General features: G+C 32.8%; 1 pseudogene; it reads left to right on the top strand.

Annotated features, from left to right (window-relative positions):
* Positions 1-33,960: 33,960 nt before the first annotated feature.
* LOC149568182 (mitogen-activated protein kinase kinase 9 pseudogene) lies at positions 33,961-41,781 on the top strand (annotated as a pseudogene).
* The last annotated feature ends 27,942 nt before the right edge of the window (positions 41,782-69,723 follow it).

Below are 69,723 nucleotides of genomic sequence, written 5' to 3'. Positions count from 1 at the left end.
CACCTGGGAATCAAACTCACAAATAATCTTACTCCATCCCCGCAAGCAACACTGTTCCACAACATATAAAATAGCCTGAGCTTCCATGAGATTGTTAGTATAATCACCCTTATGAACTAAGAAGAAAAATTTAACGTCCCCAGAACTACAATGAGCCACTCCGCCAATACCAGCCAGACCAGGATTCCCACGGGAAGAACCATCAGTGTTAATTTTTAGAACTCCACAGGGAGGAGGAGTCCAGTGCCCATCTCGATTAACCCAACCCTTCCTCTGATGGTGAAGCTGCCTGGACATAGAAGGAAACCTATGAGCTACAACCCCATCCTGCAGATGAAAATTGAGGCGATTATAGATAGCAAGATCAACTGGATCCATACCCCCATCAAGCTCACACTTCACAAGAATAGTTTCCTGAAGAGAATGTGATATTTTCCACCAAAGATGCAAAACACCAAACTGAACATCTTGGAATATGCGACGATTCCTCTCCAACCAGATATGCCAAAGCATGAAAGATGGGCCAGCAATCCAAGCAGCATGGAGAGAAGAAGACTTGGAGGGAGCACTACCCAAGCGGGCCCAAAACTCAGGCAAAGAGGAAGCATGTCGACAAGAGCAACCCCAAGCGCTCCACCAAAGGTGCCATATCTGAGTAGAATAGGAGCAATGGAAGAATAGATGGGAGACAGACTCCTCGCCATTACCACACAAAACACAATAAGAGGGGCCCTGAAATCCATGTTTACAAAGATTATCCCAGGTAAGACAACGGTTGTGAGCCACTAGCCACATGAAAAAATTGCACTTGGACCAAGAAACTTTATTCCAAACTTGCTTCCACCAAGGGACCTCAACATCCCCAAATAATTGTCTAGTTATCTCCTGATACCCAGCAGAGACATGATATTTACCAGACAAGGTACCGCCCCAAGCCAAAATATCTGGACCAAGCAAAGAAGAACACTCTCTAGAGGCCAGAATTTGAGAAAGCTCCTAACGATCCATGTCTGTGCCTCCAAGAGGCCAATCAGAGGAATGCTTCCATCTGTAACCAACAACAGGTCCCAATTGATAAGGAGTCTTGTAATGAGCCACTTTATCCCATCCAACGGCAAGAAAAGAGTCACAAAGAGGCTAAAGATGAGGGTATATTATCAAGGTTATTCATATTTCTTCAAGATTTTTTTTTGGGATTGGTAAAGTATTAGGTCATATATGTTGCTAGATAATTTAGCTATTATTTCTATTACTATATATTTAGAATAATTAGGAAATATTTTATCTATATATGTGTTTGGGATTATCGATTTTTTTCGCATATAGAAGATGTGTATTTAGATTATAGATTATTGTACCTCTATGCTTGGATATTTTCTCTTTAATTTCAGTTGATATATATGCTCAAAGGACTAGAAATGATTTAATTTAAAGGAAATGTCATTGAATTATATGTTTTTATATTGTATTGCACCATTGCTATGTGTAGATTGTTCGTTGGTGCTAGTACAAAGTAGGAATAGAGTCGTAGTCACTTTCTTGCAAGATCTACATGGTGTCTCATTGTCCTTCACATGATTATATGTCCTTGTGTGCTTTGACTATCATATATTGAGAATTCAAAATTGATTTTTTCTTGTTTAATAAATAGGTACTAGGTACATTCACCTTGAATTCAAGATATATGTGTGTGTATCTATATCTCCAACAGTGGGCACCAAGAGATAGTGACTTTGACCTTTCATGTTGAGCCAATGTCACCTCTGTATGGGCAATGTATCCATCTATTTGTTATCACTAACCCTCTGGTAATTGGTTAATCCAAACACAATGCATTATGTGATTAGACCAGTAAGTGTGCCTATGAATTTAGGACTCTGCGATTGTTACAACAAATATTAATCAAAATGTTGATTTAATTAATTTGGGAGATTTTATCTAATTATTTTAATTTATTTTAATTACTAACTAAAATTTTGTTGTTAAATTATAAATGCCTGGAATTATTTAATTTAATTTGGAAAAATAGGTAAATAAATTATCAAGTAGGTTAGTAATCTATTTTGTAAGTCACTTTGTTAAAATGCTTATATTATATCAAAAAGTGAGTTTATCATCACTTCTTATTTTCCATGTTTTGAGAATTAAAGGAATTTTCCACCAAACTCTCTTGGAAAAAATCTTTTATTTTCTCATTGTGTTTGATCAAATTGACAGATTTGTGGATGGAGCAACTCCTTGGTTTCATGTTGAGATTGCTCCACTTCCTCGAAGGTTTTATCTAATTCAGTGGAATTTTTATTTATTTCATCCCTTTCTTGATTTTTACCATTCATGAGAGGTAGGAACTTTTTATTTAATTAGTTATACTTTAGTTTAGTTAGTTCTTGCAATCAATAAATGTTAGGGGGTTGAGAACTAGTGTTCCCATTCATTTTTATGCAATTCCATCACCTAGTTGGATGAGTATTTTTTTATTGTATATTTTTAAAAATGAAAGTATGAAAATGTTATGTTGCTAGATTTTGCATGTATGCCCAAAACTTCATTTTCATTTTATTTTTGGGAGTTTGGGCATGTATTAAAAGTTGTTTTTTTTATTTCATTGAATTTTGAGAAGTTTATTTTTGGGTATTTTTAGTGTCACCTCATTTTACATGCCAACTAGTAATTGTTTGTCACCGTGTTGGACTTAACTTGGTTTATGTGCTAGTATCCTCTACTACAATGAGTAGGATCATGAAGCCATAATAATTAGAGGATATTTCAAGTTATTTTGTATCCTAATTTGAAATTATGGTTTTATTGAAATGTGGACTTTTGGATTCTTGCCAAATGTTGGAGTTTTACTGTATTTTGGGAATTGTATGTCATCCTCATATTCTAATAAGATGATTTTAGGATTTTGTTGGAACATATACTCTTGGTAAAGTGGCCAATTGAGATATGTGCTTTTTGAGCTTCTTTTGGATACTACTTAGGTGTATTTTCCCAAGTGTGCTTATACTTGTTTCATTTGTTGTATTTTTTGAATCCAACCCTTGCATCGGTATTATCATGATTATTTAATGGAGTTAGTTGTTCCCACCTATGATCACATGCATGTGCATATAGAGGGGTCTTGCAAGACCCAAATTTCCCTATTTAGGTTGGTTAAATATTTTTTTATATGGGTTTGGGTTTGAAATTTGCATTGCCTACAGAAACTCATCGCATGATGAGCATGGGTATGTACAAGTAGACATGTAATGTGGCTTCTCTCGTGTACTTTGACCTAGAAGTGACTGACAAGGTAACATGAAGAGGTTCTAAATAAGTGATAACTAATTAATAAAAATTGGATAATAAAACTTAATATAAGATATGAGATATACCCATATGGGTTGTAATTGAGCATCCTAAAGGAGTCAATAGGAGGGTGATCTATCTGGGTGGTAGCCAATCTTCCATGGAAGTTGGTATGAGGTGATTGAGGCCTCATATTAGAGTTGAGTTACCATACCAAGTATGATACCTCTCAAGGGAGTTGAGTTACCATACCATATACAATTTGGGCTAGTGCAAGTCAAGTGATTACACTCCACTAGAGTCCCTACATAAGTATCCTATAGTGTTTTTGGCTAGTGAACTAATGTACTGCATTGCATTAATGATCATATATATTATCTTGAGTTCTTGGGCCATGCACTAAATGACATGAGTGATAGCTTTGGATGTTTTCTTTTGTGATTATGGTTGGGTCTCTATCTCCATGGGCATGGTAGGGTGAGCTTAAGGGTTCCAATTGATTGGGAGGCATTCCTACCTATAACACTATTAGGGATTATAGAACATAGATCACAATGGTATGGTATGGTAACTCAACTCCCTTGAGAGGCATCATACTTGGTATGGTAACTCAACTCTAATAGGAGGCCTCACACAATGCCTGAAACCAACTTTCATGGAAGATTAGCTACCACAAAAAACATCACCCTCCTATTGACTCCTTTGAGATGGTCTTCTTCTAGTTACATGACCTTTCCTTGACATTCTTTCTCCTCTTGTCCTCTTGTCATTATTTAGTTATTTCTGATGTATGTTACTGTTTAATTATGAAGTTACTTGATGCACATGTAATGTATTGATGTTGTATTATTTGTTGATGCTTTTGATATACAAACCATTGAAAAACATGCCCCCATTATCTCTTAGTTGTGCAAATTTTTGAAAAGGCCAATACTGAAGATATTGAAGCAAATGAAAAACTAATGGCTTTGTCTGGGAAGAAGTTTGAAAAGAGAGTAATAAATAAAGTTTCTACTTTTATTGTAGTAAGAAAAGTAGAGTTATAGGCACTAGTACAAAATTTAGAAGAACTTGTCAAGAAGGTACAAGATCTATACAATATTATTAGTGATGTGCCAAGATGAATTAATTAGTTTTAGGCAAACATTTTGCTTTTGACGCTATCAATAAGTTTTATCTCTCAGTCAACATAATTGAGCTCAATGCATTATAATAGATTGTTGTTTGCACAAGGGAGATTGGTTGAGCTACAAACATCAAATAGCAGAATGAGGGCCAAACTAATCTTCATCTAGTCAATTTTGATAACTCACTTTGAGGTTATGAAACAAGAGATAACTTCATTAAATGATCTAGTGTAAAGAGATCATAGTCGTTCTATTACTAATAGCTTAATTGACTTGGCAACCAATATGGAGATAAAGATTGATGTGTTGGAATCAGTAAGAACTACATGGGATCATGCTCTTTCCATGATTAATCAAACCCTTAAACCATTCATTGACAAATATGGTTTGATTCCACCTACTCAACCCCAGTAGCAAACATAAGTGTCAAAAACAAGGGGGGAATGGAATGAAATGAGTTACAAGGGGATAGATATGGAATGAAATGGATAGATGATATGAAGAAAAGTGAAAGTATGATAGAATGGACACAAATGATTAATCAAAGATATATAGATATGAAGTTCAGAGAGAGATAAGTCAGACAAAGTATGACAAAGAGCTACAATCAAAATATTTTGAGTCATGTAACACATGTATATTGTATGGTAAAATAAAGTTTTGAAGTTCTATAAGAAATGAGCCATAGGCTTAGGGGGAGTACTATTTTTTGTAATGTAACAATGTAATCATGACAAAGCTTTTTTCCATTAATGCCAAAGGGGGAGATTTTTGTTATCTCTAAGCCTTGTTGTTTATTAGTGTCAAACACTTAGTCATATATAAGGCAGAGTCAGTTAGTCATCACTACAACCGAGTTACTCTATCTAGGGAAAGCCATGTAAAGACTTGTAAATAATCATGTATATGTCAACCTCTATAAGAGCGAAGAAAGTCTTTTTTTGTCGAGTAATTTCAATAAAAGCCAAGTGCAGTGAATGTTGAGCAGATAGAGCACATAGATGTTGAGTTATACAGAAGGAGCCAAGTAAGTTAAGGTCAAGCAACAATAGGAAGAATAGTTATGATCAAGCATCAGAGACTGTCTGTGTCGAGTAACACAAAGAGAACATAAATGTTTGGAATGGTACAAACTTTGAGATAAACCATTTTGAGCCAACTTATACGCAAATTTAATCATCATAGAGTTTGTTATGATGGTTGTTGCATGTTCTAACATGAATCATTAATCCCTATGAGGAATGGACAACTAATTAGATGAAAAAGGAAAAAAAGGAAGCATCTAGAAGACTCTATAGATGTCTTTAAATAGGCATATCCAAACCCTAATTTGATAAGAGAGTGGATGAGAATTCAAAGTGAAAAAAGGAAACGAAGTATTGTGCGAAGAAGTTAAAGTTTTGGATGTTGCATGAGAAAGTTGTGAAGAAAAAAGTTAGTGACCTAATGAAGTAGTGAAATATAGAGTAAAGATATATCATATTAGAGATTAGATCAAAGATTGGAAGGAGGAGATCCCTAATCAGCAATTGTAAGTGTAGATCGAAGGATCAGATACTAAATCAATTTTGACAGATTAAATCAGGGAAAATATCTTAATAGTGTAGTTTTAATATACCTTTGTAAATCTCTAAACACATTAATTAATTCATTGTAAGTGTTAAATCCTTTAATAAAGGTAGACCTAATAGTTTTATATAGATTTTAACATAACAAACCCCTCATAGGGTAGATCATCTGAACTGATCAAAATTGTAGTCCTAACAGGCTAACTTTGTTACTATAATAGTGAAGATTTGTGGGTGTCATCCCCACCCTAGTTTTACCTTCACCTTGGGGGGTTTATGGGTTACCAAAATCTTTTGTGTTATGTGTCTACATTTCATGGATGTGATACTTAGATAGAATTATTTTATTTGTTGGTCTTTCTATATATGAGATGGTTAATATGGTGAGTACAATAAATTTATTTTGAAGGATAAAAGTTTTATAGATCTTGATTCACGCTCCCCCACCCCCCCGTAGTATCTCAATAAACTTCCAAAACATATTTTTCATTAGAAACCATATATGTGATATTAGACCTTGATAGAAGAGATAATTAGTTTTTCGTAGTGGCCATTACCTCTCTCCCTTTGGTTGGTTCGAGAATAAACTTGCTAGTTAGGGGTGGTTGGTAAGGAATGATGTGATATTAAGGCAAATGCTAGGGAGGTGGCAGGTGGGAAATGACATGCATATGAACTTTTTCATTGGAAAACATTGTTGTGTCATTTCCTGTTATTGACATAACCCGTAATAATTCATTTTAGGATTTAACGCACAAGTCTCAATAGGTCCATATAATATCTTATCTTTTGGAATCAAAATATGTCATTCCCAAAAGTTTTCCTTGAAAATTAATTAGGGGTAGTGTTGGTGAATATGTCCCTGTAGAAGGCTACCCTTAATCCAAGACCTGCTAAAAATTTTCATATGTTAGAATATAAAAGAATATGCATATATACATGCAAAGGTTAACTAGTAGTTATATCATTCTATTGGCTCACGATTTAAAAATGATTTTAACTACTAAGAAACTAAAACAAAATGCATCTAAGGGAAGCTAACTCCTATGATACATACACTTTGATTAGAACTTGGGCCAACTATAAGGCTAAACTCCTTCTTTACTTTAGGCTTTGCAAGACCTAGTCGGGTAGACCTTAGATTCTATTATGTCACTAGTGCAAAAAACCATAAATTTGAATCTTTATTAAGCAGATGAAAACCCCAAATCTTCTATGCTTATGCAAAGACAAAGACATTAAAATAGCTAGTAACATGACCTATGAGATCGACAAGCTAAGTGTGGGTATCCTTTTCAACTCTACAACATGAAAGGGAAAAAGATTTTGATTATAAATTATTTTTCAGCATAACCCACAAATGAAACAACAAGAAAAATGTAGATCCAATGATTGATCAGTGCACTATCCATTAGGTAATCCAAAAAATCACAACGATATCAATGATCTATCTCTTCACTTTGTGAATCAGACATCAGTGTTCACAATGAATCTCATACTCATCAAATCCTTCCATGAAATCTACAACCCTGTCAAGATATATCAAGAATTTACTTGATTCTTTGAATCAATAGAAAAACATATCAAAGCATACAACCCAAAACAAATTACAACTAGGATCTATGTTCTTTTCGCACAAATCACCAAGAAATTACAAATAACAAAGATAAGAGACAAGAATGAAAATGGAACTAAGTGATTTTTTTGCTTTGTATTTGTTTCCTTGAAGCAAATACATTCAAGATGTATGGAAATAACTCATAAAACACCAAATAGATTAGAACTAAACACTAAAACTTCATTGTTGTTGTTCATACTATAGATAATGTTGAGAAAATGGTGGAATCACAGCTATGGAAACTTGTCCAAAAGACTGGAACTAACCCCATACAAAGAAAGAGAAATAGAAGATATAGGAGGATGAAAATCCTAGATCTGATCTAGAAATTCCATTTGTCCACTTCATTCTTCATCCATAACTGAAGTAAAGCTTCTTTCTTCTCTCTACAAATGAAAACTAGATAAAAAATCTCATCATTGTGCATAACAAACTCTGAAATTACCTCTTTAAGAATGATGAGAAAAATCTTTTGATAAAACATCACATCTTCTACCAAAATGTTGCCAAAATTCCCATTAAACTGGTTTGGGGACAAAATAACATCACTAGCAAGACCCTCTCGAAGTTTATGGATACCCATTTCACCATTTTGTCACAAACTCAAAAAGAACTTCCAAATTAGAATACAATTAGAAAATGGAGCATGTTAGAAAAATATGGGTACAACTTTTACCCATTTCTACCTAGACAAGATCTAATGGAAGAAATGAAAACTAAACTAAAAGAGCTTTCCAACGATATATGATAGTGCCATGTTGGCCTCCAAATCATGCCTTGTGCATTCAGTTGAAGTTCCAGGTCCAAAATGATGAACAAACCCATTAAACTATTGAAAATATTTCATTTATTACAAAGTTAAAACTTTATAGTAAAACACCCTTTTATTTAAAAAATTGGCATTAGGATTTTTTATTTTTTTTGGAAATTCTTGAATTTCCTTCCTTTTCAAATTCAGGTTAAACCTGGTTAGCCATATTTGACACATAGTGTTTTCTCATTGGTTCAACTTTCCCTATCATTGGGCCTGTCATCTACCATGTCAGCATCAACCTGGGGCCTCTTCCACCCAAGCACCATGTGGCATTTCCTAATTTGCTCAACATTTTGCCACATCAGAGTAGGACCCACTACCACTAGTACATTTTGACTCTTTTTTGACAAAAAATGGTCAAATTTTCAACCCATGCTGGTCAAATTCTTAACCAATTGTTGTCTCTATTTTTTTGTCAAAATTTTGACCAATGCTTGTATGTGTTGGAAGTTCGACCAAGCATTTGGTTGAAAATTGCTTCTATTGTTGTGACGACCATTTGTCAAAAAATTGACCAATCTCGATTGAAATGTCCACCAAACATTGTCAAAAGTTTGACCAATGTTGGCCCTTCATTGACCAGCATGCCAAACTCATGACTAATGAATTGGTCAAAATTTTGACCAATCTTGGTCGAAATGTCCAACAAACATTGGTTGAAGGTTCAACTAATGTTGGCCCTTCATCGACCAACATGCCAAACCCATGACCAATGAATTGGTCAAAATTTTCACCAAAGTTTGGTTGAAAGTTCAGCCAATGCTGGTCCTTTCTCGACTAACATGCTAAACTCACAACCAATGCACTGGTTAAAATTTGGACCAAACTTTTGGTGGAAATATCAACCAAGATTGGTCAAAATTTTGACCAAGATGATTTGTTTAAAAAATATTTAGGGGAAGATAAATAATCAAAGTAATCATCGACAGAAGCCTGGTTAGTGATTGGTTTGGATATTTATCTTTAGGTCTTTGGCGAGTCTACGACCACCTTGAGATGAGATTTCATAGACCTATATTGATGGCACTACAAGTGGCTACAGATGGATGAGGTTCTTCAATATTGTCTGCATATACAAGTACAAATGTGATTGTACCTTGATCATTGCTCTCTCATACCCTTGCAAATCAAGCAACTTCAACTAGGGAATATAATCCGCAATATTAACACACCCATGATACATGAAAGAGTCCTCAATCAACTTGGATATAATATCCTCTAAGACCCCCAACTCCTCTCCAAAATACTTCTCATTAATGATCATAGACATGAGCGTCTTGAAGTTCAAGAAGGAGAAGAACCTCTTCATGTTAACAATATTCTACAGTTGAGCCTGCTCAAATAGAGAAGCAACTCTGTGAAGTTGTTGGGAGAGAGAAGCTCAAGAACACAAATCCTTCAAGAAATTCTCAAGAAGGGACCATATGTATCCCAAGAAACCATTTAATAATTGTAACCCAAATGCTTCCCTTATGAAAGTTGAGACTTCGATCCCAAAACCTTATCATTCACTGTGAAACACTCTCTTGCTAACACTATAGAGCTTATTATCAAAATAGGGTAGCTTCCAAATTTGACATTCATAATTGGCCCATAGCTTTTAGAAAGAGAATCCAAGATCTGGTGAATTGGCCTTTTACTATCAAGAAGAATATGAAAGTGCCCAATTATGGGAAGATTGCTTAGGGCTAGAGAAAGACAATTCTTGTTATTAGAACTTGCAAGGATTTTTAGTATAAAAATAGCAACATAAATTGTAGCAACTCCTACCACAATAAGAGGGCTAAATGTTGTTGGAGAATGTGTGTATCAAAAATTTATAACACAAAGATAAAAATACGCGATGTAGGTAATGGCATACAATATCCTAGGAACAAGGGCCATTGTCAAATAAATTTAAATTAACAAGTTACCTCTAAGATAAGCCTCCAATAAGTGAGATTTCCCATTTATCCCTAACATTCAATCATTGAAGGACACCTCTTAGCATGTCAGAGCATTTTTTAACTCTGCATTACTAGTCAAAGTCATATGGAAAGAGACTTCAATAAAGCAATATCACAATGGAAACTTCAAGAATACAAACTTTCCATGAGTGTTAGAAACTTAATACAACAATATCATTTGTTTATTTCACGAGGTAATCATCATATAGAAAAGCAGGATCATAAAATTATCATTTAATGGCAACTGAAATATGAATAATTTATAAATAACCAATAAACAGGGATACTTCATATTATCATCATTAACACATTTCCCTCAAAATGGTATTGGATGGTATATATGACATAACAATGCTCAAAACTACCATTAATTTTATAATAAACACTAACCACACAAAAAGATTCAGAAATCATGAAGTCATCTGGGCCTAGGGTATTAAAAAATAAACATAATGATATCATATGATAGTTAAATCTGAATCCCAAGCAACCATTAAATGAAAACAAGAGACCTCATTGAATGATTTTCAATGGAAATCAAAGCATCCCAAAACACTAGAATTAAGATCATTCACCTAAAAGCTACCAAGGAACACGAGGACTTTATATTGCAAGAATTAAACTAAAGAAAATGAATTAAGAAAAAACATTATAAATAGGAATAGTACTACATAGCATATAACACATTTGTGTAAAGCCTTTTCTACACAAAAAAAATCTATTGTCCCCAGGACTATCATAAATTAAATGTAACATTATCATATAATAAGTGAAAATACTAAAACTCCATGTAAGTTTAGAATCAGCAAAGGTCACTACAACATAATGGGTTTATGGATTCCCCTGATCTATTAGAAGCTAAGTACGATATTGTTTTATATTAATGGGATCTTTAACCTTGAGACCTCTACTGAGTTGGATATTAATGAAGTGATGAGAAAATATAGTTAGAAATCACTAGCTTGTAGCAATAAAAAATAACCTAAAATGATCACAAAAAAGAAGTGAAATTAAAAGGCCATTATGAATTTCTTTGGAAAAAACTACACTCTGAAAGTACAAGAGTAACTATTCTAATCAAACCATTTCATATTTATCCATTCCATATCATTACTAATTTACTATTCTACTCAAACTATTTCATATCAGTTCCATACTATTATGAACTTGAATGTATGCCACACTTTCTTTAGAAAACACTGTAAAGATAATCACTAGCGATGTACCAAGTACAAAATCATACAACTAAAAACATTGAACTCTACCCACATTTTGCAAAGAAATTTTTTTTTACCAAGAATATTATTGTTTGGATTAATGGCTTGCATCATGGTTCCCTTCTCTTGCTGAACAAAATAGCATGAAATATATAACAAAAGTGAAAATTCAAAGTCAGAAATGAGAGGGAAAGAGAAACATCAAAAGAAATAAATGAAAATGATCAATTACTCGTATAGTGATGAAATCAATGGATATATGAACACATGACATAAATTTATTTTACTTACCCAAAATAATTTTGGTTGGATTTCAGCCTGCATCATGATACTATTATATTACTAGTAGTATTTAAAAATATTATAAGCGAAGGAATTAACTATAAACATTTAACACTTTTTTTCTAAAAGTCAATCAGTCATTAGTGTATAATGCTTAAATCAACTGAGTATTAGATATAGTAAAAACATCATGAATTGTAAGAAAAATTTCTACTAGCAATCTTAGAAAATTTAGTTGTTTATAAGGGTATAACAAAGTATTAAATCGTAAGAACATGCAAAATTGGTGCAGGAGCACCAAGGTCACAAGGAGTTATGAAGAGCACCAAGATCACTGATGGATCCTTAGGTGGAATTGAAGACAAATGGCCTTCTAAGGTCATTAAAACTTGTAATGAGAATGTTCATGGTCATTAATACTGTTTTGATCATAAATTGATCTTATTTTAATCACAATCCTAAATGTAAGCCTAATAGCAATGCTAAGGTACCCAAGGTTCACTAGGAAGGGATTATGGTTTGCTCCTAGGTTAGGGGATTGGCAAATGATCAATAATGGTATGGAATGATATAATAAGGCTATTAAAGCTTCTAAGTGGTGTTAAAAGCACTAAGAGTACAATAAGTTCTAAAATGCCTATATTGGCCATATGAGCCTAAAAAGGCTTAATTAGAGTTAGTAAGGGTTAGTAGTAAGGGTTAATGAGTTAGTTTGGTTTTAAAGGTTATCATTAAACCTTTTAGAAGTTTTTTTAGATGGCTTGGAATGGTGTTTTGTCGAGTTGACAACTTTTTTTGTCAACTTGACAAAAAATTACTTGTTTTAGTTGGTAACAGTTAGTTTAGACAGGTACAAAGACAATTAGGAAGTAGTTAGTCAGTCTTTAGAAGAGTTAGGGTCTATTTCATAGGGTCTCTTGATCCACTTTTTATTGGTAAATCTACTCACGCTATCTATCATTGATGAAATATTTCTAAAAGTATCATCTGGTAAGTGTTATAGAAATTTGGACTTTCATGAAGAATATGCACGAGACATCAGATAAATGCATAACTTTTTCTCTTACAAATATGTTGTTCTCGATTATGATGAATAAAAATATGCCTTTCAAAGTAATTTAATGAGCATCAAAAACATTGGTAATCATTGGAGACCAATGATCGTGAGATTAAAGAAAAAGGATATGGTGATTATTACTTTGAAAAGCTTACCACAAACCTATGAGAACTTTAATGAAGATCTTAGTATCATCTTTGCAATGTTGATTTTAAGTTTGATAGTTTGTGCAATAAGCTATTACAAGAAGATAAATATAAGTAGTTTGCTAGCAACAACGACACATCCAACATGAACAAACATTAAATACCAAGGACAAAGGCAAAGAAAATTCTACTATATATAAAGGACACAAAAAACTTCACAATTCTTTAAAGAATCTAAAATCTATCACATGCAATTATTAGTGTAAACTAGGTCATATGGACTTGTACAAAAAGTAGTTGGGTGATCAAAAATTGTGCTTGGAAAGGTGTCAAAAAGGCTCATGTCATAGAGCATTCAAAGGAGTCAACCTTCTATGCAATCATATGACCATATTACACAAACATAATATAAAAGGGAGAAGAATGAAGATAGAAAACTTGTGTGACATAAGTACTCATCCCAATACCTCAAACAACCATCCCTATTCCCTAAGTCACCTAGGGATGAGGGGACTTTTGGGGATTTTGGGAATGAGGGGACAATTCTACTATATAGAAAGGAAACAAAAAACTTCACAATTCTTCAAAGAATCAGAATCTAGAATCCATCACATGGCATTATTGTTGTAAACTAGGTCATATGAAGTTTTACAAAAAGTAGTTGGCTAACCAAAAATTGTGTTTGGAAAGGTGTCATAAAGTCTCATGTCATAAAGCATTCAAAGGATTCAACCTTCTATGCAATCATATGACCTTATTACACAAATGTAATAGAATCGAGAGAAGAACAAAGCAAGAAAAATTGTGTCACGCAAGTATGCATCCCAACACCTCAAAAAACCATCCTCGTTGCCTAAGTCACCTTGGTATGAGAGGAATTTTGGGGTTTTCCTCCCAACTAAGAAAATTTGGAAATGCTCAAAAACATGTCCATAAAATTGGCGGATGACATGAAACTTATAGGGGGGCATCCCTGAGGCATATAGGGGCATTTCAAACTTCCTTAACAAATCCCTTCGATGGCCAAACATCCCTTGAAGAAAAATAGCATTAAAACATTTATTGATAAATAAATCATGATAGAATTATGACAATACCAATAAATATATCATGATTTAGATACATGGATACAAGTTGATTTGGATTTTTAATTTTACTATTCATAAGAGTTTAAACATCAAAAGTTTGATATGGTATTAGAGTCAATTATTACAGTCATTTGCAAGAGAGATTAAGGTGAATTTTCCATGGTCTGGTACATTGTGATTTTGTGTAAGAAATACAAATAAACAATTTCCTTTTGGAATGTGCTTGGATGCGGACTTTTGCAAAGATCATCTCACATCATTTTAATGTCATATTAAATTGTTGTTCATTAGTTAATAGATCTCTCTCTCTCTCTCTCTCTCTCTCTCACACACACACACACACACACACACATGTTGTTCCCTCACCATCCTAGTAAATATCTCAAGGACTGTCATCCCCAAAATAATTCACCGAACAACCCACTGTCCCCATTCCAAAAATGCAGTGAAACACAAAAGGAAAAAAGAAAACACCATATTGGTCTTTCACAAAAAAGTCATACATTATTATGCAAAAAAACTTACATCCATGAATAGAAAAAAATATCACATGCTAAATAAACTAATGATGGCCTAAGAACATTTCCAAAGTCAAATAAACCAAGGATTGCCTAAAAACATTTACACTCACTCTATTAAACCAAAGATGGCTCAAAAACATTCCCCCCAACTCAAATAAACCAAGGATACCCTTTAAAAATAATAATTTAATCCCTTGCACTTAAGGGATGTTTGGAGAGATGGTATCCAATTTTCCCTTCCCCATATGCCAAGGAGGAAGAAAGGAAATGTTACCAAAAGTAATCATGCATTGCCATCTCGTAGAATTTAATATACACCTTTTGCCTCAAGAAATGACTCTCTTAAAATGGAGAGAAAAGCACCATAAATGATATAAAAATCATGAGCTCTGGAATAAAAAAACTTCATGTGGGAAATACTTCTATCTTCTACATAAATGGAAAAGGGCATAAGTCAATAATCCCAAAGGTGGCCCAAGAGACTTGAGAAATATCACCATAACTATTGGTGCAACCCCAACTTATAACATTTGGGACATTAACACCCTTATGGTAGGTTTCTAATCATTTTTTTCTTTCTAGCCAACAAGGAATAAAATTAGCATTAATAATTTTTTGTCATTTATATTGATTACAATAAATTGCAAGCAAACCTGAAAAGAGGTCAAGCACTAACATTTACATTGCGAAGGCCCAAATTAAAGATGTTGCTAGCAAGTTCAGGAAAAATCAACCATTGTAATTAGTTGTCAAAATCATATCTTTTATAATTTCCATCTAATAGACCTTTTGCCATTAGAAGTCATATATTCCACATGTAATCAGAATTCAAAAGGCTTACTAAACCTACAAAGCCTAAATACTAACTTTCAAATGTATAAGATTTGTGACTTGAATAAGTCATAGTCAAAATAGAGCTTCAGCAATATCATCGAGGAATTGCCTTTGCATTGACTAGATTGATTTTTAATTTATGCCAAATGTTAAGCCTTTATACTAACAATTATATGTATAGTTACTTCTTGAGAAATGTCATCAAGAAGCATTTTCCTCATAGGAAAGGCAAGGGGAATGTGGTTTAGGTCATGCCTAAACCACATTAAAAATAGAATTAAGAAACATCATCAAGAAGCATTGCTCTTAGAGGTAACATGTCACCTTTCACATTCCCAACAATAGTTTCCACAATAAAATAATCATATTAGCTAAAGTTTGTAATTTTTCCACAATCTGTGAATTGATGAAGATAGCTTCGAGATTGATTGTGTTAGTTTTTGCATCATTGTTTCAAATCACATTTTGTGATCCATCATGAGGATGAAAAGGTGTTAGTAGAGAATAAAATAAGTAAATAGTAGACTAAGATAGCTTAAAAAATGTGGTAAGGACAAAGTGGTGAAACAAGACACGTTGTTCAAAGGAAGAAACAATAAAATTTTAAAAGAAAAAAATAGAACACAAAACATGAAAACTAAAGCCACAAAAAAAGTACAATAAATGAGTTATAGAAGCAAGAAGGAATACAAATCCACACATCAAATGGTATGCATCAATTATGACCTATAATCAACCACACTTCAACATGATCATTGTATGTGAAATCATCCTAGAATGAACATTGAGTTTTTCATTCAAAACTATTTTGCAAGCTGACCTGTTGCCTCCTAACTAGATGGATTTTGCCCTTGCTCTCAAAACAAGAAGCTGGCAACTAGACCTCTAGTACAAAGGATTTTGTAAGCTATATGAGAATGCAATATTTAAAGGTAAATGAAATGCATTGTTAAGTTAAGAAATAAAAGAAGCATATTATACTATATGAATGCATATTAAGCTCATATGAGATTAAAATGCAAGAAATTAAACTATGGATGTATGAGAAAATGAGTATATATTCCATCACAGTTTTGATGCAAAGTTAATTCAACCTCCGTAATTGGGAATTGAAGGCCTCTTAAATAGAATCCAAAGATCAATCAATAGTTGAGATCAATTGGAATGAACGGTTGAGATTGAAGATGAGACTCAATCAAAATAGAAACTTCCTTGTGCAAATGAAGTTAACTATTTCAGATTTGAGTGTGATGGAGAGTTAACTGATTCTCTTCTGAGTGTGTGAGAGAGTTAACTAAGTTAATTCTATTTTGAGTTCTAGTTCACTTAGAATTTTCATTCTTGAAATGAAGAGAAGATTTGAAGAACATATTTAATTTAATAAAATAGAACATGATTTCATAAATGCATAATCTTAATTAATTGAATAATTAAACTCAATAATTAAAATAAGGACATTATTAAATTAAATGCATTTAATTCATTTATACATCAGCTAAAGAAGTAATTTAATTTAATTAAAGTATGATCACTTATAATTGAATTAAACTTAATCAATAGGTTTGATGTAGCTAATTTGAGTCAATACTTAAGAATTAAATAAAGAGTGTGATTAATGCAGATTTGGGTTTTCTACATTTAACACTTAGGACAAGTAGCGAGTATTAGAATCAAAATTTCCTAGTACAATAGGACTTAGAAATGATTGAATAGACTAGAATTGGTTAACATGGAAATATGCCAATTTTGGGGTATTACATTTGCCCCTCTTTGAATGAATGTGCGAGCAACATGTTCAATTCAAAGAATTCAGAAATATGATGCCTAGATCAAGAAATGAGATTGGCTCCGAAATTGATGATATAGAGACCAATTGGTAAGATTTTTAAGGTTATCTCTAGAATGAATCTTAACCTTAGGAGATACAGATAGAACACCTATATACTGAGATTGATAAGCTTTTAGAGGTTGTCTCCAGAACGAAGCTTAACCTTATGGGATCCAGATGGAACACATAGATACTGAGATTGATAGCACAAAGATTGTCAAATTTTATAGAATTATTCCCAGAATGAGACTTAATCCTCAGGATTTAGGGTTTAGACTGTCCTGATACTTGTCCATTAAAAGATGACAAGATTAATCAGGATTCATAGAACTATCCCCAAAATAAGGCTTAATCCTTAGGAGTCAAGGTTTAGACTATTCTGATACCTATCCCTTGAATAATGATTGAAAGAAAGAGCTTAGAATTATCTCTAGAATGAAGCTTAATTCTCAGCAAGAGTTAGGATTATCTCTAGAATGAAGCTTAATCCTTAGCAAAAATTTGGAATTATCTCCAGAACAAAGCTTGATCCCCTAGAGTCTAGATAGATCACTTGAATATTGGTCCATGAATGAGATAACAAGACCTATCATGAGTTGTAGAATCATTCCTAGAACAAGGCTTGATCCTCAGGAGTTAGGGTTTAGACTATCCTGATACCTATCCATCGAACTCTGACAAGGACTATTATAAAATTGATCAATTGATCAAAAGATGAGATAGATGATATAGATGCCAAATAGAGGGGAACAAGATGCCCTGAATGATAAGGACATGAGATTCAGACTGAGCTGTAGCCAGTTTTGAAAGGTCCAATGATGTAATCATCCTACCCACTTTGAGAGCAAAATCGAAAGATGACAAACTAGATTAGTGATGCAGAGCAATATACTGAGAGATATTGAAGAAATCTAAGATTCAGAAGAATATAGAAGAGATCTGAAGAAAATTTGAAGTCGATTCAAAGTGATTTTGAGGTCGAGGAGACCAAGTTTGACCAAAGTTAACTAGATTTGACTTGAGTTGAATTTTTCTAGAAATTTTGGAAAATTTGAAGAACGATGTGATTTGAAAAGATTCCAAGATTTCATAAAGTATAAAAAAAATGGATTGCACAAGCATTCGATCATGTCAGTCCCAATATTTTAAAATGTGATTTTGAGTTGTGAAAGTGTGTTAGATTTTGAATTTGATCCCAAAAATTAGTTCAAAGCAACCAAATTAGCCAGGGGGTAATTTTCATGTCAATTGGAGCACTTTGAAAAATTAGGTTAAAACCTATATAAGGGTCCAAAGGGTCATTTTCAATTCATTTGTGCTTTTGTCTTTTGTGGAGAAGAGAGCTTTGAGGAGAAAGATGGTTGTCTCCATGGATTCACATCGATTTGAGCACTCTAGATGACACAACTGGTCGGTGGAGAATGGAAATCTGGTGAGTCATTGATGATCCCACTTTGCATTTGAAATTTTATGAATTTTGAGGTGTTTTAAGCATGTTTTAGGGCATTTTAATTTTTTTCGTGTCGGTTCTTACGCGAGAATGTCTCTCCTTGAATGGGCCCAATTGCCCTTCACGCAAAGAAGTACCAGGCAAGTACTTCTTCACCTGGTGTAATGGGTTTCCTCACACAAAAGAAACTCATGTTTTGTGTGAGAAGCCCTAAAAAGGGTGACTTTTTCACTCATTGCTTCATCACTTTTTGTGCGAAAAAGTGTGTCCTCGCATGAAGATGTGCAATCTTGTGCAAGAAAATGAATTTTCACATGAAATGCTAGTGTAAAATGCAAATTTTGATATCTTAAAAATTGATTTTTTGTTGTAATTTTTCATTTTCATTCATCGTGTTCATTTAGCTAAGACTGATCATTTGCCTGTTGTGTTTGTGTGTGTAGATTACCTTTCTTGATGTCAAATTCAGGTCCCATTACTTTCCTTACGAAGCTTTGTTGCAACAACTAGATGATGCTGACATAGCACACATTAATAGACTCATATTAGTATATCTTTGTTAGATCCCAACAATGTTGGTGAATCACGACCTTTTGACTGCATTGATGGAGCATTTCCATTCAGAGATGAACACCTTCCATCTACCTCAAGGAGAGATGACCATCACCCTAGAGGACATCTACAGGATATTGCAGATCACGTTCCATGGGCCATAGTTTGTGTATGAAATAGGTCCACGGACAGGTACAAAGGCATTGAGGTTCGTCTTTTAGGAGGATCTAATCATGGGTCAAGCCATCACATGGGATAAGCTGGTACATACATATGGGCCCATGCAGAGATTGCCAACAATATTGGGCATATTCATAAGCTATTTCTCGATGCCGAATAGAGGTCAACAAATATTGGAGTGTGGATGGGGCCAGATGTTATAGATGATGCTCGAAGTAGGGCCCCTTAATACAAATGGTGTTTTAGGTTTAGTTTTTTCTTATTTTCCCTTGATGGTGATAACATCACAATACTAAACATCTACTGGTTCAACCATTTAGACTATCTTATCATCATCATTAGAGAATGTATAGTTGATCTTGTTATGAGAATTTTGTTTTGAGTTTTCTCCCTTTTCATTGTGTGCGAATGGCTTTTTGAAAGCCTTGTGATCCGAATTCTTGTTATGTCCATCCACAAAAATGTCACCATTGTCAATTAGGTCTTGGATTTTGTGACGCAAGTTGATGCAATTGCTGGTTTTGTGACCTTTGTTTTGGTGATATTCGCAAAATAAGGTTTCATTCCACCATGGTGGTCACAGTTGTGTATCATAAGGATGAGAGTTATCCAAGGGAGAGATGAGTTTATTTTGTAGCAAGGTCTTGTAGACCACATCCAAAGGTTCACCAAGAGGTGTATATTCTCATTTTGGGCATGTTATCCAAGATGAGTTCTTTAGTTTTTTTCCAAAAGTCTTATTGTCGGAAGGAGGATTCTCAACATTCTTGGATTTTTTTTTAGAAACAGGGATTACTGAGAGGTGGGGGGGGGGGGGAGGGGGGGGGGTGTGTGGTGGGGTGAATCAGTAATCTACAAACTTTAGTCACCAACTAGATATTATTACTTACTTTAAACCATGTATAACAAATAAATAAAGTAATGCTGAACAATAACAATAGCAATGCACAAAGATAAATCATAACACCATATTTTGTTAACTAGGGAAACCCTAGCCAAGGGAAAACCTGGGTGGGGATGATACCCACTAGATAATATACTGATATATAAGTTCCTTTTTAGAGGATGGATCCTATTAGGAGTTAATGAGAAAATTCAGCATAAGCAATCCCTATTAAGAGACTTTGAATCCTTGTTAGGAGATTCCAACCCTGTTAGGAGTTGTACAATGTATGCAAGAAGAGCCCACTACCCAAACATGCAATTTCAACTACAAGAAGAGCTCACTGCTCAAACAAGTAATTTATTTTTATTTGTCTTCCTTGTCCAATCTCTGATCTTTAGCTCGATCTTGGATCACCATATAGCTCATACAAAACTTCACATATATCACTTTCACAAAAGTTCACTCACTTCGCATAACTTTATAAGCACCTACAAGTACTTCACTTCCTCATAATATCAAGATAGCACACACTTCTTATCGCAAGAAGTCTTTTGCATAAATACCATGCCTTTACCCAAATTACTACTGGGTCAATTAAGACCACAATTCACTTTTTAAAGTTAAGAGAAAACATCTAGGATGTTAGCCCTAATTGGAAAAATAATTGTTTTGTAAAAAAAATAATTCTTTTCCTTCAATTTTGCTATCCTACATCCTCAAAACATGATTATATCTATTTCGTAAAAACTTTTGATGTTATACACATCATCACCAACATGTATACTATCTCCATGTAACTTTGCTTGTCATAGTATGACTTCTGAAACATGTTATAAACAAAACAATACATTGTCATAAACCAAATTCTATGCTTAGACAATTTTTTGATAACCAAACACTAAGTCTCTTTATTTCCAAGGTTTCCTATCAACATGTATATCATGTGTTGCCATTAATAACAACAATTACAAATCACTATTATCCAATTGTCAACAATCTCCCCCTTTGGCATTGATGGCAACAAAAAAGGGAAAATTGGCTAAGTGACAAAACTTAACTATCAAAATAAACGTTACATCTATTACAACTTTATATATATGCTCCCTCTTACAATATACTTCATACTACACATGTATACTATTTTTACATCTCTCCCCTTTACTATCCAATTTTTTTGTTTTCCAATTTTCTTCTGGTATTACTCCCTCTTTGACATCAATGACAAAGGTCAAAATGTCAAGATGTTGATCAAAACTATCATAACTAGTGTCCTTGCCTTATGCTGAAATAATCTTCATATAGTATAAAAAATGTTCTTCAAGTTGTCCATATCTTTGTTCCATGTCTCTTTGGTAGACTCTGTTAATGTGAGAATTGCACACAATGCTTATGATGCAATCTCAACTGCATTGATATATGAATACAAAAAGTTTGTAAATGTGTCCTTGGCCTTAACACATTCTTCTAGATGTTTCTCAACAAAAGATAACTTTAGAGTAATAGATTCTTTGAAATCTGATGTTCTCTTCAACATCTTCTCTTTTCGAAGTTCTAGTTTCTTGATTTCGCTTTCAACACTGGCAACTTGACTCTCAAAATCATCAACTTTGCTAGAAGGGTGCAAGATCTAGCTGGATAAAGCTTCAAGCTCACTTATCTTTTCCTCTATCTGACTGTCCAAATCCTTAGTAAGTTTGTATGATAAGGTACACTTAACATACAAGGCTTTCCCTTCCTGCTAACATTTTTGAAGTTCTTTTATGCATGTATCAAGATTGATTAAGTTGTTCTTGATATTCTGGCAGATGGTGCTAAACAAGTTAGCATCATGGGAAATTTGAACCTTCACCTTTGCAACATTCAAAAAATTAGTAAACTCTTCATTGAATGACTTTAGCACTGGTTGTCCTCTAAATTTAGGATCTGACTTAGTGTGTTGTACTATCAAAGTACCATGCAATCTGTCAATCACTTCCCTTAGTGATTTTTGTAAACTTTTCACAATTTTATTCTTTTGTAAAAGTTTAGATAAGGATGAAATTAGATCAATCTAATCATCATCATTAGTAGCCAAACTAGCAAGAGAGAGTGGAGTAGGTGAACTAGATGATTTAGTTTCATCCTCCCTCTGCTTCTTTGGTGCTTCTTTAGCTTTCCTCTCTTCCTCTTCTTTCCTTTCCTTTTCCTCTCTTTCTTCCCTTTTAATCTTATCTTCTTCCTCAATTTTTCTTTTCCTTTGTTCTTCTACAATTCTTTTATTATCTTCCTCAAGCAATTGCTGCTTGGCTTCTTCTATCTTCTTCTTTTCAACTTCTATTAGTCTCTTTTCTTCCTTAATTTGTTTCAACTTTTCTTCAACATCCTCGGTGTCAGGTACATTTGGTTCAGATCCACCAAATGGATTGCTATCATCAATGTTAAGAGTAACATTGGTTTGATCAATCTTCATAGTATCACCACTTACTGATACTTCCAAGGTTCTCGGAGCTGGAGGAGATGTTGTTTGTGACAACATCTGACTGATAGTTGCTAGTATATCCTTTCTCAATTTATCTTTCTCATCAACCATGAACACAAATGGCCTTAATTTGTTCCTTGAGGTTATTTAATAGACTCTTGATCTCATCTACATCATCGATCTTGTAGATTGTCCCTAGCATAGACTTCCAAAGTTCAAGGTCTTCTTCCCTTGTTGGAGTCTTCTTATCTATAAGTCTCTCATAGAATTTCTAGTTCACTACTCCTTTGATATATTTCATATTAAGATCATTTGTTATAATATATCTCATAGTAGATATATCAATCTGGTCCTTCTCAAAATTATTGTATAAGTCATAAAATTTGTTCATCTGAAAAAAGTTTTCCTCATTGGCAATCATTGTGTTAATCTTCTCAATCTTTAGCTTCCATGGTTGTCAAGCTTTTCCTATTGCTTGCTTAGGTGGAGTCACCTTTTCTTCTTGCTTGGTTTCCTATTCCTCAACCTCTTCATCATTACTAGATTCAATTGTCAACAATGAATTTTGCCTCTTGCTAGATCTTGTAGCAATTTGTTTGACTCTCTTTGCCTTTTTAGTCATAGCTTCAACCAATCTCTCTGATTTTCTCTTATGTTTACTAGGCTGAACATCAAATATTGCAATGTATGGTATGCTTTGCTCCAAAGATGTCTCAGCAATTGAAACTCACAAGGGTTGTATGTTCAACACACCTTGCTTCAATGTCTCTCTCACGACCTCAGATTCACTTTCTGACATTTCAGCCTTAGATAATGTCTTCTTCATGATTGACTCAACCTTCTTGTGAGATGCTTTCTCCAAGGTTGCTTTGTGAGCATGTTGTGAGATCTCATCAAATGTGCCAAATTTGTACTTAGCTTTATCTTTCTTTGAATTTAACAACAAGTCAATATAGCCAACTGCAACATCATCACTCAACTCATAGCTCAAAGGATCCAAAAATGTTTCCCAAGGTTCCACTACTTGAATGTAAGTATGATCTATATCAACTAAGATACATATGTCTTCCTTGAACCTATACAAAATTGTAGGTGAGATCCTAAATCTTTGTTTCATATCATTTTGGAATTCTTTCATTATCAAATTAGCACTATCCAATACCTTGTCTGCAAGGTGTCTTTTTCATACCTCTGTAATATTTTCCATAGTGCATCTATCACTACTCATTATATTTATTATTAAGAAGTAGGGAAATCTCTTCAACACATGAAAGAATATGTGATTAATCAATGATTGGAATCTAAACACACTATTCTTTGTTCTTTTAATCTTTTCAAGGTTCTCCAAGAGTTGCATCCTTAGTATTTCAATTAGATTTACCTGTTCCTTCTCAACACATATCTTATAAGCTGCATAAATAAATCCAGCTGAAAGTTCATCTGTCTTAGAACTTGCACAAATTGAATAAGCAATAATTTTGCTACGAAATCTCACATCATCCTACTTGATGGAGCTGATTACCATAGCCTTCCCAATGTATACTACCTTAGTATAACTTTTCACTTTCTTCTTAACCATCTTTTCACCTATGGGTACACTAACTTCTTTGCTAAGACTAGTTACCTCATGTATAAGGTCGACATAAATGTCTAGTACATTATATTGCATCCACAATTGTCCATAATGTATCCTACTTAATATGATTTGAGTCCATTCATCTATATCTAGCTCATGGTAGAAATGATACTTAAACAAGTCTAATTCTTTTACGTGTTCAAATCTAGGCTTCATAGTCATGTCAAGGTTAAAGATCAATTCCATATCCTTATTCATATATTCACTTCTAATTGACTCAAGCTAGAAATTCAAGTAATTTTCTATGTCTTCCAGATAGACTACATTGTTCAGAGTGATAGACAATGCAGAATTAGGGTTTCCATCACTAGGTTTTACAAAAACTATCTTAAACTTAGGTCTATCGTCATTCTCGACACTGTGAACAACTGACATATCCATGATTCTTGATTAACAATATCTTTTACTGAACAAATTTTGCAAAAAAATTGTAAAATACCTCTTTCCAAAAATAGGGTTTTCTTCAAAATCACTCTAACAAGTCACTCCAGAATGCTTCTGATTTCAAATGTGTTTGCAATAGAGTAAAATTCAATTCTGTACTTCATTCATTCCTCAACTTGAACTTGAATTAATTGTGTACTTTTATGAATATGAAAAAGTTGTTTTTTCATTTTACAATCAAATAACTGCTCAAAATAATCTATCCAATCTTCAAATGTCACTCGAGGTTTACTATGGCCTCCTTTCACTATGACAAATATCCTCAAAACTTTGCATCACAAAATTCTCTGTAAAAACATACTTTTCATCTTCTGTTGTAGAATTAATCTTCACTGTAATACTAGTAACTCTAAATTTCATCATAACTTCTTTAGATGAGCTCCAAATCACAAGCAAGCTTAGGTACCATATAAACATAAAAAGATACATCTTTTCCCAACTTCACTACCTCAAATTCAGTCTCTGTCTGAAGTTCTCAAATTTGGATCCTGTGAACAAGCTTAATTCAACTTAAATGAATCAAACTCAACAACTGACTTTGATATTCTTGTCTCATCGTCATCTAACTTTTTTTTTGAGATGTCTGTTCCTTTCACAAATGCTTCATTAAGTTCTTCTCAAAGTTCACTTATAATGTTTCTTTGTTCTTCATTGTCTTTGCTATTTCTGGAGTTCCTTTCATAGTTCCTTCTATCATTTCTTTTGTTCTTGAAGTTTCTTCCATTGTTTCTTCTATCTCCAAATTTTTTGTCCATTCTACAGTACGTCACTATGTGTCTAAAGTTATTGCATAACTAACATACACGTGCTTTGCTTCTAAGATTCTTTTTATTATTAGGTACATGACAATTTTGAGCAATATGTCCTAAGTTGTTACACTTATAACATATGATCTATCTTCTATCTTCATAAGATTGTCCTTCTCTCGATGTCCTTTCATTAGATCTTCTTCTATTTGTAGAATTAAAATATCTAGACATTCTACTATTTCTCCTATCATTATCATATTAGGTTTCCTACAATCAATTGGATTATGACCCATACCATGAGAATTATGACAATAAAAGTCCTTCACATTATTGAATAACTTATTAGTACAATCTCTTTTTATATGAACTATTTCATTACATTAAAAATACTTACCTCTAAATTCATACCTAGTTTCCTTAGGAGTTTCCACATGCTTAGGTTCATCCAAGATTTCAACTTCCTTGTTTTGCTCAGCTTCTTTAGATTTCTAAGAAGATTGACTGGATTCAATGTTGTCATCAGATTTGCCTTTTTCTTTCAGATTTGATCTAATCTCAAGTTTCTTTGTAGACATGTTAATTAGATAGCCAAGACCAGTCTTATCATAAGGTGGTCTCTATATAGACATTGAATCATCAAGATTTTCTCTGCTAGAATAAATTTTCTCAAGCTGTTGTTTACACTGTGTCAATTCACCTTTCACAATAGTATTGTACTTAAGGAGTTCTTCATGATCTTCTTTCAATATTTCAAGTTTAGATGTTTTCTTTGCCAAACTTGCTCTCAGATCTACATTTTTAGTCTTCAAATTAGATTCAATTTTGGTAGGATCATTTCTTAGAGTCAACTTTAGATTTGTAATTTTCAATTCATGCTTCAAGATCTTGTATTCTGTTTTCAGCTTTGAATAGTCATCATCAATGGTTCCAGATTCAATAGATTTAGGCTTGGATTTCAAATGTTCAATCTTTTTCCTTCAATTGATCAATGTATACTTTGGAATCTTCATATCTATCCTTCAACTTATCTCTTTCTTCAGTAAGGAGATCAATTTGTTTAAGAGCTTCTTCAAGGTTCTTCTTCAACTGTTCCATATCCATAGGGATATTACTTAAGTTGGTAAGCCTCTTCAAAGTAATTGTTCTCTAATACCAATTGTTAGAAATAGGGATTACATAGTTGGGGGGTGGCGAATCAATAATCTACAAACTTTAGTCACCAACTAGATATTATTACTTACTTTACAACATGCATAACAAAGAAATAAAGTAATGCTGAACAATAATAATAGTAATGCACAAAGATAACTCATAACACTATATTTTGTTAACTAGGGAAACCCTGGCCAAGGGAAAACCCCAGTGGGGATGATACCCAATAGATAATATAATGATATATAGGTTCCTTGTTAGAGGATGGACCCTATTAGGAGTCAATGAGAAAATTCAGTATAAGCAGTCCCTGTTAGGAGACTTGGAATCCCTATTAGGATATTCCAACCCTGTTAGGAGTTGTAGTACAATGTATGCAAAAAGAGCCCACTACCCAAACATGCAATTTCAACTACAAGAAGAGCTCACTCCTCAAACAAGTAATTTACGATTATTTGTCTTCCTTGTCTGATCTCTGATCTTTAGCTTGATCTTGGATCACCAAATAGCTCATATAAAGCTTTGCATATATCGCTTTCACAAAAGTTTGTTCACTTCGCATAACTTCATAAGCACATACAAGTACTTTGCTTCCTCATAATATCAAGATAGCACACACTTCTTATCACAATAAGTCTTTTGCATAAATGCCATGCCTTTACCCAAATTACTGCTAGGTCGGGTAAGATCATAATTCACTTTTCCAAGTTAGAGTAAACATCTAAGATGTCGGCCCTAATTGGACAAGTAATTGTTTTGTAAACAAAACAATTATTTTCCTTCAATTCCACTATCCTGCATCATCAAAACATGATTATATGTATTCCGTACAAACTTCCAAGGTTATACACATCATCACCAACATGTATACTATCTCCATGTAACTTCGCTTGTCATCATATGACTTCTACAACATGTTATAAACAAAACAATACATTTCTATAAACCAAATTCTATACTTAGACATTTTTCTGATAACCAAACACTAAGTCTCTTTATTTCCAATGTTTCCTATCAACATGTTTATCACGTGTTGCCATTAATGACAACAATTACAAATCACTATTAGCCAATTGTCAATAGCTTTGAGATTGTTTGTAAGATTGAAAGCTATCTTAGCAGGTTTAGAAGTAATATTGTCAACAACTCCATCATGTAAAACATCTCAGTTTTTGTTCACATACTTGGATTTGTCCTTATTAGAGATGGATCCTTGTTTAATGTCCTTTTGAAGGGTTAGTTCACCCTTTTTGACCATGAATTCCTCTATCTAGATAGCTTGTGTGACCATGTCTTCAAAAGTGCATGGACCTTGAAGTTGAACTTTATACCCAAAGTTAGGTAAAAGATTATCAGTGAAGATGTCAAACTTTTCCATTTCAAGAATATTTCGTGAGTATTTGGTGTAAAGTTGTCTCCATTTTTGAAGGAATGTGATGAAAGGTTCCTCAAATTTCTATTTAAGGTTACACAAGTCTCAAATGTTAATTGGGTGTTGTATGTTGTTGGAGCACTGTTGAACAAACAGTTAGCAATCTCATCAAATATTTTGATACCAGTGGGCAAGCATGAAAACCACTCCATAGACTGACAACCTAGACTTCTTGGGAATAGACACATGAGATATGCCTGATTATGCATAAATTCCATAGACAAGGCACCAAATTCCTGCAAATGATCTTGGGGATTGGTAGTTCCAAAGTGTTTATGGTACTTAGGTAATTCAACTCCTCTTGAAAAAGGAGGCATGTCTATACTCTTGTCAAAAGGAAGCGGACAAAGAGCATCTATGGTGTATGTTTTTGTAAGTTTGTCCTTATCACGCATGATTTGGGCTAATTGTTCTTGCATGATTTTCAATTTCTTTTTCAACTTAGACATTTTAGTCTCCTCTTCAATTGTAATGATAGTTTTAATGTTAAAGTGATGAGGTAGCTTGGCTCCCTTGTGATGTCCCCATTTTGGCAAGTAATTTAAATAATAATGATAAATATTTTATATAAAGTAATATTAATAAATAATATTATGCTATAAGTAATATTATAATAATTATATTATATCGTATTATAATAGTAATATGAATAAAATAATAAATAATGATAAAGACACACTTTAATATAGCAATACTATATTAGTAAAAGTATTATAATAATATTATAAGTAATACTATTATAATCCTATAATACTTTATAATCATATTAGACTTATAAATTCAATATTATATTATAATCATATAATAATGTCATATTATGTATAACGTATTATAATATAATCAATGAAATAATAATAATATAATATAATGATATTATAATTACTAAGATATATTTCAATGTAACAATACTATATTAATAATGAATTATAATAATGTATAGTTGATATATTATTAAATTAAAATATATTACAATATAATTTTAATATAATATATTAACTAAAGCTTATTAATATAAATATATTATTAATATAATATAATTATTATTATGAAAAGACGTGTCTTTTACTATTAAAATGTATATATGTGGAATAATAACTCTGAAAGGGTATCATACGGAATCAGATAGAAATTATCCAAACCATCCGGCGAAAAATAGGGCAAAAGAATTTATATAAAAGGGAAGTCGTAGATAAATAATGGACCCCCAATTTGGGTTCATTACAAATGGTATCAAAGCCTGATTCTGCCAACCTAAGGGAATAAGAGGGCTTCAGGAGGGCTTGAGGAAGAAGTTATTGCTTGCAATGGAGTCAAATACCAAGCGGTGATTGAAGCACTATGATAATACAAACACAATTCAGAATCAATACATATAGCAATCAGATCAATCACATTGTCAGTGGAAGAAATTGCGATCACTGTCAGCACACATATAATTCATATGCAAGGACTTTGCGTCTTATTTTATTCCCTATGATCTAAGATATCATATTACAAGCTTTAATATTAAACAAAAATTATTTGGCTTCAAAAATTTGAAGTTGGCGATTATGTTTTAAGGCAATTCAGAAATACAAGGCATAAGTGATGTCTTTTACCATCTTAAGGCCCAGATCAGGAACAACTTGGAAGCCACAAATGCCAATAGAAGATATTGTATAATTTGGGTGATTCAATTAATTATAAAGAAAAAACTAAAATGTTGGTTGTCCCATTAACATTTGGCAAAGGACGACATAGTCCTCAGTGATGAATTCTTTCTTGAAGTACATACCGCACTAAAGACAAGTTAACTTGTGTAGATACATTCAAGCTGTGTAGAGAAGACATCTTGATCAAGCCTTCATCAACATAACAGAAAGAACAATCTATATCTCTGAGAAAAAATAGAAGTTAATGTATCAATGGTTGAATTCACACTTTCTTGGAAACTTTAGAATGCTCGAAGTTACATCATATTGAATTTGTATTGCCATTGCCAATGGTGATTAAAGTTTTAGAAATAATACTTCATAGCCATTGTCGAGTGACACCAGCAAAGAGTTGATTCATTGTGCAAATAATTTCATAGACAAAGTCAGGTTATGAGGGATGGAGCTACTACCTCACACAATTGAACTCATGGATCAATGAGAAAAATACTCGCAGTAGTAATATTATTCCTGCTGAGAAAAGAAAATATTCTAAATGGGAAATGAAGAGGTATGTTCTCCCCCAAAACAATTACCGCCATCCCATAGAAAAATGATGACATATAAATGAAGGGATCTAAGGATGGCAGACACATTACAAACATTTCTTCCCACGCTGCAAGATACTCCCACGTGGTCACCATTGAACTGGGGGGTGGGGGCCAGCGCACTTATATATACACATTAATATGGCAACGTAAGTCACTAGCTAGTATCAAGTGTTGGAGAAACTATGGAGGGTCGTGTTCCAAGAAGTTGTGTGTCATGAGTCACATGTAAAGAAGACACATTTGCATATGATAAAGAAGTTGTGGGTGACTTTCATAGTCTAACCATAGTAAAGAATAAGAGGTGGTCAATTCTCAGTTCATAAGCCACCAAGTTGATCGGGTTGAAGAGTATTATTTTTGTTTAGAATGCTTGTTGATGCTTGAGAAAGAAATAAATGTCATCTCTCTTGCTAATTAAGTAGGCTGGCTTCCAACAACTATTAGTTCTTGTACGTAGAAACTAAACTTGGTGATGGATGAGCAAATATCATGATTGTGTTTCTAGAACTTAAAAAAGTTTTTGGGTTGAAACTTCCAAATCCTGTTATCTTGGTATCTATGATGCAATGAAGTGTATGAAGCATTTCTAATATAAAAGTCTCTCCCAGTAAACAGAGCATTAAGCTATTAGCATTTGAGTTGGGAAAGACAGCCAACTCAATAGATAAAAACAAGAACTAGAGGCAATAAGAAATGTAGGAGCTTCACGAATTTATCCAAGAAGAACTATAGAATTACTATCATATGTGAAAGGAAACGTATCCCACTAGAGATATAGCTATGGAGTCTACATATTAATAAGAAATATGATAATCCTTTAGCATCAACAATGATCAACATTTGTCATACCTACACAATAAAAAATATATTGATACTAGGCAGTATGAACTACGTTCAAAGAGAGGAAATCTAGAATTCATATTTTTATCAGTGATGAAGCATATATCTTCAAAAAGCTTTGCATACTCACGTGAAAACATAACCGGTTTACCAGTAGTTAATTTATACAAACTACACTATAACCGAGAAGGATAGGTCAGGCAGAGATCATCTGGTAAGTGATATTGAAAGAGATATACGTGCAAAGAGTTACAAGGAAGCATGGGAAAAGATTAAAGAGAATATTGTTAAAGGTAATATTGAGGTAATGTTAAGGTAAATACTATTTGTTTATTTCATTATGAATCTATTATTTAAGTGAATGATAGATTACTCAATGCATTTTCTAATGATAACGAGAAAACATATTAAAATATATACATTGAGTATATATATACACAAGGAAATACACAAGGGAAAGTGGATAAGAAGTTACCCCATACTCCTACATCACCACTTCAACACATAAGGGTAAGGAGGTAAGATATATATTTTGTGCATATATTGCTATGAAATAATTGATACTATCTTTCTTATCACTAACACATTTGTTATTGTGAAGAATATTGAATAATCAATCAATGATTCTAGTTACAAAGAAATGAAATCAGAATATATGAAAAAAAAGAAGTATAAATGGAAAATATATATATGAAAAAATGAAAAAATGAAATATAAATATGTTGATTTAAGGAAAATAGAGTAATTAGAATATATTTCAATTATAGTACAAAGAGTCTATCTCTCATCCAAATTATGTAATCTTAGATAGGGAGTTGGTGGGGGGGAAGGCAGAGTAATTTTGAGCACTTGTCAGATACACTTGGAGCTTGTTTCACACGCCCTCTGCACCGTCATTCTACCATCAAGATGATTGTAACAAGGAGAGAGAATTTTTTTTGTGTACTATACGAAGAAATATTTCAAATGAACTAAGTAAATTAAATTTTATACTCATCTTCTTATCCACATTATGATATCCTAAGGTAGGGAGTTGGTGGAGGGAGAGGCGAAGTAATTTTGAGCACTTGTCGGATACGCTTGGAGCTTGTTTCATGTGCCCTTTGCACCGTAAATCTACCATCTTATGATGATCGTAATAAGGAAAGGGAGAAAAATTCCTTCCAAAGGATTATGTAAATAAGAAAAGGGAACCCTACCACTTTCCTATGGAGTTTGCAATTAGGAGAAAACACCCTATAATAGTGCTAGTTAAGGGAAAGATAGTAATGGTTCTTTTTCATAAGAATCTTTCTAGCCAAACAATCAATCCACTAAGTAGACCACCTTGTGTGGATGCATAACACCCACCACTGGGGCCAAGGGGGCCAAAGTTCTGCTCTTGGGCTTAGTATGGAACTGGCTTGGATTAACTAATTATTATTCAAATTTCTTTGAAGTATATATATATATATATATGTACTGATGCTTATTTTGTGGTTGCAGGGTTCATAAGCCTAATGAAGAAGTATAGTCATTGCGCATTGATTATTTTAGGATCTAATCAAGGTTATGTATGATGTGTCTACATCGTGTATGCTTCGTGTCTTCATCTATCTACACCGTGTTTGCTTCATGTTTTCATTTATTAAAATGTATATTTTATAAATCTTTTATGCTTTATATGCAAATATGTTTGTATCTATGATTGATTTTTCTTGAGGACAAGCAAATTCGAGAGGGGAGGACTATGATGTCCCCATTTTGGCAAGTAATTTAAATAATAATAATAAATATTTTATATAAAGTAATATTAATAAATAATATTAAAATAATAATATTATGCTATAAGTAATATTATAATAATTATATTATATCGTATTATAATAGTAATATGAATGAAATAATAAATAATGATAAAGACACACTTTAATATAACAATACTATATTAGTAAAAGTATTATAATATAATCAATGAAATAATAATATAATATAATGATATTATGATTACTAAGATATATTTCAATGTAACAATACTATATTAATAATGAATTATAATAATGTATAGTTGATATATTATTAAATTAATATATATATTACAATATAATTATTAATATAATATATTAACTAAAGCTTATTAATATGAATATATTATTAATATAATATAATTATTATTATGAAAAGATGTGTCTTTTACTATTAAAATGTATATATGTGGAATAGTAACTTTGAAAGGGTATCATACATAATCAAATAGAAATTATCGAAACCATCTGGAGAAAAATAAGGCAAAAGAATTTATATAAAAGGGAAGTTGTAGATAAATAATGGACCCCCAATTTGGGTTCATTACATCCCTCTTGGGCAAGTTTACGAAAGTATTTCTCTTTCTCTTCATTAAGCAAGATTTCCATGACTTTCTATAAGTTTTTTTCCTTACGAAATTTTTCGATATGTTTGAAAATTATTTCTACCTCCTCCTCATTCTCATTAGTAAAAGGTAGAGAAGGAAAAACTTTTGCCTCACAACTTATGTGCATGTGTTCACCTCACACAACCATGTCACCCCACTAGAGGGTGCTCATGTTTTTGGTGTATTCTAAGGGCTCAATAACATATACGCTGAATGAACACCCTTGTGGCAGGGATCAAGGGTGTATATCACCTTCCAACGCCTAGGTACATGCCTATGGTGAGAATCTATAGGAGAGATTCTTCCCCCTCCTTGCACAAAGATTATGCCCCTTTTCAGAGGTGAATCAAGTAACAACTAAGAGGTTTTTACTTGGCTTACATTCATATTAACCCCTGGTGGCATCACAAACAAAGTTGAGGCCAGCAGCCCACACCGGCGTCTGTAAGTGCACACACTTGACTAGAAAGATTGGGGCTGGCACCGACCAATGCAGTTTATAGAGCCTCTTCTTGATATATGATATCAGAATGAAGAAGAAGAAATTAATATGGCTTTGGAGTCTTTCACTCTACAAAGCTTCTTTATTATAGTGAGTTGGAATCTCTGGTGAAAGGAGTGTTCTCACTTGGGTCATTCCTAGAGGTTGGATCGCTCTAGCAAGCCTTCTAAAGGTTGACTCAGACTGGTGGTTCGAATCCAAGGGTTCAAGTTTCTAATTTCCTCAAGGGGAAAAAGCATACTCCTCTACCTCACCACCTTTCTCAAACATGCAAGACATGTTAATCACTGAGTTAACTTAATTTATCTGAACTTGTCCTTTCTCAAGATTTTGATTCCCAAAAGGAAATCATCATCCTTTCATAGAAAAGACTCATATAAGAGAACGACTAACTTGCTTGCCTCCCTCTGGTACCATCTTTCAAAGGCATCTAGGTTTCTGATTTGCTCTTAGGCATCACTTCCAAGTAGCAAAGAGCATACTCCCCTATTCCTCTATCTTACACCCTACAAAGTTTACAAGCCCTATTTATACTATGTGTGAAAAGAAATAAAAGAAGACATGGCATTCAAGTGGGTTTGAAATGATTTCTTTAACATGTGTGTCTTCAAAAAACATCCTGCAATCACATAATCAGTACATGTTTCAAGTGTTTTTGTCTTTGATGAGCATCCTGTAGACCACTATTAAGCTATTTGAAAACTAGAAATCAGAAGGAAAATGCTTTAGAGAACATTGTTAGTCAAAACATAATGATAAAACTAAATTCTGAAAACTGCCTTTGCATGTGCTAATGCAAAATTTCGTGTAAAATCCTACATAGTCCCGCGCGAGAAAATGATGTGTACTGCATGATAAACTGTACATATATACACTTTTTTCACAAGAGGAAGTGCAATTAAAGGGGTAAAATCTTTAGTTCTTTGCGTGAAAATGAGATTTCTCGCATGAGAATCTAGAAATTTGTACAGACATTAGTGACTGAATAATTAAAAATGCAGAAAATAGAATAGATGGGGCCAGAAAACTTGATTTCTTGGCCCCATGATGGGCGCCAGAAATGTATGTGTCAATTATGGCCTATAATCAACCACACTTCAACACAATCACTATATGTGAAATCATCCTAGAATGAACATTGAGTTGTTCATCTAAAACTATTCTGCAAGCCGACCTATTGCCTACTAACTAGATGGATTTTGCCCTTGCTCTTAGAACAAGAAGTTGGCAACCAAACCTCTAGTACGAAGGATTTTGTAAGCTATATGAGAATGTAATATTTAAAGCTAAATGAAATGCATTGTTAAGTTAGGAAATAAAAGAAGCATATTATACTATAAGAATGCATATTAAGTTAATATAAGACTAAAATGTAATAATTTAAATTGTGGATGTATGAGCAAATGAGTAAATATTCTAGCATAGATTTGATGCACAATTAATTCAACCTTCGCAATGAGGAATTGATTGCCTCTTAAATAGAATCTTGAGATCGATCAATGGTCGAGATCAATTGGAATGAATGGTCGAGATTGAAGATGAGACTCAGTCAGAATGAAAACTTTCCTTGTGCAAATGAAGTTAATTGTTTCAGATCTGATTGTGATGGAGAGTTAACTAATTCTCTTTTGAGTGTGAGAAAGAGTTAACTAAGTTAATTCTATTTTGAGTTCTAGTTCACTCAGAATTTCCATTCTTGAACTGAAGAGAAGATTTTGAAGAAGATATTTAATTTATTAAAATAGAATATGATCTCATAAATGCATAATCTTAAGTAATTGAATAATTAAACTCAAAAATTAAAATGAGGACATTATTAAATTAAATACATTTAATTCCTTTATACATTAGCTAAAGAAGTAATTTAATTTAATTAGAGTATGAACACTTAATTAAATTAAAGTTACTCAATAGGTTTAATGTAGCTAATTTGAGTCAACACTTAGGAATTAATAGAGAGTGTGATTAATGCAGATTAGGGTTTTTTGCATTTGACATGTAGGTAAAGTAGCGAGTATCAGTTCATCATAATTGCCTAGTACAATAGGACTTAGAAATGATTGAATATACTAGAATTGGTTAACATGGCAATGTGCCAATTTTGGGGTATTACACAAATAAGTTATAGAAGCAAGAAGGCTCTTTAAAAATAAATGACAGGGCATTTTTAGTACAAGGTCAAATGTAATTGGTGCATTTAAAAATTGCTTAACACTGACAATAACAATAGAAAATAATTAACTAATTTAGTCAGATAAGAAATTGCTTAAAACATCCTCATGTTTGTTTGCAACCCTGCTCATCCTCTTTCTTCCAGTATAAATATTCAAATATTTTAGACCCTCATTTTTGTGTGCAAACTATTGCTTCATACTTGAGAAAGATGGCCAATCCATTCTTGCAGCAATATTTTGACATTATTGGCATAGATAACATTCCCATTAGTGGCTCTTTGCATTGACACTAAATTATGTTTTAGGAACACTCCACGATTACAAAACAAAATTTGTGATTTAGATACTTACAGATAAAATCGATGGACCACTATCATCTCCAATCCTTGAATGTGAGATGTCAACACCAATGATTAGTGAAGGTACTTCTAATATAAGAGGTAAATTTTTCCTCTCCTCATCAACCAATAGTGATTTTTTCCCTCTAAAATATTCAATAACAATTGTCAAATTATTCTAGTTAATACCAGAGATGCTATTAAGATAGAAAAATCATTTTCTTCTAAAGGAACATCCACCTTTGCATTTATCTTTAATGTAACAATGGCAATGTATTTAGGTTTACACTTTTTTCACATGGTCCATTCTAGTTAATACCAAAGATGATATTAAGATAGAAAAATTATTTGCTTCTGAAGGAACATCCACCTTCACATTTATTTTTAATATAACATTGGCAATGTATTCAAGGTCACACTTTTTCACATGGTCTGCCAAGAAACATTGAGTCCAAATCCCCAAGTCCAATTCACAAATCTTCTTTATAGAAGCTACAATTGATGCCAAAAATGAATCAGTGTAGTGTTTCATGGTAACAATCTATTTTTCATTTGGTTATTTTAGAACAATCTAAAATCTTGACAAAATCACATTACAAACCATATAGATCATTGTTGTTTGTTTAGGGCATAATGCACATAATCGGTTCAAGAGGAATCTTATTTTTAATCATACAAATCCACATCAAATGTCTTACCACACCATCAACATTGCCATATACCTCATCTACAAGTGGTGCTGATGGTAGATGATTCATGTTCTGCAAATAATTCAAGTACCATGATAAAGGTTAACCTCTGTGGCCAAACCCAATACACAACCAATATCAAAAGGATGGCTTAAACTACGTAAAAGATAACCATCTCTAAAAGAAATTGAATATGTATATAGTTGATGTGTGAATGTGGTGCAATAATCAACCTATCATTGACTTACCACACAATATTGCTTATATAGGTCAGGTAGTTTTTGACAAAATTCTTTAACTACTCTAGCAGGGACATCTTGAGTGAAGTTTACCAATGATCAATGTGAAATTTTAGTGCCCTTAAATATCATCTGCAATACCAAATAGCAAGCCAAATCATAAATGAGTTACGAATAATAGAGCTCACTTACACGGGCAAAGCCACAAATCAATACTAGAATCTAAAATATTTTTTCATTTCAATTTACATTTGAAAATATTTCTTATCAAAAACCCGTTAAGAATATTGTAAAGCAATGTAAGATAATTTATAACTAAAAAAGTGTAATCTTCCTCAACTTTAATGATATCGAAGTCAGATTCCCAAATTAGATTTTTCAAACTTGATTCTTAGATTTTCAAAATAGATTACCTTTGCCTCTATTAGCTTCTGCAATAATTATAAATATTTATCAAACTCTGTGATTGAACGTGCAAAACATGAAGACTTAAATAGTCTTTTTCTTGGGAAAATATGTGAATACTCACACAAAGTCAAAGTACATGTTGTGATCTTTTCACTCCATCGCCCCATTGCAGATGGACGAGTTCCATGGGAAACCTTTTTGCTTGGCAGTTTTGTGGTTTTCCTAGGTAGGTCTTGGCTTACCAATATTTTTGTAAGTCTCAGGTAAGAGAACTCATGCAACATAGAGGTTGGAGGGGGTGAGAACTGAAGCATTTCAGCAATTAAAGAATAAAAGTGTAAGGATTCTCTCAATCAACAAGTCAACCTCCCAGCACATGTGGAATACCAATCACCTTGTCTCCATCATCCCCACAACATGCAAACTTCTGACCTTCATGTCTAAAAAAATCCCTACAAGATCATGTTCACAATTGATGCTTAGATGATAACTCTGAGAAACCATAGGAATTTTGACTCAAAGCTTGTCCAAACAAATTGTGAATCTCCAACCTCAATTGGGAACTTTTCCTTGTGAAATTTAAGAAAAGCTTATTATTTCAATCAAAATTCCTAATTGATAGAAATTCCCAATGAAAGCCTAATTTCCACCCTATTATGGAGTTATAATTTCTTTAGTTTGATCTTCATTTTGATTAAGTTCTTTGTGAAACAATTCTTGATGAAATTCTTAATCAATTAAAAGAAGCAATGGTAAAGAGATCTTCAAAAGATAAAAAAGATAAAACTAGCACTTGCACCCTAAGGAGATGCAAGGGGTACGCCGATAGGAAAATATTTGTTGCACTTTTAATGAATTGAGTCGTGACATTTTTATTTTGCATTTCTTTGATTTCAGGCCTACATGTTGTTGAAACAAGAAACTAGTGGGTTTTTATATGAAATGTATGGCTGAGTGCATGTTAAGAAGCACCCAAAAAATAAGTAAAAAATTAAAATTCATAGTGCATAAGACAGAATCAAAATTGTGTATCTTTTATCATTGTAAAAGAGATCTAGTCAAGAATCTTCTTTTTTACTTATTATTGTGTTTGGATTGTTAATCATTTTTTAATATCACTCAAAGGAGAATGGTGGTTATATAGAAGACCATTTACTAATATAACCCTTAATATAGTCATTGATTGTTATCAATTTTCTTTGTATTTTTCACGTATCAATTATTGTTTTGTGGGGTGGGTATTATGTATGGTGCTTAACCATGACATATATAGTGGTGCTTGTCAATTATCCTATAGGGAGATTCACAAAGTTATAAAGGAGCTATTTCTTTCTAGTTATAAAGATCTCCTACATATTTATTAATTGTGTTATGTTATTTTCCTCCATTACATAAACATTATCATAATCTTGTAAGGTAGCCAATTTCAATTAACATTCTATCTAATTTAGTATTATTTTTTCCACAATACTAACTATCATCAAGTCTTTGTTTTCTCATAGTTTGTTCCTAATATTCCCCTCTTTGTAGAGATGTGTGAAGGCTAGATGGTCATGTTATTCCATGTTTTCTCATTTGCAACCTTTCATCTCTTTAGTTCATCCATAGTAACATATATAAAGAAAACTCCTACGGAGGAAGGTATTATCATTAGTTGGGAACCTCTTGATGACACCACCCTCAATAATTTATAGAATTTTAGTCTTGGGGATTGAGATCCACCTTATACTAATATAGTAACAACTACTTACTATTATTACTCTAGTCTTTGTTCTAGAATCTATTCTACTAAACTTTTTGGGTGTACCTCTCTACCTTCTTGTAAATATTTTAATATTTTATTTGAGCACAAAGTAAAGTAAGTATATTGAAAACAAAAAAATGAATAAGAACACATTCAAAATTTTAAAATGAGCTTGTTACCATGACAATAATTAATTAGATGATATTATAGAAAGTAAATAATGTCTTTAAAAAAGGCAAGAGCCTATAACACAATGGTAACTTGTGAGCCTCTCATCGGAGAGGTCTTGGGTTTGAGTCTACTCAAGTTTAATCCATTTCAAAATGAATGTATATGTACACTATGTTTGATCTATATCATGAAAAAAATTTCGTGAAATCTGATGTTTTAAATTAAACAAAAACCTGAACATGCAATTCTAAAAATTTCTAGATTAAAATATGTTGAAATAATTTATTTTTTCCCAAAAATATTTACTTTATATTTTGATCAAAGGCTTCTAGACAAATATTAATATCCTCAAATCTTATTTAATTATAGTGATATTAACTTTATAATCTCCTCTCTTATGAGAAATATAATCAACACTAAAGATTTTGGATAGCATCGAGAGTCTTGTACTACAATCCTCTCAACTATTTAGAGTGATAACCATGTGAACTTCAGTGGGACTACATTAGAATATAATAAAAATGGCTTTTAATCTAATAATAGAAAACCATTAACCCACTCATTTTAGATTTTAACAATCCAACTCAATTCACATTTGAGCTCAAACAAAATGATAATTACGATCAAACAAAAAACTGGATGTTTCACAATCAACTTTTAGCTTTTTGATTTTTCAAATAGAATACGTCGGCCCAGAGTCCAGACCATTTGAAAAGCCCTTGGCCCTCCACTTGAAGGCCTTTTACATGGAGATTTGATTGGGAATGTCATTGTTACTCCTTAAATCCTCTTGTAACAACATCGACATATTGCCTCTGCTTTTTATTTGGATCCATTTTAACCTCATTGACAAATTGTCTTTGCTTTCTGTGTGCTATCTCTCAGAGGCATTATTTACAAGGTCTTCCACCCCAAATCCTCCACCAATTATGCCCTCACAGTCATCCACATGGACCATGATTCCTCCCCCACTTCCCACATTAACAGAAAGATGGACATCCCACAAAAGTAGACTCTAGCTATGTTGTCAAATGTGAGGGTGACTTCCATGAGGGAGGGAACATCAATTTTGTGCTAGGATACATGGACAAAGAATCCCTTGCAGAGTTGTTGAAGCGGAGGACACAGATAAGCGAGTCCTACTCTGCAAAGGTTGCACAACAAGCATTGGAGGGGACCAAAATACGTTCACAGAAAGAGAATTGTTCACAGAGACATCAAGCCTGCCAATCTCCTGATTAGCAAGAATTACCAATGAATCAAAATTGCAAACATTGGGGTTAGTAGGATAGTATCACACGCTATAGATTCCTGCTGCAATTCCTATGTGGGGACTTGTGGTTACATGAGCCCAGAGACATTCGACTTGCAGAGCTATAGTGGGAGATGCAATGGGTACGCAAGGGATATTTAGTGTTTGGGATTGCCATTGTCTTAATGCTATGTGGGTACTTTCCCCTTTGCAGCAGCTGGAGAACATGTGGATTGGGTTGCACTGATGTGTGCCATTTGTTTTCGTGAGCCTCCCTTTGCGCCCGTTAGGAACATCTACAAAGTTCTAGAGTCTCATCAGATGTTTTCTTGACAGGGACGCAAGAAGGAGGTGGACGGTCTCGCAACTTTTGAAGCATCCATTTGAGCCGTGCAATATTAAAGTGACCTTCCAGTCCTCAACATCTCTCAGAATGTGTAAATTTTGTATGGATTTCAGGGGAATTGATAGATTAAGCTTTATACCACCATTGCATTCCTTCTCTCGATCAGGGTAAAGCTCCAAAAAAGTTAAAATCATCCAACTGTAACGAAAATTTTCAGTAGAAATAAAAAGAGGCAATCGTGCAAGTGATTGAGATGAAGCTATCCTACGACTGGGACATCTCATTGATAAACTGCTCAGAAATGTCATTTAAATTGCTTACCTCTTGAGATTAGAAGAAGTTCGAGAATAGAAAGAGAGATCTTGGTGCGTCTAGCGTGGTAGCTTCTCATCTACCTACGTCTAGAACAAGTGCACACAATTAAGGAAATTTGTCTGCAAATTTTTGTCTTCAAAAAACCCATGAAGATAACAATCCTCAAAATATAAGTGAGAAGGGAGTATATATTTTGATGGCATGAAATCTAATTTAATCTGCGTATCAATAAAGATTTGATTTGCTAGCAAGAAACCATATTCGATTTGATTTGAACATCACACCTCATTATTAACAAATTCAATTCAACATCACAACTCATCATAATAAATGTCCTTTGACAAATCATTGATGAGGAAGGGTTTCTATCATTGTTAAATGGTAAATGGTAAGCAATTTGCAGTGTCGGACAGGTTTAAGGTGAAAACCCCACCTATAATAGCCTGTCGGCTAATGAGCATAATAATCTAACACCATGTTCACAGAAAACAATAAAATATCACAATGTAGGCCATGTGATGATAGCATATAGTTGTGCATTTAGGACAAGCTAATCTTTAAAAACTTTGGAAGAATCAAGATATAAGGCAAAATCATAGCTGCTACTTTTTTCAACCAATTTGGATATTGCACTAAGAAACTTGATGATGCTAGTATGAGGCATAAATTGCAACACTAGAAGCTTGTCCCTTTGATGCCTTGGAACCTGCAAAGACAAATAATATCAATAATGTGATTTTTTTATTTTTAAAGATAAGGTACAAACATGTAATATATCAACTTTTTTCAATAGGGTATTAGTATTCCACATGTCTTAATGAGTATAATATCCTTGAGCCAAAGATAAAAATAACTGGATGGGCTAGTATAGATTAGAGAGTCATGTTGATGGGTTTAAAAAGATGCATCATGCAGAATTTTCTACTGGAACCAATCTAGAGTGGCAAAAATCTTAATTCTCATATATGAAAAAGTGGTAAGAAAAGAAACTGATTAATTAATCAGGTAAGTATCTCTCTCTTGGCCAACAAAAAAATTGGTTATTTTATGAAAAATAAGGAAATCAACCAAGATATTATGTATGGTAGTATTAGATTCCTTAGAGGCTATCATTTCTATTTTATCAACTATTCAACATACTTTAACCTTTTCACATATAAACCAAATGCTCTTTCTAGATGGGTAACTCTAGATTGGCTACTAGTTCAATACAACAATGAGATTTGGTCGAATTGGGGAACCTTATTAAGTTGCAAAGGTATTTTGCATAATGACATCTCAAAAAAAGTAGATGTATGCCTTCACATTGACCATAAAATAGAAATTTGAAACCATTACAAATTGTAGTGGTAGGAAAACCTGGACCATTAAACCCCCATTTTACCATGGTCAAATAGATGAATATGATATTATTAGTAATAAGAGATTGGATAAATCACATGTTAATCTCCTAATAGATCAAGAACTATAAGTGATCATACTCATCTGAGAACAGGAAATTACATTTGTAGCCCAATAAGCATTAGCAAAAGTGAAAAAATTGTGTTGCAATCTCTAACTAGCAATATTTTCCTTAAGGATCAAGTGGATGACCTTGGAAAAATGAATAGTAATATTGCTAGGAATCCCTCTAAGGCTCATTAGAATAGAGAGGAACCTAGAATCATGGAAGCAGATGATGGAGAGATAGTAGAAAATCGGGTTAAGAAAAATTATGTTGAGCCAGAAGTAATCATTGATGACATGGGGATCCACACATAATCTAATCAACCTTTCTTACATGTATCCTAATGATGGATCATTCGGTGTGATCCAAAACATTGATGTTAAAAATAAACACACAATTTAATCCAGAAGTTACTAATTGTAAAGACATGGGGAATAGCTGAGGAGGAAAAGATAAAAACCAGTATCAAGGGAGCTACAAGTAAGAATAGTAATCTATTTGTTGAATGTCTTTGCAATGAAGTGTTGAGTGATCTACTTGAAAGGTTTGTTGAAGAGCTACTAAGTGAGGAATAGGTGGCTTTAGAGAAATAATTTCTCATTACACAAATTATAGAACTTGAAGAGGAAGAAATGACTCAAGTAAGGGATGAAGAGACAATTGTTGTATTGGAGCATCTTGGGTATAGATAAACCAAACTGATTTAAGCAAGGAAACTCTTGATTGTGCAAAGAGAAATAAGGGGAATGTAATGTTTGGAAAGTATTTTTTTAGAAAAAAAACAATCTGCCTCTCAAACTTTGAGGATAAACTGATATGGGCTCTAGGGAAATATGAGAACTTCACCATCAAAGAAGGATACAAACTTATCCAACAATGGGATACCAATAAAAAACCATCTCGTGCTTACTCTTCGTGCTAGAATCATCTAACTCTGCCTACAGTTGGATGTTTTTCTTGGATAGCATTAAGGACTAGGGCACTAACTAGTGATCGATTACACAGATTAAGCATTGCACAACCATTCAATTACTTACTATGTGATAGCCAACACGAAGATGTAGACCATTTATTTCTAAATTTCCCATTTGCACAGGATTGTTGGTTATTTGTCCTTGGGAAATTGCCTTATTTCACACCACTTCCATCCAAATTATGGGACTTATTCGAGTCATGGCTAGAGATTTATTCCACATCCCTTTTCTCTACTATTTGGAAATGCATCCTAGTGTTAATAGTGTGGGCAATATTGTGGAAATGGAACAAGATTTTTTCGCAAGATATCCTCACCCATTCAAGTAGTTATCTCAGACTTGGAATGATCAATATCTGAAATAGTGAATGCTAGCCACATCAAGCTCAAATATAATTTAGTCATGACAAGTTGGGACAACTCTATCTTGTGTGAATGGAAAAACATACATGTCCCTTTTGGTTGGTGTCAGCAAACCACATCTACTAAGGCACAAAATAGAGCTTTAGTCAAGTGGATCCTGCCCTCTCAAGGGGTTGCTAAATAAACTTTGAAAGTTCTTCTAGAGGAAATCCAGGGAATTTAGGAGCAGGTGTGTGCATTTGTGATCATCAAGGCTCACTGTTGGCATTATAGTGTCGTCCACTCCCACAAGCTTCAAATAATATGGCAAAGACTTAGGCTTTATTTACAAGCTTAGTATTGGCTAAAAGTGGTGGATGTCACCATATCCATGTAGAAGGTGATTTGATGGTAATAATTCATGCATATATCAATCATGAATCACATAATTAGAGGCTAGCATATATCTTTCAACAAATTTGGCATTTATTAGAGTCATTTCTAGAAGTACTCATCTCCCACATATTGTGGGAAGGCAATGTGTTGGCAAACCACCTTGCCAACAAGGGGTGTGATGATCACAAGTAGTTGACATTTAAGCCTAACAAAATAATTAAACAAGATGTAATATTGCAAGAATTACTTATTTTGGACAAGACAACGAGTGATCGAATATGTTCAAATGTGCGGATTTGAGAAAGGATGTTGCTATTTACTGCCATGTGTAAACTATTATATTAACCCTCATTGGCATGTGATGTGCTCATCACTTGGCATATATTGTTACAATACATCAATTGCCCACATGGCATGGTACTACTTCTACATGGGAGTGTGGAGGATTTATGTGATAATGTGAATATGAAATCATATGATCATTAATTTGAATCATCAATTTTTAGTTGTGACTTGCCATTGTTAGTTTGCATTCCATCTTAACTACTAGAGGATTTTTGTGTGAAAGATTCAAAATTGACATCCTTTTTGTATCTATCATGTAAGTGGATGTTTTTTTGTAAAATGTAAATATCAATATCATTATTATACATGTATACGACAATGATTCTAGGGTTTCTTCCTGATTCTTCCACGAATGATTCATTGAATTAGTTATTACTAATATAATTATGATGGTAGCCAGTCCACTTTGGCTTTAAAAAAGGAGGGGGGGGGTGGGGGGTGGGGGGGAAAGGTCCTTCCCCTTAAACCATGAAAATCACTACATGGAATGGTAGGGGCTTGAATGTCCCTAAAAAGAAGTGGATCCCTAAACATCACATTTCAAGCACAACAGGTGATATCACAATCATACGAGAAATCTAACTAGGAGGATATCAAAGTTATGAGAAAGAAGTTAGAGATTATGGAGATGGATGGTGCTCTAGCTATTGGAGTCTTTGGTGGCCTAGAAATAATCTAGGACTCCAGATCAGTTACTTTCACTAGAGAAATTGGCCATGGAGATTGGATGTTTGGATTGGTCATAAGTACAAGGAGTAATCTACAATTTATATTAATGTTTATATGTTCCATACAGAACAAGAATAATAGATCCATGTGGAAAGTAATAGAGAAATGTCTACAAAGTATACCATATCAGATTTGTATTATAGGTGGTGATTTAATGCTATAATGAATCCTAGAGAAAAATAATGGAGAATCACCAAAGAATCTAAAAAAAATTGATTCTAGCGATTGTGTTAACACAAACAATATGCAAGAAATCGATGATGAAAAGGAGACATACACATTGAACAATAGAAGGCAACGATTCAAGCATATTGCTAAAAAAATAGATAGATTTTTCCTTAGAGGGAACCTGGGAGAACTTTCAATATACTATCTTGGCCCATATCCTCCCTCATTCTAGTTCAAACCACTTTGCAGTTTAGCTAAATATCATTGAGGATTCACTCCCAAAACAATGTCCTTTCAAGATTGAAAAAATGTGGTTGAGGGATGAAAACCTAATGAATACAATAGAATAACAGATGAAGGAAGCAAAGGCATTGGGATCAAGATTATATTGCTTGGTAACTAAGCTAAGGATGGTCAAAAATAAATTGCTACTATGGAACAAGAATCACTTTGGTAATAGTTTTGGAGCAAAAGAAAGGATAGAGTAGGAAACCAAGGAGCCTAAAAGTGTAGTGATTGATAAAGGAATGGACATGAAACTCTATCTCAAAGAAACGAAACTATTAGTTGGTTAGGAAGATATCCTTGGTATGTTAGTTTGAGCTTCACTTGGTTTTGAGAATACTTTAATATTCTCTACTTAACAAGGCCAACCATGTGAAGATGGAAGCTCATCTGGCCTCACCCCCCTCCCCCTAACATCAATCTAAATTCCTCATTATCATCTAATTACATACTTCGTTCATTCATTCATCCATTTATGAACTATAACATTCAATCAATACAATCACATAACATTCATTAATATGATATAAAATTCATTAATACACAATACTAATCAAGAATTCATTAACAAATTAAAATATCCATTAACGTGACATAAAAATCAATATTAATATGCAACATTCATAGATAATTATTTAAAACAACGTTCTTTCATTATCCAACAAAGTTTATCAAACAAGGTTTATCAAAGAGCATTTTAAAAAAATCATTTCTTCTTTTTGTTTTTCTTATCTTTCTTAAGGTAAAGGCTGATAGGAGCATCAATATCTTCCTCACTCTCCTCCTCTTGTGGCACATGTAATGTCAAATTATGATGCCTCCTCCTGTTTTGAGGAGCAAGAGGTTGTTGCACTAAAGGGGGCTATGTTGCAATATCAAGTAAATGGATTAAGTTGACATACTCTTTTTCTTTTTTTAACTGTTACAAGTATTTAATTAACTGCCAGAACATAACATTTATTTTTCTTACTTGACAATGTCACATCATGTTTTATAACATTTTGATCCGCCGCCACCTTGACATGCTAAACACTTGGAACATGCTCCACTCCTTCACCATGATGTTCAACATGCTCTAAAATATTCAATAATAAGTTACACATCAAATTGAAATTGAAGATGTTAAATTATATTCATAATTACATAATTAATTTCCAATAGAAAATTAATACCTCCACCACTATGATGCACATCATGGCCTTCATCATGTGTAGGTTTTGTGATAGGATATGAAGGCTGTAGTGAAATGTTATGTGCATGGTTATGCAGTCAATTTATGTTGGAAACTAACACCAAAAAAGAAATTTCTCAACTATTCAATTTGATTTATTTTTCATTTGACCAATTTACCTGTGTCTCATTTGGTGCACTAGATTCTTGGGTATGACTTTCAGATTCTTGGCATAGGCATGTAACCATGACTTTATAGCCTTCCTTCAAGGCAATTTTTTTATCTTCATCTATGGGCTCTACATTGAATTATGTGCCCTATATTTTTTGTTTGATATCATCAATTTTGCATTTATGATTTGATTAAACAATATATATATATATATATATATATATATATATATATATATATATATATAATTATATGAAATTCCATTGCTGTTACTTACAAGTTGAGACTAAAGATTCATATAGCCACCGGCGCCAAGTTTGTGTTGGCCAACCTTTTGTACTCTTGCTTTTGTAGCCTTTGATGTGTCCTGTAGTCTATGAAAAGTTTGAAATATGTTAGATTATATATTTACAAAGATTACTAATTAGTGCATGATTACATTCTACTTAAAACTACCATGACATACCTTCTTTTTCCCTTTTTTGGTTCATTTTTTTTATCACGTAGCCTTATCTCTTTTGCATCTTCTATTATTTCATTCCACTCCATCAGTGGAATCATAGGAGGATGATCATACTTTGGGTTAAATTTTAGACCCCTTCTATATTGGTCCCTCACAGTCTTTATATGTTTGGATGCTCTTTTGAGAAGTAAGGTAGCGTCAAAAATATTTTTTCCCAAAAGGTCCTCAAAAAATGTAATGAGCTAATTTTTTAATTCAGGACCCTATTCATTGCACCTTTTTAAAAAAAATAAAAAATTGTTAGATCAATAACTTTAATATAGTACAATAAATGGAAGAAAAGAAAAATATTGTAGCAATGATATGAAACTATGTACCTTTTACATATGGTGGGTCCAAATAGCTTCAATGTCATATCAAAAAGATGATCAAAGAAAACATTTATTTCTACAAAAACATCATGGGATTATCAATCCAAAATGAGTTATGTATAAGTAAACTACAATTACACTATAAATGATAAAAATTTTAAAGCTCTTGGAAGCTTTTGTAATTTTAATGGAAATATAATTTTCTTGTTCAACAACAATGTCCCCATAAACGAACTAGTACTAGTCACGTAGGCTACTCCAATAAATGGTTCAGCTTTAGTAGTACTGGTCTCTATTGTTCTATCAACTAAAATTTTATCTATTAGTGCACAAAATAGGTCCATGAGTATAAAATCCACCCAACAAAAAATAGTGCATGATTAGCACATTACAAAATATAGAAAAACAAGATTTTTACGAGTTGTACTGGGCATAGTTGAAGATGTTTGCAAGCTCCTTATTATCGACAATGCACTTGGCAATATCAAAATGATGACCAAAGGAGGTGTCCACACTTCATCATAAGCTGAAGAATACATTGTTAGCAAAGACATTTACAATGGATAAAGATTAAATGGGATACTAGCTAGAAGCATCCCAATATAAAAGTTAAGTGTTATAATATTGATGAAAACAAACAATGTTGCACTAGTAGAGCCACAATATTTTGTTATTGATCATATTGTTTCACAATGTGTACAATTGTTGCATTCTTTCTGCTAATCAAATTCCTCTCTCCTTCAATCATAAGGTTACTAATACAAACACAAGGACCAGGTTAGGTAAGATGGCCAACTGAAATCCATGTGATTCTTCTCTACATACCTTTCATTTGTGAAATGGTTGTAAATTTCTCACACACTCAATTTAAACATTTCTTGTGTCTGCTTAGTACATAAAAAATGCTTAAGAAAATGATAAATTAGTAGTTACCCAATATTATAAGATTCACATTTAATAGTCATATTTCATTTTACTACACACACACACACACACACACACACACACACACACACACACACACACACATACAGTTTTCAATGTGTAATGCTCTCTATTTCAGACATGGATTTGGAAACAACATGCATGCATAAAGATAAAGATGTTTTTGTGATCATAAAATTTTCTTTAATGTTTTTACTATAGAAATTGGATTATGATGTACTTTTTAGTAAGTTGTGTTATTTTTTACTTGGCTACTACATTATAGGTTTCTTTAGTGTAACTTTGAACTATATTTTGATCTTGTAGTTGGGCAGTGGTCTTGTCTTCTACATCATCTAACGCAAGGAGGCCTCCAAGATTTGAGTTGGTTATTAATCTAATGTCAAAGGTAGTCTAATTTGGGATATGAAATCACTTGTATTGTAAGATATTACCATGAAACATTTGCTATACATGTGATTGTGTTAACCTTCTTTAAATATTTTGAAAATTGCTTTACTACATTGAGTTTTAAGTTTTTTGAACTAGAATTGGTGATCTTAAATATTGTCAATAAAGCCGAAGCTTTTTATCATCATTATTTTCATTTTCTTGGAATAACGTTTTAGTTATAATATGTATCATTATTCATAGTTATGTATAGAAGTTGGATAATTTAAATATTTTAGCAAGCATTTATGTTTGTGAGCATAATATTATCGTAACTTGAATGATAGGTTGCTCAACCTCGGATAACTATTTTGCTATCAAAAATTGAGATTGATAAACCTGAGTTTAGTTTGTTAGATCTTGTTCTTGTGCTATTTGACAAGGGTACAAGTGATTTTTTCTTATAATTTGTTATTATTAGATATTTCTTTGCATTAAAATATGGAATATGTTCAGACATACCAAGACATATATAGTTACATTTTTTGTTTTTCAATATTAACTCATTTTTATGTAGGTTATGTTAGTGCTTGTTAGTGATAGTTGACATTAAAAATGATCAAGCTCTATAGCCATTTTAACCTTTCATTTTCATTTCTATTTATCAATGAACCAAAATTATTTATGTACAAGCTTTATTTTTATTTAGCTCCTTTTGTAAGTCATTATTTCTCCATTGTACATTATGATACTTTATATTTGATTTGCATTATATATTACAACTAGTATGATGTGATATCCTATTATTTTAATCAAAATAAAAAACATGTAAATAGTGGCTAGGAAAAGTAAATATACCTTGTTTGGTACACACATTCCCCACAATTGCATAATAGTTAGATTCATTTCAAATAAACTAGTAGATCACCATCATATTATGCATATTCACTTAGATGCATACATTCTTGATAATCTATCACATACATTACTAGATCATTCATAGCCTTGTTCTTTGAATACTTTCATACATGATACAATGTTACATGCACATTGACACATATGATGTAGCCCAAACCCTTCAAAGAAATAACTTAGAAAATCACACAACATAGAAATTACAAAATGCCAGATCGTCCATTCGTTTTATCTAACTTTACTCTACCTCTACAATGAAAGAAAATGACTACTTATTACAATTTCAAGATTTACCATATTTGGCAAATTTTTGGAAACAATATATTTCTTCATTTTTGGTAATTTTCAAAACCCATCCTATGAATCCTAATTTTTCCCAAGAAAAGGCCTCAACTAAGGCAAGAAGAATTTCCAACTAATTGACAAAATCAAGAATATGATTTTGGATTTATTAAAAAGAAGAAGTAAAAAACTAAAAAGAATACAAAAATCCAAATTCAGAGGCCAAGATGAAATTGCAATTTGATGTGTAACCTTTTTTTAATATTTTAGAGCATGTTGAACATCATGGTAAAGGAGTGGATCATGTTCCAAGTGTTTAGCATGTTGAGGTGGCAGCAGATCAAAATGTTATTGTACATGATGTGGCATTGCCAAGTAAGAAAAATGCATGCTATGTTCTATTGGTTAATTAAATACTTGTAATAGTTAAAAAAGGAAAAAGAGTAGGCCATTTAACCCATTTACTTGTTATTGCAATAGGGCCCCCTTTAGTGTAGTAGCCTCCTACTCCTCAAAACAAGAGGAGGCATCATAGTTTGACATTACATGTGCCACAAGAGGAGGAGAATGAGGAAGATATTGATGCTCCTATCAGCCTTTACCTTAAGAAAGCTAAGAAAAACAAAAAGAAGAAATGATTTTTTAAAATACTCTTTGATAAACCTTGTTTGATAAAATTTGTTGGATAATGAAAGAGCGTTATTTTAAGTAATTATCTATGAATGAAGTACGCAATTAGATGATAATGGGGAATTTAGATTGATGTTAGGGGGAGGGGGGGGGTGAGGCTAGATGAGCTTCCACCTGCACGTGGTTAGCCTTGTTAAGTAGAGAATATTAAAGTATTCTTTAAATCAAGTGAAGCTCAAACTAACATACCTTCATTAATTAATCAATTTCATTCAACAACTTTACCACTTGCCTCATTTTGGGTCTTGCAACTAGATCTAGGGCTAACACTGAAATAACAGTTTTACATGTAGGATGTGGTTGTTGGCTATAATCAAATGACAATAACAGTGAGTAGATCAGTATGAATTTTACTTTGTTTAATTGTTTTAATTAGGGTTTTATTTTATTTATAGTTGGTGCAAATACAAGATCCACATAAAAAGTACAAATATAGTACTGTTCAACCACTACCTTAAATTTTGATGAGCAGATCAGTATGAATTTTACTTTATTTGATTACTTCATTTTATTTATAGTTGGTGAGTCTTCTTGAGTCCAAGTTGCACTAATAGCTTCTTAGACATATAAGAAACATAATAACATAAATTTTTATTGGAAAATTTCTTAATATTGATGATTTTTCATTTGATGTCTATTGAGTGGATTTTTAACATAATCAATGTTGTTTTTTTTTGTACAAGTCATGCAACTTTGCCCTTGATATATAGTTCTACCACTTAATTTGAAGGATGAATACATATATTGGAAAGAAATGGTTTCTAGATTTAGAATTTATATTTATTTCATTTTCCAATAGTCATTGATTTACTAACTTGCTTTGTTTTATTTTAACTTTGGGAAACTCTTATGATCATCTTAATTTTCTGAATGAGGGAACACAATTTCATTGTTACTTGCATGATCTACAAAACTCTATGTATTTTAATCTTTTCTTATGTTTTTCCATTTTGTGTTTTGACAATATTGAAAAATATAATACAACATTGAAGCATGTAAGATATTTCATTTGTCAAATAAGCCTCCAGTAGGCTTTGGAATCAGTGTAGAAAAGCTTTCTTAGTTAGTTAGAGATAAAGACTTTGAAAGTCTACAAGAGATAGGAGTGGTAAGAAAGTAAAATGATCTGCCCATGGCAATACTACTCTTTGTGTTTTTCAAATCAATTTTTGTTAGGGTAGTTATGATTGTAATAGACACAACTGGTAATAGGTAAAGGAGTTAGCAAAGCTCTTAGACACTAATGTTGAGAAGGGTATTAAAGAAAAAATTGAAGAGTTGCTATATCATAGAAATGTGGATGGGAAGAATACATATCCCTGAAAGGCTGCATGTAATTTCTTTGTAATATTTATTTTCCTTTTCTCTAAATAACATTTACTCTTATTGTGAATAATTTTTTACATAATTGACATTATGGTTATTGATATTCTATTTTCCTTTGCTCTTAATAACATTTACTCTTACTGTGATTTTTTTTTTCCATAACTGATATTATTCTTATTGATGAACTAATTTCTTTGGTGTTTAAGTTTTTCTGTGGGAAGCTTGTCAAGACACGACATTAATAATCTTAATGATCTGCGTGGCTTTGTCACTTGGGTTTCAAATAAAAACTAAAGTAAGCCATAGAATCATTTTCACCTTTTGCATTTCTCCTAATAATATGGCTAAATATCCTTCTCTTTCAAAAAATTATTAGCAACAAATTTTCTTTTTGCAACATGTAGGGTATCAAGGAAGGGTGGTATGATGGCGGAAGTATAGCTTTTGTTGTTATTCTTGTAGTTTTTGTCACAGGTGAGATTTCATTCTGCATATTGTAGCTTTTTCTTTTTCCAAAAATATTTGGAATGCTCTTTGTTTGTCTATGTGCTTGCTACTTTTCATATGTAGAAAATATTTCTTAGAAAATCAAGATCTTGTGAATTGATTTTGAAGTCAAAATTGAGGACTTGAATTATATATAGGGTGCAAATTTTTTTTTTCTACCTAAAGCTATATTTATGCTTTAATAGAGTTTTCTTTTCTAACATTATCTCCAATTACTTTATGTTATGTGGAAAACTATTTTCAAGAACTAGTATTCACGTGAGAATTTCTTTTTTTGAGTATTATGTTGTATTTTAGAAACTGTTATGTGGGTTGTCTTTTTTGTTTGCAACAATTAGTGACTACTGACAATCTCTACAGTTCCAAAATCTAAATGAAGAAAAAAGGAACATCTAACTGCAAGTATATATCTTGTTGCTATTTTCCTCAACCTTGTATTTCATGAATAGACAAGTTTTTTTTCTCACTTTTTGTTCTACTATCAGTTGCTTTGATTTGACAATATTTTGCATTACATGTTAGGTTATCCGAGGGGGAAGAAGATTTAAATTTTCCATTTTTTATTTTCTTGCTGGCAATGTTATACCTTTAAATATTGGTGATTAGGTATTTATGTAAACTGCCTAACATTATTATCCTATACATTCTTTTATTGGAAATAGAACAATCTTTTGAATTTTATAATTGAATAAATATTTTTTAGTTATTAAAAATAGAAATTAGTAACTCTATTTTGTCTAAAAAAACAAATGTCAAATCTAGGTTTTTGTAGTGTAACATGAATTTATACCATCTTGTAAAATTGAATCTAAAAAATTAAACTTATATATTAAAACAAAAATAATTTGGTCGTCATTATGCATTCTACAAACACATTAAATATAAGAAAAACATTAAAGAAGAAAATGGAAACTACTCATAAAATATACATTTAATTATCTAACATAGTTAGAAAAGAGCTATTTTGACCAAAATCTAATTATTTTTGGAGTTATCCAACCATGGATATTAAAGCTCATTTTCTATGTTCTCATGTCCATGTGTATCCCTTGCCCAAATAAACTATGAAATATTAAATTTGTTCAATAGAATGCAAAAATAAATCATTTGAGAGGACTTTGGTAGAAATACAAAAATCTTTAATAATATTTTACACAAATTTCTTTCCAAGGTTTCCACCCTAAATTGGGATGCTTCAATGCCATTATGGAGAAGCAGTTGTGGTTGATAATCATAGAAGATAATAATATGGAGTAAAGAAGTTGCAAAACTTTTAAAGAAGGCAAAGCTTGTAGAAGAAATAACTAAAACGAAATATTTTCATCTGACTTCACCATCTTCTTGATCATGTCAAATAAAGGCTTCATTAAATTATTTCTTGTATAGAAATTTGCATTTCTAATCTCAAACAATATATATCACTAATTCCTAGCACATCTACACAAGAAAACAAAGTGTAGATTGTATTAAAAGTCATCTTAGCAGGCATGCTTACAAAAAAATAGTGATAATGTAAATGATTATCATACAAGATTAAGGAAAGGTTTGGCATTAAATATTCTTTCCACTTAACATTATCTTTGATTTCTATATATATTCACATTGGTGCCAATTCAACATAATATCCAACTTGGATCCTAAAGAGTCTTATCAACTGTGAGGCCCCTCCTTGTATGTAATTATCTATACGAAAGCTCTGTTAAAATTGCTATAGGAGATTGAAATGGATAAGATGTAATGTTTTATCTTGTGAATGCCCTAATGAGATTTAGATCAGTTAATTCATCCATGTTTTAAATGCTCAGTGATTCGAGAACTACTACATTATCTTGACTGTTTAAATATTAAGATTTTACTAGTGATGATACGAGGCATTTCTCACTTAATGATAAGGGTGTTGATTTTGGTACCTCGATGAGTAATTTTTATGCTTTCAGATAGTTCAACATTCCTTAATTAGTGATGTTATGATGTTAGGTATATGCATGCTCGACAATGATTATATGAATTAATGAATAAGTTATGTTATATTGATTTTGTGCTCACTGATGATTAAATGTGAGAAGAAAAGAATTAAATAGTTAATTATATGAAAGATTCATGTTTTGATTTATGTAACTATACAGATAAGTTTTGAACATATGTATGTGATTTTCTTGAGCAACTGATGTGTGCAATGAGTGTGCAGGATATTTTAGTCGGGAGATCTAACGGAGTAACGAAACTAAACCCTATGTATCAATTGTGGAAACCAGGGTTAAATCTGATGAAAGATGCAAACCTCATTCATATTTTAATTATGTCGTGGATTGAATGAATGTATCATTATGTATTTAGTAAATGTTAATGTTTTGTAACAGTGATTTTATAGTGTCGCTTGACACTCGTAAATTGTATATGCATTCCAGCATGATAGTTAGGGTTAACCGAGTGACCTAAAGATCTAAGTCAGACTAGGTTAGTGACCTTTTTGCTAATCAGTTAGTATTTGAGATTAATTACTCTTAATCTAGATTAGCATTTAATTTGCATTTTATGGGTTGCTATTAAGTCCTAAATTATTCCTAGCTTTTGATAGGTCTCCAGTTAATCCTCAAAGCTTAAAAATATTAAATTTAAGTACCCTAGGGGTAAGGGTATGGGTTGGGAGTACTTTCCACCCCCTTAGCCTCTTTGGTTGACTTTTAGGGTCACTCAAAAACCTTACTTTTGGTTGATTGCAAAAATTGATTTGTCTCCTTCATGAGTTGGTGACTCAAACTCCACCTTGGGGTTATCTAAAGTCTAGTTGAGTTAGGATCATATTTAGATGCATTTTGGAAAAGTTTTGGAGGTTGTTATCCAATCTCTAGTTTTTAGAGAGAAGTTTGAAGATTGAAGGAAAGAAAGGATAAGCTCTTCTCAACTTGTCATTTTACCATAACTTTCTTTTGTGAAGGTAGGCTTCTTCACTCTTTTGATTATGTTCTTCATATTTTTCATACTTTGATTCATGCATAAGGCATTGTGTTGTTCTTGTATTGCTTGCATGTGTGTTGAGGTTGTTTGGGAAGGGATCTTAACTTTTTCTTGGATGTCATTCTTATGATTTGCGTTAAAATTTTGAGAGGATTTCATGGGGATTGTTTTGTCATTACTCACCCTTGGATAGGGAAGAAGTGGCCAAGTACGGGGGAAGGGCCTTAGTTGGACCTCAATAGTGTAGAGTCTCCTCTCATGGTGAGAAGAGGGAAAGAGGGTAGAGTGTATGGGTCCCCTATTTGTCATCACATACCTTGTATGAAAATTTGAATTCTTGAAAAAGGGAAGGAATGAAAACTCTTGTTATATTGGCCTCGAAAGGGCATTTGTAGAAGAACGAAAGTTCTTGAATTTTAGCCCCGAAAGGGCTATGTTATGGTATGGTGATTGACATCTCCTATTGAGAAAATCCACCTCCCCCCCCCATATTTTTGTTCAATGTTGAACCTATTGTGCAAAATCGGGTTGGGAAGGCATGCTTGAATTGTTCATCATATATGTTGTTTTACGTCCGGGTTAGTTCTTGTCTTTCCCATGGTTCCCTTGGTGCATTGAAGATATTGGAAAAGACCTCTTGTGAAAGACCTAGAAGAGAATTCAATTGAATTGTAACATTATTTTAAAATGTATTTAAATTTTGATGTATTTGGCAAAGATATCGAGTTTTCTTACTAGTTCTTTCCCAATGGAGCCTTGAACCAGGTTGATTAATAGAAGAGAAAAGATTGAGTAATGTTTCTTGCATATGATATTTTTGCATTCAGTTTGCTTACATTTGCTTGATATTAGAGGTGATGAAATTCTACCTCACTGTGGCATTTTCATTGATTGGTAATCATATTCATTTAGTCTAGACTAATTTGATAGAAGGACGATACACTATTATACAATTTAAGGTTCAAAGTATTTTAAAGAAAATTCGATGCTTGATTTGGATTCATTGTATTTTCGTAGTTTCTTAGAAATAAAAGTAATCCTATGTTTTGGTTTAAAGCACAATAATTGAACTTGATGAATGTAATCAACATTACAAGGAAAATCAATAATATGGCCATTAATTTAATAGATATAGTTGGCTTAAACCTAATTAGAAAAGAAAAAGGTACATACATTCCCTTGTCAAAGATGAAATTTCATTAGAAAATTTAACAATTAGAGAAAAATATGGTGTTGAACTCAAGAGCAAAAAAAAACACTCTCTGGATTTTGTATGGAAAGCAAATCAAGTCCATTTTTGAAACAGAAAATATTCTAATTGATTCCCTTTAAAAAAGAAAAAGAAAATTGTTTTCTAAATTTAGTTTTTTTTTTAAAAGGGGACTTTTAACCTAATAAATAAATACTTAAATCAATATCCTTATAAGCTTATCCCATAGTCTCACCAACTAATATTTATGTAATAATTTATGCACTTATCACCCCCACTCAATCATCCCTTGGCGTCAAATTTGGTTAGAGGATCAGACCTCAACTTGTAACCAAAGTCAATGAAATTTATGTTGGACATGACCCTTGTATCCTCCTAGATTTTCACAGGCTCACATAGACCATGCATTAGCAAGGAATGTGGGTTGTTGGAGCAGAGAGGGGTGGGGGGGGGGGGTGGGGGTGGGCATTTAAGCCAATGTTTGCATGAGTGAAAAACACTCTTTCCTTCCTCTTCTTAGCGCCTGAACTTGGCTCTATCCACGTGTGTGGGAGGGGACACAGACCTGCCAAGGCAGGGCTTGGGGCAGCATGTGAAGCCTTGGGGACTGCCCAAGGGAGTATGGGTTAGCGTGTGGCCAAGTGGCCAAGTGGGAGTAGTAGGGTTGGTAGGTAGTTTAGGATATGTTAGGTTGGAAATTGTTTAGTTAGTTTGTTTTATATAAAGATTTTTTTTTAAATTTAGTTAAAAGTTTCATATTTAGTAATTTTATTATTATGGTTTTTAAATGTTAGTTTGTTTTAATATTAAAAATTATCTCAGTTTTAAGTTGGGATGTAGAATGGTAACTTCCTAGTTAGTGTTGTTAAGCTAGAATTTATTACTAATAAATTAGTAGTTGGTTAGTATTAGTATAACTAGTATTATTTTAGTTTCTTTTGAATGTTAGATCTTAAAATAAAGTGTTAGTTAAAAGTTAATTGTTATAAATTAGCTTTAATTATAGGGTGTTTAAGTTAGTTTTAATTTTAAGTAAATTGATATGTTAGTACTTAGTTATAGGATATTAATCAGATTTAATTTCAAATGTCTTAATTTAAATTTAGTACAATTTAGATAATGTTAAAATGATAGTTAGATGTATTAATCAAATTATTATTTAACCTTAGAGTAATGAGGAAATTACTATGCCAATTTGGAATTAAGTCGAGTTATTGGAGGTAGAGGTGTTGTTTATGTTTGATTTAATAAAGTTTAGTTAATTTTATGATAGGTATTATTTTAAATAGTTAGTTCTATGATCACGATATTTTTGAATAATTAAAGTTATATTTATTTTAAATTGTTATTAGAAGAATTCAATTATATTGGTTACTAACATTTTGATTAGTTAACATTATAATGGATGATAATAGATGTCTTAAAACTTTTGAGCGGGCCTCCCATTCTGACATTAAGTTTGTTAAGAAAGGGTATAATGTTAATTTAGCATTTAGTAAAGTTTTATGTTTTAGGAAAGCTAGTATCGTGTTTGGTTAATATGTTGTCTAAGATAAGTTAGTTAGTGTATTTAATCTGTCAAAATAAAATAAAATTGAGATTTATTATAAAGTGATTATATGGTTCTTAAATCGAAAGTTTGTGTTATTGTATCGTAACATGTTTTAGATTAGTAAAGATTGTAAAATTAAATTGTGTTATTGTATCTTAACATGTTTTAGATTAGTAAAGATTGTAAAATTAAATTTTAAGTGTCGAATATACATCTAGATAGTTGTTTGTATTGTGAGTTTAAGATAATTTTGGTTTATTTAGTTTAATTATAATAGATTACTTTAAAATTAAAGTAATAATGAAACAAATGTCGAAATCAATTTAATAACGAATGCTCAAATTTAGCGATCTTTTCTTCTCATTGATTATAAACTTAAATGGAAAGGACAGAACATCGTTAGGGGATCACGTATCTATTTCTCATTATGCCTATACTTTAACATGTGCAATTAAACATATCAAACTTAGTAGAGTGATTAACTTTTAAAAAATGGATTTATTTATTATTGTATTATTTTCAAAAAAAAAAATTGTGTTTTTGCCCCATATTTTGGGCATGACATCAACCTAATATCCAACTTTCTCCTGAGAAATATGTAGGTGAGAGGTGGAGATAACAGAAGGAGATGTGAAAAATAAACCTATCAATGTCTAGCAAAAAACAATTTCCACTTTCCTGCTAAGACAAGTTAGATATCAAATAAGATCATAGTCTTCCTATGATGTAATATAAAAAATAGATAGATTACATATTAAATATGAATTTATTGAAGAACTTGAAGCAAAAGTGTCAACAGGAAAGAATAAAAGGAGGAGGAGGATAAATGAAAAGTTTTAACCTATCGATGTCGTACAATTATTGAACCACTCCTTTGTTGCATAATTAGATTAGATCCCACCAAACTGGATTAATAATTGTCAAATCTAATAGAGGGTTAGAACTACCAGTTTAAACTTTTGATCTGTTGGGCATATCCCAAATATCAAACCTATCATAGCATAAAGGAGACAAATAGAAAGCCACCATAACCCTCAAACAAAAACCAATAGTATCTTGATGTTTATCTATTACCACAAAAGCCTTGAAAATGAGTTTAAACAAGTTGTAAAAATAAAAACATACTACCTTCTCCCTAAGACAAAATGGCAGGACAAGGTTGTTGACATATTAGTCAAGTTTTTTTATTAGTGACACACACTTATTCAAATTTTGTATAGCTACCGAGCTCATTGAACAGTGTACAGTGCTTGCCATGTAATTTAGTAGCCATCGAGCTCTATAGTTTCTACTGAGTCTTTTGGACTAATCCTAGTGGTTACAGAGCAACTTCAGTCAGTGTGAATTCCAACAGTTCAAATCGTGCAATTCAGTATACACCAAGTTTATCAGTGGTTATCAAGCATTGTAGTGTCTATCGAGTTCACAGTTTATGTGATGCGAAGCTAGTGTTAATCGAGCTACTTTATGCCAACCAAGTGATTTAGTGTTTTCCAAGTTGCACAATATCTATTGAGTCACCAGTGCAAACCGAGCTCAAGACTACTTGAAAGTGATCAGTATGGACTGAGCTTCTACTTCTACCAAGTGCATGATGATGCCAAGCATTGATAGTGGATGTCGAGTATCAAAACCTCACCAAGTCAGTCTTAAAAACTCGAGTATCTTCATGTGGGTCGACTTTGTAATATTTGTGGTAACTTGTATCATGGCCGACTTTGTAATTTTTTAATTTGGATTGGTATATATATGTATTGTATTGTATTGTATCATATCCAATGTGTAAGAATGCGATTGTGTAAGCATATGTAATGTGAATGTGGATGCAAAAAGTTAAAGTTATGAATGCAGTAGATAAAGAGTGAATTGTGAAGGCCATAACAGTATAAGGAGTAGCAAAGACATATCTATCACAGAAAGGTGATCAGTACACTAAAGAATCTCTATCAACAAACTCAATTGCAAATCTAGTACCTACTACTTCATCCTAATAGGTGAACTAATCAAAATCCTTTAACAAGGTAGACCTAATAGTCTTTTATAAATCTCTTTATCGATTGCATACTTCATTATGTGTTTGTAAATCCTCTCACAAGGTGGACCTAGAGGTCCTAATTGCTCCTAACAGGGAAGATCATCGGAAGTGACCAATGTAAGCCTTAACAGGCCAACTTTATGTTACAGTACTAAAGTTTGTGGGTATCATCCCCACCCCAGTTTTACTTTCTATTTGGAAGGTTTCTAGGTCACCAAATCTTTGTGTTCAAGTGTTATGGATGCTTTCATGTTTTCAATTTCTCATGCATGCAATTAGATCAAATGTGATGAATTAAGTGCTAATTGATTTATTAGATTGAAATTGGTAAAGTTTTAGAAGTTACTAATTCACCCATCCCCTCTCAATAACTTAGCATAGTCTTGAATATTTCCAACAAAGGTAGCTGAGGAAAATATAAGAAACTAGCCAAAAAAAGTCCTATACAGAGATCTAATACTACTTATGCTACTCTAATTCATCATTGAACTCCTCTCTAAGTTCTTGCACTGCTTCCTCCATTCCTCCATCTTCCAGCATCCTGTCCTCTATAAAGTAATCTTCTACTCAGTTAAATTTTTTTAGATCAAACACTCCATTATAATGTGTTAAGAAACTCAGATTTCTCATAAATATGGACCTTGTTTTCCAAAAACCTTCCTTATCTTTAGTAAAAATGATCGGATATGTTGGAACATTTTCCCTCCTAACATATAGCATTCCATAGTTGGTAGTTGATGGAATTGTTAGGTCACCCCTAATGTTCCATAATGCTTCTTCCAAACCAAGTTGAATGTTAGGAAGGAAAATTTTAGAGCAAAGCTCTACTATTGTATCATTGTCACCATAAATGTGATGGGCTATGGCTGCAAACATTGCCACTATATCACAATTGGATCTCCACCTATTTGGGCATTTTATATATTGACCTCCTAACACCCTCATCACTAGCCTAATCACCACCTTGTTTCTTTTATTCAACATTAGTTTTATTCACTCTTCCTTGACAAGTTTTTCAAAGGCCACGAGCGTAGAGTTTCTACAGAGTTTAATTGGTGTGTCCATTACAAGAAAATTATAGAGAGAATGCCTACTAAGACCCAGAAGTGAGGGCAAAACTACCTTGAATAGTGATATAAAGTTGTTGAACTGAATACCATAGAATCATGAGTAAATTGCTGACCCATAAAGCTACAAAAAGGCAAAAAGGTTCTACACCAACAAGTCCAAGGTAAATGATTGAGAAATAGTGGCAATGATAAGATAGGAGAAACAAAAAATGAGTCCTAGATAATCATTTAGTTAGAAACAAAATCCAAACATTCTCTCATAGCCTACAGATCCTTAATATAAAGGTAATCGATGAGGGAAACTTTCCCATAGGGCCATAATTAGGCCAAAATGATTGCTAATCCTGATAAATGGATATGAATTATGATAATTAGGAGACACACAATTTCCACTATTTTCCTTTTAAACAAATAATCTTGGTCAAAATTTTGACCAATATTGGTTGACATTTCCACCACTACATTGTCGTGGGTTTGGCATGTTGGTCAATCAAGGACCAGCATTGGTTGAACTTTTGACCATACTTTGGTGGAAATTTCAATCAATTCATTGGTTGTTGGTTTGGCATGTTGTTCAATGAAGGGCCAACAATGTTCAAACTTTTGACAAATGTTTGGTGGACATTTCGATCGAGATTGGACAAAATTTTGACCAATGGTCCTCACAATAACAGAAGTCATTTTGGGTGAAATGCTTGGTCAAACTTTTGACACATACAAGTGTTGGTTGAAATTTCAATTCAACCAACATGCGTTGAAAATTCAACCAATTTTTGTTGAAAAACAAGTCAAAATGTACTAGTGTAGGCCAAGGCGCAAGAATACCAACCACATCGAATAGAGAAAGAGATACCCATTACCTTCTATAATGCATAGGTGTTATAGAATTCTAATTAATTTCTATAAAATTCTTGCAAAATCACTTGGTTAGTACAAACCTGGGGAAGCATAAATGACTACCCATTGAATTGTCCAACCTAGATGTACGTGAAATTTGGTACTAGGTAAAATAGGCACCCTATTCCTCTACTAATCCCTTGGTAGCATTTAAGATGCAGTACCAGACATCCTTTGTTAGAAAAGGGGTCATGTCAGTAATGAAGCAGTCATTTACCCTTGATAAATACTCAAAGCATTCTTCAAATGACAATAGTGGGTAATACACCCATGGGGGTTGATTGTCCACACTCAAAGTTACTATCATCATTCCATCCTTAATCAAGCCTAGAAGCCCTAGTGTTTTCCAAATATTTAGCCACACAAGTAGGAGGTCATCATGAATGTTTTTCTCCCTTTTTTGATCTTCTGGTTGAGCCAAATATTCCTACAATATCCTGAGCCTACTTATGATGGCACATGAGATGAGCTCAACCCATTAGAACTGAATGGTATCCATAGTAGTGCCCATAATGAAATAGTATATCCAAGAGGCAAACTCACAAGCGTGAGGTCCCCAAAAAACCTTGCATAAGAAGAAAATGTAGAACTACATTAGTTCAATAAAATTGGCTCAGGGAAGGGGGAGGGGAATCTTCATACTTTCTTTCCTAGGCTTCTTTAGCCAACTTCCATCAATTAGTGCCCAGTGCTTTCCCTCAAGAGATGTGAATCGCCTCATTGGTTCATTGGTAGTTGGGGTTTGGGTATTAGGGAGATCCACAAATTGGAAGAATTAGGTTATTGCCATGCTATCAATAACCACAAAAGGATCACCTAAAAATGCGGTAACCATATGCCTTTCTCAATCATATCATTGTATGTATACTATCATTATCTTAGGGTACTAAACTACATAAGGGAAGAACCTGACCTGTAAAATATCACTAGAAATGCAAAACATGACCTATACAATACCCACATCCTAAATGCCCATGAACTCACCAGATTATGAATCCATTTATTTCCCTGCGAGTAACTGATCTACATTAGTAACTCATTTCTAATTAAACCTATAAATATTTATTTAAAAAACTAGTTTAAGCATATGCTCTCTTTCTCCAAGTTCCAAGGTTGTCTCTTCCATTTCTCCATTGATGATTGTAAGGAGGACCTTGAAACCCGAGACCCAAAATGGTGAATTATAGTGTAGTTAGAAATAAAATCTAGAAAAAGCACACCTTGTAGGAGAATTACCTCTAGAGAATGGGAAAACTAAGTAGTTTGCACAAATTTGATGAGCTGTAACATTATAACCAAATATTATAAGGTGGATGCTACCCTTTTGAATCAATCCCTACTATTAGAACCCCAATTTCCCACTACCAACAAGAGAAACCTGGTGGTATAAATCACAATGCTAGTTTGTATAATCAACATCAAATTATAAGAATTTAATGCCCACATAAGTGACATGTAAGACTAGGACACAATGTGTGCCAACTGCTCAATAGGACATGATGTGAGAACCATTTAAATTCAAATGAGTAGCATATTTTAAGTGGTGTTGTGAGATTCTCTGCCAGAGGAATAACTATTGTTGGGAGTGTTATAATGACAGAGGAATCCCCACCCATTTCCAATATCACAAATCCATTTTGGGGCAACACTGATGTGAAGTCGCTAAGCCACCACTCCCTCGCCAGAGCTAAGGCCCATATAGAGGAAATTCAAAACATTTTCCTCAATTTTGACATAATTAAACCTTTAAAGTTATGAACCCATACCCATGAAGTTAGGTCAAGGTCATGTTTACACTTTCAAGCATTATAACAGGGGTAAAAACCAATTAATTGCTCAAACTTCACCCAAGTAAAGTCGAACAACCTAAAAGACCAAGAGGGGTGTACAAAAACACACCTACAACAAAAGTAAATCAAAACAAAACCAAAAAGAAGCATGGTGAAATTCCTTTCCAACATTGAAATGGGACCTTATGACAAGTGCCAAAAGGAAACAACCCACCAGGAAAGGGAAATTACCCTTTTACAAATACATAACCATGTACATGTTTAAAGCTTTAATAAGGCATGAAGTAGTGTGTTATTAATGTTTGAAAGGGGTAATTCCACCTGCCTTCCTACAAAATAAAAGTAAGGAAAAAAGGAAGCCAAGATTCAACAAGATAACCAATAGACAACACCCAAAAGGCACAACATGAAAAACACCAAACAACACAACTGTGCCAGACAAAAGAGACAAAAATAGAAAATAAAAAGGCTCAATGAAGAGCAGAGAATGCCACCAACCTGAAAGAAAGAAATATCAAAGCTAAGTACACTTCAAAAAAACTCCCATCACTCATAAATCTTACTCGACTAAAGCAAACAAGATAGATGAGAAAGGATATCACATTGTCCTGAGAATATGAAATTGGCCTAGAGTTATTTGTATAACATAATTTAATCATAAGGTAAAGGTAAATTTGAGTTGTTTTACCATCTTAAAAGCCCCCTAATTATTACATTTAGGATGTATTAATTAATCTTTACCTTTTTGGGTGATGTTTTTTCATGTGCCCTCCTAAGGAACCCTAGAAATTACTCTCACCATGTTGAGAAACATGATAAGAGAGAAACTCATAGATCCAAAAGTCTAGCCTTCTTTAATTGTTATTTAATTTATCCTTCACATGGGCAGGGGACCGAAACTTTTTCACTAGCGACAACATAAGAGAAGCCCACTTCCTAGACAAGGAAAGAGGAACCTCGATAACTAAAACCCAAAGGCCAACAAAATAGGCCTCAAGAGAGGCAACAAAAACATGAGAAAGAAAGGACCCAACTTTTTTCTCACAAAAGTTAGGGACAAGTATGTAGGCTATAATAGAAACCTTCGAACATATTTATTATGCAAAACTAACTCTATTGCATGGATGTATATTTGGCATGGAGTGAGCATTGTCAGTGATATTCTTATTCCCATTTTGAGGAGTAAAATGACTAGCATTAAATATTCTCATTGTTAGGCTTGACCTTTAATTTCCTTTAAATTTATGAAAGGGATACATTATGTATAGTTTTGAATGTGTGTTGTTGTGAGTCATAAAAATGGAAGATCATATTCTAAGTTGAGGCCCAGTTTCTATTTTAATACAAAAAAAGAAAAGAAAAAAGAGAGTCATTCTTCTCTTTTTGGGAACTCCAAAAGGAAAAACTCCCATTGTAAAAACATGGTAATTATTAAGTCCTCAATAAAAAAAGATCCTCCAAATACAAGAACTCTCCCACCCACACCATTTTAAACCCTGGCACAATCATCACTTAGGGGGGTGTTATAGGGCCCTCTGCCTAGCACACATAATATTGTCATATTTGTTGAGGATATTATATGACCTCCATTTCTCAAGTAGGGATATTTTTTATAGGTTTATTGTAATGACCCCTTTTTCCATCCATGTTTGATAAGATAAATTTTGAGTAAGTGATCATGTAATTCCCTAAGAAAGTGGTGTCCTTATATATTTTTCATGTTTGAAAGGATGTGTCTCTTCTAATACCCTTATTATAATTATTATTTATATGATTAATATATTATTATTATTAAGATTTTCATAATTGTTATTCTTTATTTGATTATTAATTATCATAAATATTATTTATTCTTTAACATTTAATAACTATACATTTCAATCATAGTATCTAATGTATTACTATTTTATATTATATTTATTATATATTAATATAGTATCTTTATTATATCAATATGTTGATATATATATAGATTATGTTATATTATGGTAATATATAACCTTATATCATACTTAATGAATATATTTAATTTATTTATCAATATATCAATAGTCAATAGTAATGTATTTTTTATATCATTTATCTATCTCTCATAGGTGGAGAACACTATAATTAGGGTTCTAAGTGGGGGCCATGACATTTATATTGATTAATTGGGTCCCACTATTGGTGTAGGTGGCTTTGAGGTTCATAATCTTGCATTTGTTGAGGTATTTTCCTTAAGGTGTGGTACTAGTGGTATGTAGATGCTCTTATTGTGAATTTTTCTAATATACTTCCCCCTATTTCTTCTAAGGATAGGGGTGTTCGAGCTCCTTATAGACCAACACTAGGGAAAATAATAAGAAAAAAATACAAAATTTTAATGAATTTTAGTTTGGTCTATAAGTGTCAATCTAGGGGTATAAACTCGTAATAAATGTCGTGGCTATATGAAAATCGGATGGATGCTAGTTATAAGTGTTAGAGTAATTAAATATTTTCTCATTAATTAGATCATATAAATTTAATTATTAAGTCACTTATTATCTCTAGTTTACTTAAGAGAAACTTTAGGCATATAATAATTAATTCTTTTATTAATTATTATCATGCAACCTAGGTTAGATTCTTGTTAGGGTTTTGATCTCCTTTTATAAGGATTGATCTCTTTGTAATTTATTCATTCACTTTTGAATATAGCAATTTTTTAATTTTTTGCTCATCAAGAATGTCTCATCTGTGGATCTAGGAATTCCAGCCTCCATAGCTTTTGCTTCTTTCTTTTGGTGATAGGTGCTTGTATGTAGGTGATTCTTGGGAGTTGTGAGGTTGATCTTTCATCAATTTCAACATGTTATTAGATATCTAAATCTTCATGCCCTTATTTTGTTTATGAGAAGTTTGGCTTGTCTTTCAAATCTATGTGTTTTCTTTCAGACAGTTTCATTTTTTAGAGTTATTTTATATTGAATTGGGGGGGGGGTCACTAATCTTTGGGTTAGTTTGAGCCCAAACGGACATCATTGTTGATCTCAAAGCGCCCAAAAACCCCCATATTCATATAAAATTTGTCCAATTTGGACACAGTTAGAATTTGAGGCTAAAAAATATAGCTCCTAGATTAGGTACATTTACTAAGGTGACAATTGAGATTTTTTGGTATGTTTCTCGAGGCGGTGCTTTTGTGATTTTAGACACAAAAATTGAGATTTTTTTGCCAAAAATTATGATTTTTAAGCACGCAAATTGAGATTTTTTTACCAAAAATTATGATTTTTAAGCACACAAATTGAGTTAGTTTTGGTACAAAATTGACATGCTTCCTGAGGTAATTTATGGTGCAAGTGGACACTTTTTGAGTCATTTGGCATGGATCCCAAGGTAGTAATTTTTTTAATATTTGTTTTTCTACAGTCTAATGGGTTTCTTGGTTGTTTTAGGTCTGGGGATCAATTTTGTTATTTTAGATGATTTTGCATGGGTTATACTATCTATTTTATTAGCCTTATGTCTCTTTTGATCTTTTTTGACATCCTTTTGTAGTATTTCTACAAACGTATTGAGATGGAGTGCCACTCTATTGCATTTTGGGATCTTGCACATCTTTATGATTTGTTGTACTCGCACTACATTTAAAGTGCCTAGGGGGGTTTCATGTTTTCCATATTCACCATCTTCCTTTTTCAAGTGAATGTTCTTTCTATGACATTATCCTCATAATGTTTCAATGACATGTGTCATTATAGGTGTTTGTACACTTTTTGCACTCTTGATGTCCCTCGTTCTTCTTTTTATAGGAGATATTACATTTAGTTTTAGTGTTCATGTCTTACCTCTCAACATTATAGGGGGGTTATGTTGGTTCTATTTCTTTCTTGGTTTGATGGAGTGAACTATATATTTAGTATTTGATCTTATGTACTAGGTGATTACAGTGGTTGGATACCTATGCATTTCAGTGAGATGGATCATTTACCATATAGACATTCTCTCATTCCTATTTTTGGAGGCCATGAACATACCTTCTATCTTCTATTGATCAGCTCTTTAGACTTAGTCTTCTCTAGCTGGTCATGTTCTATACAGTGGAGGTTCTTCAGATTAGCAGTTTGACAGTGTTTGTAGCTTCATTCTTCAGTAGTGTTCTTCATGATCATCCTTTTGTTCCTATCTTCTAGAACATTCTTTCCATATCTTTTTGGAGTAGGGTTTTGCCCATGTGGTTTTCTCTATTTTTCCCCTTTTTAGAGATTTGGTTGTGCCTAGGTACCTCATCAGGTCTTATTGTTGGGACCCAATTTTTTTCTAGTAGCAGTTTCTAGATTTTTAGCTACTTCCTAAGTTTATCTTAAGGGGGGTTGTTAGAGTAATAAAGTATTTTCTTATTAATTAAATTATATTGATTTAAT

Source organism: Cupressus sempervirens, chromosome 3 (assembly GCF_028749045.1).
Source record: "Cupressus sempervirens isolate cs-2001-9-10 chromosome 3, ASM2874904v1, whole genome shotgun sequence".
In the NCBI taxonomy this organism is placed as follows: domain Eukaryota; kingdom Viridiplantae; phylum Streptophyta; class Pinopsida; order Cupressales; family Cupressaceae; genus Cupressus; species Cupressus sempervirens.
The sequence above is the reverse complement of the archived record's forward strand: the minus strand, read 5'-3'. Positions and strand labels throughout refer to the sequence as shown.